This window comes from Aythya ferina (genome assembly GCF_964211825.1).
Source record: "Aythya ferina genome assembly, chromosome: 5".
Lineage (NCBI taxonomy): Eukaryota > Metazoa > Chordata > Aves > Anseriformes > Anatidae > Aythya > Aythya ferina.
This window is the reverse complement of record NC_140301.1, coordinates 49671757-49743006: the sequence shown is the minus strand read 5'-3', so window position 1 is coordinate 49743006 and position 71250 is coordinate 49671757. Positions and strand designations below refer to the sequence as shown.

Below are 71250 nucleotides of genomic sequence, written 5' to 3'. Positions count from 1 at the left end.
AATATTGCAAAAAAAAACCATAACTGACAGAATGCAGATGTGGGTTAATCAGTCCTCCACAGCGGTCTCATATTGATCCAAGAAATTAGAGACAGGAATAATCTTTGACATGTGCAGTTCTTAGTGACTGGTGTACTTCACAGGAGGTTGACTTTTATCCTATTCTCTTCCCATTCCTTTCCTTCTCTTTCTCTTGTCCCTGGAGAATACACTTTGGGTGGAAAGTGTGCTCTATACAGAGCACTGCATATGACAGGAAAAAAATCTCTCGAGCTTGACAATCTGGCTTCATGAGTAAAAACTTTATTTTATTTTTTAAGCAAATAGTTTTGGAAGTAGATACAGCTTTGTCAGATTGTTATCCCACCAGTTGGTGTCTTTTTATTAGTGTAAAAATAAAATAATTTTCTTGCTGCCTTTTCCATTAGGTAATTAAGTTGATAGACATCATTCAAAAGCTTGTTTAGGATTTTAGTATTCTCAGTGGCTTTTTATTTTCATTTTAAAAAGTCTATCTTGTTTAAAAAATATAAAACTTAAATCATTTGACCCCATTGCTCTAACATTGAGTGAGTTATGGATTAGCTTTCAACAGCGTATAACAAGATTTTGATTGCTTGATTTGAGTCAAATCTGTGTTTGCCCCTGTTTTGGCTTTTGGGCTTGGTATTCTATATGTTACTATATGTCTTTGACCTTTGTCCAGGGTAAGGATCCTGTTGCATGTAGAGCTATGTGTACAGGTAGTAAGCAGAGCCAGCCAAACCTGAGAGATCATGGGATTTATTTTATTATTTTTTTAATGTGGTTTTGATCAAAACTGTGTGGAAACCAGCATTTTTTTCAGAATTTCCAGCAAACGGAAACCTCTGCAGTCCCTGGAATGGCTCAGTTTAACCAAAACACTTGTCATTTCCACTGTTAACAGCACCTGCCCCCTCCCCAGGCAGCTCTAGGAGCTCTCAAAACCCTCCCAAAAGCTGGGCAGACCCCCAGCACACCGAGGTCCCTCAGCCCCAGGGCAGGCATTGGGAGCAGCTGTGCTGAAGCCACAACCTGCCAAACTGTCTTGACAAAAATTTGCCAGTTAGAACATTGCCTGTATTGCCAGTAAATGCATTATTTTGTTCTACCTGAACTTGGCTGATTTGAAACTTCGGCAGATCTTCAGAGGCACAGATTAGCCTTAGTACCATCTTACTCTCTTACATCTTTTCCTTTTGTGCTGTCAAGGACTGTGCCCTCTTAATGCTTTTAAATTAATATATATATACATGTATATATGTCATTGTATTTGTTATTCAGTTTGTGCAATAAAGTTTAAATATGACTGGAGTCAATAACTCCTTAATTCAGCAGCTTTGTCAGCACAATTTCTCCATGGGATGAGGCAATAAGCACATTCTGCCATACTATGGATACCTACGTGACATGGGAAGCATTTTATCAGTGACATGCTCTCTTTTTGTTTCTGTATTATGAGTTTTTATCTCAGTGTTTTCAAAGTCACCAATATATCCTAAACTGAACTTAGGGAGGGAAGGCCACATCTTAGATCTTGACAGTCCTCTTGACTTTTGGTGGAAAGCTGAACTGCTAAAGCACTCAAACAGTGGTTTCTTAATAGCATCATTAAACACTTTGATTCAGAACTATATTGATTCCTACGTATCAACATGACTTGTAGTTACTGCTGTTTGTAAAACATGGTTTACCCTGAAAACAGGCTCTGTAACAGGGGAGTGGAAGGGAACCTACACAGCATTAGCACAAGATGTCTACAAATAACCCTGCCATCCTCCTGAGACCCCCACTAAAAACAAACAGCTCTGCCAGAGCCTGGAAAAGTCTGATTCTTTTAACTTGTGTCTTTTCACATCATAAAGCACTCTGGAGATTTCAGGCCTACCAGCTTTTGCCAATAATCCATTAAAGGAGAAACAAACCCTCCATGCAGCAGAAAATGAGTGGTTGCTGTCATGATCCTGTACTGGGAAAGGAGATCAAAACATGGCATAACCAGCCAGATAGACTGAGCTGCCCAAGCTTTGGCTACTGCTTTCTTCCATTGTCTGGAACAGGAGAGCGTGATGCTGAGCTGTTTGTTCCATGTGGAGAGGCCAGCCAACACTTCAGGATCAGGGTGGTCTTGCTTTCCTCACTCCTCATTCCTCCTTTCCTCTTGCCAAGTAAACTAAAGCTTTAGGGGCATCACATTTTCTTTGTCCTGCAACTGAAGGAAAACAATGGCTCTAAACTGACTGTGACCAATGAAGGGTCTTATTTTGCTGAACCTCCTTTGGCTTGCTGCAGGGGCAGATGTCCTTTCTGAGGGGAGCATTGCCTGGTGGGGATAGCTGCAGAAACACCTCACCTAGTGGGGAAAGGGAGCGGAGGGCTGGGAACCAGGTCTGTCAGTCCATTCATTCCTCCTTGGTCCAGGTGATCTGGCCTTCATCGGCAGCATGTCCATGCAGCAGGCAATGAGCAGCTGAGGGTAGGGATGTCCAGCAGAGCTGGAAGAAGACAGTGGGGAAATGTAGGTGAGGAATAGCAGCACTTGTTTGCTGCTGCCTTGCACTCCGAACTGCCTGGGGCCAGTTTGATTCAGTTGCTTTTTACACTCTGCACAGGCTACACAGGGCTGTAAACAGGAGAAACGAGATGCTTCTGAGTTTTGTCCATGTAATTGTCTGGGCTCTTGATTTTTGCCAGAGGAACCAAGTGCAGTTTTGGCACCGTTCTGCCCTTCATAGTCCTGCCACAGAAACAAAGTGCAGAGCGACTTCAGCATTCACTTTTCTCATGGAAAAAGGACTTAGAGTGGCCTAAAGAAAATAATAAAGAAATAAAAATAATAGGCAGTAGTTTGCAGTTTGGGTGGAAATCCTTTGAAGAATTTTAGTATGGGAGGGGAAGCGTGGCAAATTCTTGCTGAAATGGAAGTGTTTCATTCAGTGCTGAAATGGAAGTGTTTCATTCAGTGGAAAATTCTGACTTGTTTTCCAAAAACATGAAAGAGAGCAGTTAAAGCAGAGCTGTAATGCCTCTTAACAGTTGCAGTTCCCACTTGCAGCTGCCTTTCTCCTCCTAGGGCTGGAATCCCAAGCTGGCTCCTCAGCCCCCTTGCCCTGGGAAGCCCTGGCCTGGCTCTGAGGGGTGGGCAGTGTGGTGACCCTGGCCTACAGGACAGCTGCAGGATGCGGGGAGCAAACTGCAACTCTAGTCTAAAGACCCTGCAACTGTCATTTTTCACCTAGGCATTTACATGTTTATTGTCATATCTCAAATTTACATTTTCTGACAAAAAACATGTATGACTGGGTTCATATATTCACACGCATAAATTCCTCTTCAATCATTTCTCTTATCAGCAACAAAAATGCTTGCCGTCATCAGCTCTTCATACATGTTCTTATTTTCTTCTTTAAAGGACTCTTAGGCTCCCAAAGACTCTTAGCTTGCCCTCACTTCTTCTGAGTTTGTCCTGGGGGTGAGGTGGAGGCAGTCACAAGCCGTGCCTTGGCGGCAGCCCAGGGAGAAGCACAGGATGCACCGGGTGGGGAGGGAGCAGGATCCACAGCACAGTGGTGGGACATTTTGGAGAGCGTGCGTGCGTGCATGTGTGTGTGTGTGTGCACCTCTGGGGCCTGGGCCCAGCTCCACAGCTGTCAGCCAAGGCAGCAGTGCGATCTCTCACCACCACTCACCACCTGTGCTAAAGGATCCCTGGCACCAGTACCAGTTCTTGTTGAGTTTGGCTACAAATGCAGGGCACAAACACTATTTATCTGCTGTACCATGGGGTTTTTACTAGCTGTGTAATTGGTGAGTCAAGGAGGGCTAATCTTGAGGAGTGGCTGGAGCTATTAAAACTGATGCTACCTTTGGACTGAGAAAAAAGGAACAAAGTTTGAAGCTAGTTCTGAATGAACGTGATGCTGCCTGCAATGAATGCCTCTTCTTTCATCAGCCAGTGACTCACTCAGGAGTGTCTAACCCAGTGACTCTTCAGAAACAAAACTTTACTGGCCAGCTCTTCTGTTTAGACTGGTATCAGGAAGAAATCAAGGGCTTGGTTTGTTGCAGTCCAGTGCAAAGTAGTGTGAGATGCTTCCTTTCCCAATTGGTAGTGTTCTCCTGCAGCCTTGATCTGGCACAGAGATTTGGCAACCTGCAGGAGAACTGTGAATTGAATGTGCTCTTATGACATTGGAAATCTTGGCCAAGATGTTTACCAGGCAGCATCCAGCAGAGCCCTTGTGTTTTATAGGTAAGGAATCACTTCTTGTACAGGGTGGTGGATGCTGTGATAGCACATTGCAGGGAGTAGTGTACCCCCCTTCAGTGAGGTGACCTGGGCAGAGTGAGGAGCTGCCGTGGGGAGAACAGGAGAGCCAAACACCTCTAAACTCCACTGGCCTCACACTGACATGGCTCCAAAATATCACAGTCTTGTTCGGGCATAGGAAATGGCTCCATCAGCATCACTCAGCACAGTTCCCACTGTGACCCAGTATGTTATCCTATCCATTTTGTAGTCCCTTCTTTCTCCCAGAGAGGAAGGAACAGAAATGAGGAATTCCACATGGATTTCCAAGTGGATGTCCTGAATCAAAGTGCATGTAACTGTACACTGATCCCAGTTGTTCCCAACATGACAGGTGTAATGACAATGTTTTATTACCAGCGTGTATCCCTTGCACAGCAGTTACATCTATTATTACGGAGCTTGTATATGCAGAGGAAACAAATGAAAAACAGAATTAGAAGAAGGATTAGTTAAGGAAAACCATCTAGCCTGATGCTGACGTTTGCAATTTTAATCTGCTGAAGTAGCACTACATTAAAATAGTGTTGCGTGAGTGCTTTCCACCTTTTCTCACTTCCTTGTACTATTCCACCACTGCCCACCAGTGGCTGCTTTTGTGCCTTCCTCATAGTTTCTTGCACTGAGTTTCCAAAACTAGACTGCAACTTCCCAGGTCCATCAGGCTGTGTCACTAACTGTACAATTTGAATTTTTTTTTTTTTTTGAAAAGAATTCCTGGCAATGAAAAGGAAAGGATCCTTCTGCTGGAAACAATTACTTGCCCCCAGTCCTCTCCTAATCCATAGGATTTGAGTCTACAGCTCTGCTCTCCTCAGCCTATGCCCTCCCTGTTGCCTATGCCTGCAGGAGTGGGGCTGCCCCTGGCTGGCACCCAGTGTAGTGGGGAATGTGGGGAGGGAGGATCAGAGACAGTGCAAAAGGACGCTGATTCTGCACTGCTAACTAGTCTGGGACAGTACCAGGACTATTTATTCTTATTAAAACATCCTACCTTTAGGATTTCCTGCCCTCACTATGAAACACATAAATATGCAGACGAGGTCTTCATGGTCTGGGTTTTGAGACTGCAAGATGAACAGTTTTTCTCTTTCCCCCTTATTTTTGCAAGGTAAATTATTTCTTCTTGTCTCATTAGGGACAGGATTTCACCTCACACCTGAAAGAGCTGAGGCGAGTTTCAGAGTTAGACCCAAAGCTTGGGAACTGTCTTTAGACTCTGGTTGTGGCCCTTCCCCTGGCTCTGCCTCTGACCAAGTGCTTCCCCATGTCTCTGTATCTCTCTGGCAGGACAGGATTATTCTGCTAAACCGCTTTAATACAGGGCTCTGGGAGAGGCTGGAGAAAGCCCTTGAAATACTAATGGAAAAAACATAGCAGTTCTCACTTTCTAGACATGTCCATATATAGCTCAGTTGGGGCAGTCTCTGAGCGGAGTTATTTATTCCAGCAGCCTGTGTGCTCCGTGGCTTTCTCCAGCGCTGCTCTGTTGCACAGGTTTACATTCCCAGGGGCTGAATCCTGAAAAGATCAGCTTTGAAGAGTACATTGTGGCATACCTCAGCCAGGAACTCAAAGTCTCCCAGTCCTGGCCTTATACCTTGTCTCTTGCCAGACCAGCTAAGCAGAGCCTCATCTGCTGCTGTTAATGTTACAGACCAACAGCAAGGTGAGACCAGCACTGCTTTGTGCCATGTGCATGCTGCACGTGCAGATGTGCACAAGGTGATGATGAAATATAGCTTTTAGCTCATTTCCTTCCTGTATTTCAGTTGTTCAAGGTATCAATCAACACCCAGAGAAAATGGGAGAGGTGCAGGAGTGCTGGCAAGTCTCTAGGACTTCAGTGTGTGCTCCTGGAGGAATGCCACGTCGGTGCCATGCTCCATGTGTGTCCAGGTGTAAGAGCAATGCCACCTCCTGCAAGGGCCCCAGGGCTGTGTGTGACACTGTCCTGATGGAGGTGGCTGCCAGTAGGTGCCTTGGTCTTGGCTCTGCCCCCGCACAAAAGCCCCACGTGAATTTTTGCTGCCAGCCCTAAGTCTCAAATTGCCAAGTTCCCTGAGAAGACCATTCCTCTCAAGGTGACAGAGCCCAGCACAAATCCCATTGTGGGATCCAGTTTTTCTTTTGGGTGCTTCCCGATTATGCTGCTGCTGTTGTCCCTGTCCCCGCTTCCTCCCCATGACCCTGTCCGGCCTCAGGGCCACCTGCTCACCTGATATCTGTGGTGTCCTTGCTCCTGGGTGGCATGAAGCTCCAGCTCATCTCCGCTGCCCTTCATCTGAAGCTGAGAAAGCTCATGCATCACATCTGGACAAAGAAATCAGAAAGCTCACCCAAAGCTGCGCTTCTCACTCACAGAGAAGGACAGCATTGATGGCTTCCAGTTCCAAACTGGCTTTCCCAGTGATTACAGGAGTCTTTACAAATTCACCAAGCCTTCTTCTGGAGCTGGGCCAGGACAAGTGTAGTCTAGGCTCCCCTACAAGCATTAAGGCTCTGCAAAGGGCTGTGCACCTCTGCATTTGCAGGGCCAACTTATTTTCTCATTGGTGACAAAGTAAACCTCAGGCAGCACCAGTGCGAGGACTCAGCCACTGGTGAGCAGAAGGTATGGCTCCAGGAGGAGTGCCAGCAAGGTGCAGTGAAAGCCTAATGGGTGCCCCTTGAGCCTCCCAGGCATCTTTCCTGGGTGATGGCCAGAGCATCAGATCCAGTGTTATCTGAGGACAGATATGGGACTTTTATGGGACTGCTTTCTCTCCCACGTAAGGACACAATTTCTCTTTTTATGCCATTTAAAGTATTGAATGAGTGTATAAGGGTGATTAATTTAACCAAAGTACTGGGAGAAATCTTTTAACCATAGAAATCAGCTTCAGTACCAACATTTTATAAATGTGGCTCAAAATTAGACTTCAGAAACCCTGTCTGCGTAACACCATGGCCTGGATTGCACTTGGCCACACTCCAGGAACCCATCCGATACCCATGAGAGATTTCCAGCTGGGAGGGAGCCCAGGCTGTAAAATGGCCACCGACACCACTCATTTGACAACCGGTATTTTTTTCTAGCACGCTCAGATGAGGGGAATATATTTTATATTTACAGTCAGCAATAGTTGGAGAGACACTCTCCTCTTCAGCTGTTATATACAATTCTGGGCTCTAAGGCTTTCTTGCAAATCACAGCATTCAGCACCCCCCCCCCAGAAAAAAAAAAAAAAAAATTAGATAATGTGACTCTGTTGAACTAAATATTGTCCTATAAACTGTAAGTAACAAGCTTAATAATGCTACAGTTTTTGTGGTATCATGTTGCCATAGCAAGGCTTCAAGGTCACGCTGCCTCTTTTGTAGTCATCTGACGGGATGCCTACATTCCTTATCACCTTCTGGTTTGTAGCTGAGAATCTCGTGCTTCCTGATGACAGCTCTTGCCATGGAGTCCTCACTGTTTTCCAAGCAATCATTAGAAAAACACAGGGGAAATAGACTGCAGTGTGGATGTAGGTGCAACCTGCCCCCTATCACTTGTACTTTATTGTCTGCATGATATGGGTCAAATCCTGCTGATTTACAGGTTTCTTCCTACAGGATATGTTATTCTGACTGCTCAAGGATCCTGAAGAAGTGCCTGCACCTTATGAAAGGACCATAAGGACCATAAAGGACCAGAACATATTCATAACAACCCAGTCTCACTGCTGGGGAGTGTGTCTAGCAGTGGGAATTGATTTAAGGTGACTAGTTAAGACCACTTAGATCTGAGCACTCTCTCTACCACATCTTGAGGTCATCTCAATCTCAGCAATCATGAATTCTGAAACCAGAAATTGGGACCTCTTTTGCACTTGCTAGTTTTCGAATGTGGGAGTTTTAGTGTGTTTTTTTTTTTTGTTGTTGTTTTTTTTTTTTTTTCCTGCAATTTTGAAGAGGCTTGAAACAGACTGTTTAGAAAAAAAAAAAAAGTAAAATAAAAATCCACACTGTGTTTCCTTCCCTGCCTCCTGCCTAAACAGTGTAGATTTCTGCCTGATCTACCATTCCCAAAGCATCAATTAGTCTGAGGTGTGAGAAAACCATATAAAGCATTTCTGCTGGTGGAGTGCTTACAAAGGGAAACAACCTGGTCTTCTCAGAGAACATGGAAACGTAAGAAAGCAAAGTAGCTGAAGAGATTGCATTTCAATATTAAATTGGGAAAACATATTGGACCTCATACCTCTGCTTATTGAGGGCTTTAAGCTTCTGATCCCAGGGAATATAATTTCTTGAAAATACAGTGACAAAGATGGAAAAGAGGAAAACTCTTCACCAAGTAAGGTATTTTTACTGTAAAGTAATGAATGGAGAATGAATATAGCCAGTCTGTAGTGATCCAATAAGGAAATCAGACTAGTGTGATATTTCACACCAATGAGTGAAATGGGTTTTAAAGAGAACCTGGAAAAAAAAAAAAAAAAAAAAAAAAAGCCAGTATGGGGACTTCTGTGCCCTTGGAACAGGCTATTCCTTCAGACTTGACCTCTTTGTGGAAGAAAAAAAAAAAAAAAGTGACTTCATGGTTCAGGGTCTAAATGTTGCCAAGAGATAAACTATTTATAGGCTTAACACCTGACTAGGTGTTAAATAGCTGTCGGTGATAAACCTTTTGGTGCAGAATTATTAATTCAGACTGAGACTGGACTAAAAAAAAATTATATATATATTTTTAAAGAATGCTTAAAAAGATTGATGTAGGATTTAAGATGCATTTTTAAAAAGTTTGTTTAATGCAACTTCTGCAAGTTATGTGTAACTCAGCAGGATTAGAGACTTTGGGAATGACAGTCAGGTCCTTTACCTGCATGTAAATATTACAAAATAAATAAATAAAACGTATCAGTGAATGTACGTAAAAGAAAATCACCTAACTGTATACAGCACTGTAAAGGAAATGGGTCTAACTACACTAAATGCCTCAATCCGCAAGCTGGATCCATGCTTTACTGCATTCCCTGGGTGGTGGCCCCCATCTTGCTAACACAAATATTCCCTTGACCCCAGTATATTTGTTTTAAAAGCAAGAGAAAAAAGTATCAAAGTCTGTTGGACTGACTGGATTGTTTGGAGAAGCTGACAGAGCACTATTGACCTTAGACATATGGGGGGGGGAGGGGATCATGGAGCATGACTTTATTCATTTTATAGTGTAATAAATGTTTCAACATATCACAGCCCCCTTGGTTGCCTTGCATGGTGCTACAGGGGTCACAACCAATCTGCCAAAAAGTACCGAGCTATAAAACAGTCTGGAGCCTCTTCTACTGCAACTCTAATCCTCTAATAAATAAGTGGAGAAAACCAGCCTGTGTCACTCACGCAAGAGAGGATGCATAAGTTCAGAGTTGTCTCCCATCCACACGGCTGCCATGCAAGTTTGTTCTCCTTGAGCCATTTTAGGGCAAGCTCCACAGTTGTCTGGAGGGAGAGAAGCCAAACATGCTCAAAACCCAAGCCCTAGGGTCCAAGGATGTGTCTGTGTGGTCTGAGAAAAGCCCTAAGCAGGGCCAATGCGGCGTAACTTGCCTAGGCAGGCTTCTTGGGTTGGCTGTAGCCAGTTATTGTATGGCTGTGTGGAGCCAGGAGCACAACAGAGCCACCAGCCAGCCATGGAAGTAGGAAGCAAGGGGGCCAGGGGGCTCAGAGTGCTTATAGACACTTTCAGTGCAGCCTGTGATTGCAGTGGTGGTGTGGTGAAGCCATCCAAGCATCACTGTCCTATACATGCACAACACCCCTTCTGACTGCTGTACATGGGTGGAGTTTGCAACCCAAAAGCTCCCCATGCCAGAGGTGCACTTTAGACTCAATAGCAGACAAGCTCAGCAAGAGAGAAAAGAAATACAAACTTTGTGAATCCTTTCAGCAGCTTCATGTCCTCTTGGCCTAAACCAATTCCCAAACAGGCATCACCAAAAAATTGATGCAGTGCCTGACAGCTGCGTGATGCAGTCCTGACTTACTGCTCCCCAAGCACAGTTGTACTGCTGTGAGGGTTTTTCTCTCTTGCACTAGTATCAGCAAGAGCAGCGTGTGTTCCCAGTTCACAGCCATGAGGCTATGCAGACGTCATGGTCAAACCGGGCTGTGGCTGTCCCACAGAAGGGACCTGGCTGCCCTGCCCTGTACCTGCAGCTCGACCATGCTGACCCAGCACGCAGGCTTAGCCCCAGTCCCTGCTGTGCCCTCAGCCCCTGAGCTGGCAGCCGTCACCTCTCTGCACAGCTCACTGCTGGTGATGGGATTCACTGGACCGAGGCTACGGAGAAAAATCAGGCAGTGACAATCGCTGTTATTACAGTAAAGAGCCAGCAGATGCTTTGGAGTAACACTTGCTGTCAGGCAACTTGTCACTAGTTTTCAGTAGGAAATCTTCAGAGTTTGAATTTTGCAACTTTCTTCTCTAGCTTTTGCTGCCTGAAAGGAAATGAAGAAGTACTCAGGGTTGTTTTGAAGGAGTTAGTTCAAACATGAGAATGAAATATGTTGGTAAAGGGATCCTTCGGAGTCGAAGGTACTTGTAATTGTGCTATGCCACACAAGGAAGATATCCACAGTGTTGGAGGAGTGTATAAAAATAAGTGCCCTTTAAGGGGGAAATCTGGTAGTGCTCAGATAGTTCAGTCTCCCAATGGCCTCCTGAAATAGTCGTAATGATAGTAATCAAAATGCTTAACGATAGTAAGCACTAATGTCCTGTGGTACAAGACATTAACGAGATCTGTTCCCAGATATCGTGTGTAATGTTCTGGAAAGGCAGACTTGGAGCAGACAGGTGCAGGCAGGGAGAGCTGAGCAGAGCAGGGGAACTGAGAACTCGTCTGGGACAAGGGAAACTTGGCTGGCTTAATGCTAGCGAGAATGTGTCCCAGGGTAGATACCACTGCTTTCTATAAATAAAGCAAGGGCATAACACTAGGGAGAAAGAAGAGCTTGTTAAGCTAAACAGCAGAGTTGGCAGCAAAAGAAATAAAGGGCCATGAATCAATTAGAACAAAGTTTCTAATCAGAGGCAAGAGGTCTTGAACAATACATCACCGAGTGTAAAGGCAGCTGGGGTTAGGGCTGTGTTGTCATCCAGCGGTCCCTTTGCAGACTGTCATTGCAGGTTACACCCTCTTGAGTGCCCTCTAAGGCTAGCGGTGGCTAAATCATTTTGCCCATATGCATTGAAAGTCTCCTGGAGGCTAAAAGCTCTGCATCCCCCTGGGCCCAGCACTGCTTGGGTTGAGCAGCTTCTTGCTTTTGCTTGCACCTATGCCCCATCAGAAGTGGCTGATCAGCAGCTGAGGTCCTGAGGGAGAGCTCACTTCAGTGGGGTGGCAGTGGGCCATCAGGACCAACTGCCTAGCAATATTCATCAAGACCCACTTTATTTTAAATGACTTGAAGAGGGGGAGGTAGTGCTCCACCACCCACACTTGTACAAAGCAGCTTTTACTGACAGCCAGGCTAAACAGTGGCTAACCCCCACTGACTGGCAAGGAACCTGAGCTCCCAGATCTCAAGTCCCCTTTGGCTCCTGGTGCCTATAAATCATGACTGGCACTGCCAAGTACTGTTGTTATGCAGCCCCTTACTGTGTCTAGCCCAGATTTCTTAACTAATTTTTGATGGGTCTCATTATATTTTGAATGGGGATTATACGTAATGTTTGCTGACAACAGCAGCAGGGGACAAGACTTAAAGATGCAGTGGATTCAATTTAGTACCTTTCTCCTGTTACTGTACTATCATGCTAATTAATTTTATTAAGTGAATAATTGGAACAAGGGAGATGCATGAATCTGGGTGAAGACTGTGTGCAGACAGTGGCAGCCCAATGTTGCATGATCTGATATTGTGGTGGGGGGATCATAGTCCCTACAGTCATCTTAGGACTGTAGCTCCCCTTAGACTATGTGGAGAGCAGCAGCAAGCTGAGTGGCTGCCCCAGCACATCTATACTACTGCAGCCTCAGAGATGAGAGTTCAAAGGCAATTAATGGTCAAAATGAGGTTAGGCAAAACAGAAACATCAGCAATGTGTAAATGGTGGTGGAAGGAGAGTTCCTCAAACTGTATGCCACATACCTGACTCTCAATTTTTCAAGCTATGCTAACAGTTTATTTTTCTTTCCCTCTGTCATTTCATTCAGTTCTACTTCTGCCTGGGACTTCAGATTGATCATCTCCTCTTCAAATCATTATCCTTAAAAAACATCTGAAACTTAAGAACTTGGTTCCTGTCTGGCACAAACAAACAAACAAAATAAATAAAATAAAATAAAAATGCACTTAAAATGTGGATGAGGCACCTGAATCTGTTGGATGAACTACTAACTTATCTAATATCCTGGATAGGCTCATTAGTTTCCAGCAGATTGGCAAGTATAATAATCAACTTGTCCACACTGAGACTGGAGCATGAGGGAAGATGTTCAGGGTCGTTGTTAAACCCAGCCCAAAGGACTTTACAGCACAGGCAAAGACATAATAAGCTTCAGTCTGCAGAGGCTGCGGCGCTGACTCCTGGGCCATGGTAAAATAGAAAAGCACTGCATTCAGGTTGTGTACTTGTGAGAAAGGAGGGGGAAGAGAGCACGTTACTTCCCTTTGGAGAAAGACTATCATTTGCGGCTCTTCCCTTGCTCTAGCAGACTGCCCGCTACTTAAATGCCCCACTGACTGCACCATGTGTGAAAGTGCAAATGCTCCCCAAGAACAGCCACCACAGTCACCCAGGGACACATCAGGACTAAACCCTGACACCAGGGATCTTCTCCTACCTCAGAGTGGGAAGGGTGCTTACATCTTGCGGCTTGGCAGCCACCTCTGCTTTCCACTGTGATGCGGCTTCCATCCCCTCTTCAATTTCTTGCCTCTCGGCAATGAGCTCTGCTGTGACACAATTGACTTCAACATCCCTCTTTAGAAACAGAGCCTTCTGGAGTGTATTTGTAGAGCTTTACAGAGTCTTGCTGGGGGCCTACCAAGTGAACAAGTCAGTAAAGGCACACAGCAAATCCCTTGTGCTTGCATCGAGCCAAGTCAGAGCCAAGTCAGACAATAACTTTTTATCTTAAAGCTGGCCAAAATCTCAAGTTCTACCCCCTCGCCCTCACAGTGCAGGCATACACTTACATCAAGGCCACAAACCAGAACAGAAGTGTGACAGATTTAAGTCCCTATTTAGTCAAAGTAAACCACTAAGACATCCTTGGGCCATACTAGGAGCTACTGTGACCCAAGGTCCCATCTTGCCAACGCCCCAAGGAAGCGTAAAGTGGGGAGAACCTCTTCAATCGGAGTTGCAGTGGGGCTGGGCAGGACCTGCCCCATCACAACCTGTAAGGCTGGTGGGACACTGACACGTAGGTCTGAACAGCTCTTGGAGTCTTTGACATCCATGGAGCTGACTAGATCAAGCTGGGAAGTGTGTGAACTGCAGCCAAGTCTCACTCAGGGCTTCGTTATGGTGGAATTGGTGCCTGTTGACTGAAATGAATAGTGAGTTGCCACACATGGGCTTGTGTGTGACAGACTTGCCAGATATGGGCCTCTCCTCCAGAAAGGTCTAACCTTGTGTGGTGTTTTTAATAGAACATAGAGTAAGTATCCTGGTTATCTCTAGGTATTTAAAGACGTGCCAAAGTTAGAAGATTAATCAACTTTAAAGCTGATAAACAAAAATAAACACCTCAAGAGGTCATCGTGGCCCACTCAAGCTCTGTGGTGGTCAAGGAGTTACTGCCTCTCTTTCTCTTTCTCATGGTTCAGTGAGGTGTAAAGTGATGAGAACATGAAGCATGGGTCAATATCTACAGTTATGTGGGACAAATATGGGCAAAGGAGAGTGGAAAAGGAGCTGAGCAGGTGCTGAGGCATGTCCCACTTTCTGTACAAAGGAAGGAGTAGCTGAGGTAGGACACACAACATGTCACAAACCAAACAGGTCCATAACTAATGATGCTATTGTAGAAGACTTGGAACTAAGTTTTATTTCCTTAACACAGCATGTTTTTCTTCTTCAATTTTATTACTGGTTTGTTACCTTGTTCTCATCATGAATTACCGCTTTTGTGTTGCTCTGTGTATAAAACTAAAACATACATATTCTGACGTACAACTTATTTTGAGGGAAGTCCCCACGTAGTAACGTGGCTTGGCCCAAATTTGAGCAGACATTTTGAATCTACTGCATGCTTGGCTTCCTGCACTCGTGACAATGCTGCACCTGGCTGAGAGGGCTGGATGTATGCACTGTACACTGAGAGGGCAGCATTTGATTTAAGAGTTAAGAGGTTGCTTTGATTTAGGGAGATAATGCAGTTTTCTGGGATTCTCTGACATATGAATAGGCAAAAAGATTTGTTCAAGCTCGCGGATGATGGAGATGTGAATGACACCTTTGCCTTCTTCTTCCCTAGGAAAATACAGAACAGTCAATCAAATCAACCAAAACGTTAGCCAGATCATGATTTTTTACTCCCTGTTTACTCATCTGTATGTGGTGAAATAGCCCTTGGCTTCAGCAGGCATTTTGCCCTTAGAAAATACTTCATAATCAACCCTCTCTATAAAACTGGTAAAGAATGGTGTCACACAAGAATATGCAGAAAAAGATGAAGGTAACACAGGGCTGCCTACCTTTCATACCCCAGTATGTGAGAGAGGAAAGCAACTCCTGTCCTTTATTCCTTGCAGAAGGCAGGCTGAAGGTGACTGTTTTTCTTTCCCTTCCCTTGGGACCAGAGATAGGGACTGACCAGATGTTAGTAGTGTTGATACTACCACCCAGGCCATGCATGACACAGTTGTAGGTCTCCTTGGTTATCCTTTGTTCCAGACTTGAGCTCTCTCTGCTGGCAGGTAACACCACCAACATGGCACAGTATTTGTGTCAGCCAGGAAAAATTATTGAATAGAGGTGTTTTTAAAAAATTAGTGTTACTTATTTGCCAGCAGAGACTGATCAGGCAACAGCTTTCATCAGGTTCCCTTTGATAATATTTCTAGTTACTGAATTTATGTTAGAACACAATCATTTAATTCTTTGACCAAGTCATAAGCTCAATAATGCTGATGTAAATTGAAAGAGAAACCATTTTATTCATTGGTGTTACAATCTTGTAAGTTAGAAGAGCTGAGGCAGGGTGCATCTCCTTGTCTCTAGTAGGTTTTTCATCAAAATACTGAATGCAGTGATGGCTTGTGAAAAGTTCTAAAAAATATATGAATTGTTGACAGAGAAATTTTAGTGTTCTGATTTTTATCATTCTTTGTTGATTTCAAAAGCAATTGCACTACTTGGAAAAAATTTATGATGCAAGGTAATTTCAGTGGGTTTTTATATTTCAATTTTTCTTTTAGATTTAAGATTAAGCTAAATAGAAATAAAAGAAATTGGCTTTTTTTAAGAAAGGCTATGTTGCATGTTTTCAAACACATCAAGAATTTGCTCCTGGAATCAGACCTTGCATGAAAAAATATCAGCTGTAGTGATGATTTTCTTAATACATCACTTAACCCTGATAATAGTAATTACATGTGGTGCATTGTCATGGCATATAATTATACGGCTGTGCTTGGTAGTGCATGATAGCAAAGATGAGAAAGGACTATACATACACAAAGAAAAGAGTCACTCTGGCACTTTCAATGCCAAAGGGATTTTGGTCTGTGTATTTACAGAGATTACTTACTTTGAAATGTGTACAAAATGAATGGATGCCTTTATTTATTTATATACACACATGTATATCGATACACATATGGCCAGGGCTCCTTTTGAGGAAAATTTAGATGAAATAAAGACCAAGGGAATATAAAACAGACCTGTGCAGCTTCTTGACTAGTTGGTGCCAAGATTATACTTTAGTATATACTTTAGCACACAGGGGCCAGGCAGTAAACAAATTGTACTATATCTTGCAATGAAGAGAGGCATCCAGGAGGTAGATGTGTTTTGCAACAAGAAGGTTCAACCCACAAAGTATCAGCAGGGCAGTCATTATATAAAACTTTTCTCTTAAGTTTAAAATTAATGTTTAAATCTGAAAACTTGAATTTTTATAAATCCACAAGGCCAGATCCTGATAGGCAAGAATCACATATATTTTAATCAGTATAATTCAGTGTGTGATGGTCTCTTGAACAGATCCTTCCTTATGAATAATGCTGCAAAATGGCTACAAATTCTGGAAGTCTCAAATGTCAGGACAGAGGCCTTTGAAGGCAGGCTGCAAGAGAATGGTCCCAAAATGTGCAAAACTAATGGGCATGTCTGGTATGTTGCTGATTCTTCTGAAGAGAGGTTCTGTTGGAAAAGAAATGCTGCCAAAACACGTGGAAAAGACACTTTTGTGCTATTTTGAGAAGACCCACAAACAAGTCAGCCAGATGTAAGGCAGCTAGACAAATAGGTTTGGACAGCAATTCCGATCAAGCTAGTCGATGCATGTATGTGTCAGAGCTCCGTGGTATATAAATAAGTACCACAGTGGTAGGCACATTACAATTGAGCAGTGGATTAAGTGGGCTCACACATGAGCAGCAGCTGCACACACTCAGTTTCCCAGAGCTGTCCTAAGCTTTCTGGGGCTGAATCAAGCAGTTGTGCACATGTGTGTCATATTACTTCTTTGGGGTTGTTCTGTCTTTTTATTTTTATTGACTCCAAATTATCTGCTATAAATTTTAATTTTGAAATGATGAATCATCTCACTGCCTTCTACAATGTGCCTTCCCCCTGTTGCAAGACAGATTTAAATTCAGTCAATGTGAGCCATCTGTAGAAATGTAGCAAATACCCAATAAATGGTTGGTGCCTACTGACATCTCTCCGGTTTGATTTTATTTTCTGGGATGCCTCACTTTATGCACAACACGAAGTTTACACAGAGCTGTTTCACATATACAGGAAAACTGCTATTCAGTCATTCCTGCTCTTTGTCCTAAATTCTTTAGAAACACTTTTATTTCTGAGAATTCCTTGCCACTCTATTCCCCATATAGTTTCCTTCTAAATTTAAGGATATGGCAAGTCTCCTGGCAATCTCTGGTCAGCAGGGAGAGCACATCAAGGAGTTGAGCTCTGCGGTGCTACAGCTACCTTCCTGCCACAGTCACAGTGGTGTTCCCCTGGCAGATTCGGCTGTACCTAGGAAGGGTCAGAGGCTTTGGGGCTTACCCTGGCAAATACTTCTTCCACTACGCAAAGCACTGCCCAGTCATGCTAAGACCCTTATTTGGGTAAATAAAACCCTTCTTTGCTGCATGTAACACCTTGGGGAAATAAATTCAGCCTTAAAGATTTAAAATCAACTAAAAAATATACATATACATATACATATACATATACATATACATATACATATACATATATATATAATCAGTTCCCAAAATGTAAATGCTGCAAGCAGAATCTGAGGTTCAGCATTAGATTTCCTTGATTTTTTTTTTTTCAAAAGCTGCCCAACTTGCTTGGTGCTGTCCTTTACACACAGTTCCCAGTCCCCTTTTTGCATCTGTGTGTGCATGCGGGTGTGTCCACTGTACGTCCACAGAGATACACAAATTTTATCTTCATCCAAACTGCAGAACTGTGTATTTTGTTTTATTTGCACCACAAAGTATGATTTCCCCTACGAAGTCAGCAAAAGTGGTGCAGAGCCCCGTGCTTGTATCTGGTTTACTCTATTTAGTTATATGTAGATTAGTTTTTGTTTGTTTGTTTCTCTGCTAAGATACACACAGTGCTGCTATTTTTTATGATTAATTTTTCTTAAAGATGTTTAGCCAATATAGCTCTGGCCTGTCCACTCCGTATAGTGAAGGCATAAACTGCCTAAGCCAAACTCTTTTTCTGCTTGCTTCAGTTCAGCCTGTCTGCATAACACACATCTGGTTTTGTTGTTGTTGTTGTTGTTTGTTTGTTTGTTTAAATATATATTTCACTGATGCTCTGCTCAGACAGAGTGGCGAGCTCTGTGCACAAGTATGTCATCAAGGTCCTTTCCAGATCTATTTGCAAATGTGGTTGTCATTCTGCGTCAGCAAATTACCTTGAACCATATGGAACTGACAGAGAGCTTCTCATAATCTCCAAAGATCCTGACATCTTATTGTTTGTTTCTTACCAGGCATAAGATATGGCTCTGGAGCTTAAAAAGGAAAAGCACTAAAATGTAATGAGAATTTCACATGGCAAGTCACTGTATGCCATTTGCATGTCACATTATTTCACAGACCAGAAACTCTGTTTTAAAACTCTCTTCATGGGAGCTACATGCCTACATGTGAAGTGCTTCTTGTGCTCTTCAGTCTGAGCTGCACCTTCTTTGGAAACAACTAAGCACAGTTCCACTAAAATAAATAGGGTTATACTGATTGCTACTAGTTAAACATCTGCTCATTTTTTACATAAATAAATGCAAACAACTGAGTTCCCTGGCCTGGTCTGTCCATTTTGTGACATAAGGTGAAGAGCTTAAGGATGGGTAGAAAGCATGTGGAAGCAGTGGTTGTGAAGGAATTCTTTTTCAGAAGAGAACTGGGAGAAAGCCCACACCTTCTGCAATGTTTAATCAAGGTACTCTCTTGCCACACTAATTTGTACCTGCAATGGGTGTCTCAGGTAAAGGACTTTACCCAATGATAGCAAATTTCCAGTAAGACATGTACACATATAAATGTGAAGAGAGAGAATGAGTGCTTATTCATATGTGTGTTACATGTGTCAGGAAGGTCAGAAGAGATTACAATCATTTGTTATAAACAATAAAGTATAACTACAGCAGGGAAAGAAAACGCTGGCAATGCCTGCTTGATCTGTTCTTTCTTTCTATGAGACCTTAGTGGGTCTTGACTGACTGCTTTGTCCTCACTTATTCTAGTGTAACGCCATCAGCTTCTCTGGTCCTGGACCAATCTACCTGAGCATGCCACTAGCTGAGTATTGGCTCTTATGCTTTATTTTACAGATGTGATGCAGAGCAGAAACAAACTGATCCTGAGGCCAAACATGTGGTATAGATTGTGGATCAGTGATGAGGAGAGCACCTTCCAATTGCTCTGGTGGTTTCTGGTAAATCTTTGTTTTCTCTCTCTCTCCTTTTTTTTTTTTTTTTTTTTTTTTGTCATTATGCTAAAAGCAAATACAAAGATTATGAACACATGCACTCCTATTCACATCCTGAGCAGTGAACCAATAGCCTGAGACATTTCTTAACACTGGTGAAAACTGACAGACTATTGATTGCTTTTTTATGACACAAATGTTTTGACTCTAGGCAGACACAGACGTCCTGTGGTGTCCTGTGCTGCACAGCCTGCACTGGTGAGTGTGCCTGCAAATTCATCAAGAGCTGCTGTATTGATGGCAAAGGCAAAGTTTTGATTCATGCATGTGTTTGGGGATTTTTTTCTTCCTCTGACTGTTTTTGAAGCTAACCACAAAGTTTCCTGTACAACTTGAACTTGGTGTTCAAAGCATGCCCCAATGTCATTTTTGTTACCCAGTGTGTCAAAAGCAAGCTTAGTGCGTGCATCCTCGCTTTCCTCTAATGCTTGGCTCACAGTTTCAGCCTCCATCAGTGATGGGGGTCCCTGCTCCTGGTGTTCAAAGCCACATGTGGGTCTCTGCTGGTACACAGCAAGAGGTTGCCACAAGTTCGACAGCCCCAGATGTGGTATTTGGGGCTCTGGAACTCATTGCTTCACAATGTCGTGGAGATAAAGAATTTAGCAAGGTTCAAATTTGGGCTCAGCACTTCATGAAAACAGGATTCTTCAGAAGTAAATTAATCAAAAAAACATTTGGAGAGGCTGAAAAGTGCCAAGTTTTGAAGATTTAAGCCAGTCTTTATGAATAATCAAGACTTCTCTGAGGGGAACAATTTATCCTGCCAGAAGTTTTTTGCAAACGCTCCTAAACCACCACTGTCAGAAGACAACCAGTGGGGTCAAGCTAAGCTGACCACTGGCCTGATTGATTTTTAGGCATCAAGAAATGAAAAATAAGGTTAAGTCAGAGATTTATCCATTATATATAACTATGAACATAACTAATGTGACAGACATGATGTACAGTTGCAGCAGAGAAAACAAAACTACTGTCATGGAAAATAGGTTGTGCTAACCAAGAAATGACTCAGTCTTTGCAGCATTTCAATAAAAATATCTTTGACACTCTGCATGTACCTATGTACACACACATAGAGTGTGAGTAGCTGAAGGCATATAAACCTGTGTCACAATCTCAGGTCAAAAGGGAAAAAATAGTAACCATGATTTAAGCCCTGTTGAAAGGTGCTGTGCTGACATGCCCTGACAGCAAAGTGCTTTTGTATCTGGAGTACAAGCTCAAAGTGGATGGACAGGCTTGCCTACACTGGTGTGGCAATGTGCCTGACTCTCATCCCAAAAGACTGTCCCACCCGTGGGTGAGAGTTTTTTGGCTGAGGAGAGTGGACAGTGCCCGCTGCAGCCCATCACAGAATTACAGTGGTTGAGGTTGGAAGGGACCTCTGGAGGTCACCTGGCCCAGTCCCCAGGTTCAAGCAGGGCCACCCGGAGCAGAGTGGCCAAGCCCCCCCACACACATACCTTCAACTACTGGGCAACTGTTGGGCATCAGCCCCTCCATCTGGGCTGGACCAGCTTAGGCCTAGTGACCCAGGGATATGCTTGCAACCCATTTCTAATGCCTTGAAAAAAAATCCTCCATGCTCAGTTCCCACGGGAGAACACCAGGTCCCTGCTTGCTGGACAGCACTGTACGCTGCCCTCAGTGCTCCTGGTAAAGGAAAGCAGTAGCCATCACCCATGGACAGCAACACCTGCAGCCCCAACACTCAACAGCAGGTGAAACACCCTAATCTGTCCTTATTGGTAGGGTGGGGCTACATAAATGCCTAAGGACAGAAGCACAGCAACAACTCTGATGGAGAAAATGCATTCTTCTTGTTACAGCTCTCATTAATGTCAGTGAAATTCAGCTCCTTATTGCAACCTTCATCTCAGTTGTCATGCTTGTTCTCATCTGAAAAGGTATTAAACAGATTTTCCACAGTAACTAACATAACTAACATAACTAACAGGTTTTTCCCTGGAGCTATGATCTCCTGACACAGCTCAAGAAGCTGATCATGATTATTTTGGAGATCTGGGTCTCCCTGCCTCAGCCACGCTGAATGGCATCACCTAGCCCTCTCGTAGTTCAGGAGACCATGCGTGTTGCAAGCCATTTCTTAATGGTGAAAGATCCGCCCTCTTCCAGGTTTAGGGTGGGAGTTTAACAGCCACTTAACCCTGCTTTTGAGGAATCAGAGATCTCTCACTTTGGTGAGAAAAAACTCCACAATTCTTTTCACAATTCCACTGTAATTTACCTACTCACATTCCTTTGGTAATCTAGGCTGTCGTATATAAATGACAGTAAATACTGCTCAATACAATAAGAAAAGAGAGCTAACACAGAAAAGGATTTTTTTTTTCTGTCTTACAAGTAGTGATGTCCCTTTCTGCAGTATTCTTGTGACTCTTTTTATTGCCCAGTCTGATTGCCGTCTCAGTAGATAGAATCCAGAAGCCTTCTGAATTAGGTAAGTGTATGGTTATTTTTAACTGAATTGAACGTTACATGTTAGTATGGCATGTTGTGCAACAGATACATGCTGGTGTCATATGATATTCTGTCCAGACACTTGTCCTAAATTTAGCTCTAAATTTAACCTGAGAGAAGTAGGGCAAACAATTAAACGTCAACCCTGCAAAACAAACCTGTTGCATTGTGATTTGAACTTAAAGGAGGCATAAATCTCTGGTCCTTTCTCATGTGTGCTCAGAGCAGTCAGTGCAGAATAGCCAAGCTTTCTCAGTGGCAGTATAGAGGGGAGTTAATTTGATCAGAGCTTCAAATATTGTATTTATTACATTTGAATTTGACCACACTGCAAAAACAGCACTGGCTAAATAGAGATGATGGTGCAATGTCCTTTAGCACAGTCTATTTTGGTTCTTTCGCTGCTCTCCTCTGCACAGCAAGCAATGATGTCCCAGGCCTGACCATCTCATTAGGGGGAACAGGCCAGTGCTGCATGGCAGGAGTCAGTAGGGGTGACAGGCTGTTCTCCTGCTTTGAGTTTCCCAGTCTGATGGCAGTGAACCCACTTCCAGCTGGGGTGGCTGGAAGCCACCTTCAGCATTCATCCCAAACCAGGCTGGAGCTCATCTCTGCGGAACCCAAACCACCCGCTTCTCCCTGTGGCACTGCACAGCAGGGTCTCACTCCAGTAGCCTTGGTTTAACTCTGGACATATAGAAAGTCATAACTGAACTCCTTGAACTTCATTATGCTGAAAGGTATGTATGTGTTTGCAAGCTGCTCTATTTAGGTGGGGCCATCTTTTGGTTTCCAAGGGCTTTTTATCTGTGGAAATAGTGAAGCAAGGACAGACCTGTACCTAGAAGGCCTGCTGTTCCCAGGTCATTAAGGGAAGGGGGGGAGAGCACTATAGCAGATCTTCCTGCATACAGCGGTTACAACAGTTGGAAATCAATGAGTCTTAAAGGAATTAGAGGGTATCAGCGAAATTCATCCAAAACTGTAAAGTAGCAGAGGGAGACCATTCAGAGAGTAGATTACAGAATAAAATGGAGTAAACTCCCATGACTCCCATGGTATATTTACACAGATTGTACAAAGCTTGTGTATTTACACAGGAAGTACAAAGCTTGTTGGACTTTTTCACCATTGCTGTTCTGGAGTCACTGTTTCTGTTAGGATCTTCGCTGTTTGCAGCAGCTCAAGTCTCACATTGCCATTCTTGCCCTCCTGCTCCCCTGCAAGAGCTTCAGAGCAAAGGGTTTGCAGCAACATCTCTGAATTCTGTGGATTTTGTGAAGGTCAAGAAAAAAGAAAAGCCTTTCATTAGAACTCTTAATAGCATACATTATAGCATAAAATAAATGATATTTACACAGTGAAGAGTAGCTAAAAGATAATGTTTATGCTTTTCCCCTTCCTCCAAGGAGTATTTTTTATATATATAGTTTTTGGGTTGCATTCACTTTGTATTAGGATTTCATGTTCTCCTCTGACTGATTGCTCTCTCAGTCTGAGTCAGTGGATATGACCTTAGGATGATATTTGCAGAGAGGCAATGACTGCAATAGCTGTGTGTTCTTCCAAAGCTCACTGGTATGGCAGGTCTGGGCTGAGTCACCAGATACCTGAAATAAGGCTTAGGACCCTAATACAGGGTGTTCCCCATTGTGATCATATCATGTTTCCAGAAGAGTGAGGGCTCCATTTTGATTGCTTCTGAAAGGTTGAAGCTTTCTGTGAAGAGCTACTGTGCAAACGTGGAGGTTGCACACTGAGTAAAAGTCCACCCCAACTTAGGGGAGAGGATCAGGAGCCGTTGACATGAGCTAAATCCCTCCTGATTATTATGTTCCCAGTAGAGTGCACTCCAAGTATCTACATCTTTGCAACAATGAAGTACTGAGGCAGCAGACTCAGCAAGGAATACTGTATATTGTATTCCCTATCCCTGGGCATGTGTGACACTGCACCTTTTCCCATGCAAGTGCCTCTGGCTCCTTGCCTCTCTCAGGGTACTGTGGCCAAAGCAATCTTTAGTTCTTGCAAAGGAAATTGAAACTGTCTTCCCCTGTGGGAGTTTCTGTCTCCTTGTTGTTTGAACGTGGGTTGTATAGCGGGAGGTGCAGGAGGATTGTTTTTGGTTCTGGCATTTGCATTTAATCTTTGGGAGTGTCTGATGGAAGTGCAGCATGGCACTAGCGAATGCAAAGCAAAGGTCTGCTTACTGGAATACGATTGCGAAAGGGGCAGAGACATGTGCCCTAGGTCTATACTCGCACTGAGAGATACCACCCAAAATATCTTGCTGTCTTTCTATAGTGAAAAAGTTCAGACAAGACACAAGTGACAAGGGAAGAGTTCAAGGTACCTGGCACACACACAGTCTGTGGCAAAGTATTGCAGGGTTGCTCTGCTTTAAGCATAAGAAATTGTCAGCAGGAAACCTAATCAAACAGGTGCCATGCAACTTCATAATGCAAGAAGTCCCCTTGGCTGGATCTTTTTGCATCTCATATCTGTGTGCATTCAGCAGTTACTACTGTTACATGCTGAAAACTGTACCTATGAACGGCAGACAGAAATGAGGTGGTTAGGTTACCTCCTGGAGCCACATTTTCTGTCCAGGAACTGTCACTGTTACAACTAGTCAGTATTTTCTTACCTTCAGAACAGGCACTGCTGAGCCAAGCGTCTGGGTGCAGCAGAGGTGGTCGCTGCTGGGAGTTACAGGCTAAGGATGAGAATACACTCAGTGTTGTGACCGTTCTCACCTGTATTTCGTCGTGTGCTGGCAAATGCGTTGCCAGCTTTGCACACAGAACAAGTCTTTAACTAGGTGAAAGGCCTCCAAGGATGCACAAATGAACTTTATTTTTCCACAAGCCTTAGCCACCTGATTAATTTGCGCTTTAATAGAAAATAGCGCTTAGTGGAACTGAAGGGCTACTCAATTCAAGTAACTGTATTAGCGGCTGCAAACAAATCCAAAAATAAAACATGTTAAATGTGCTTTCCTGACCTGGCTTCTGATGGCTATTTTGAGGAAACATAAAAAATAAAGAGAACCTTGTTGTTCACTTAGCCATTTACTATTTTTGTATGGTTGTCCTTTGTCTTCTCTCAGATTCAATTCTTTTTTATTGCTCCCTGTTTGTGAGACCCTAGCTGACTCCCCCATCAGCATGAGTTGGCTATTTCCATCATTTTCTATTTAAAAAGAAAGCAAACAGATCTAATGTGCAGTGTCTGAGTTTGAAGTCTGTCCCAGAAAATGGCATGAATTTATGTATTTATTTTTGCAGGTGACATTTTGTAATCTCTTGGAATTTCTCAGGGTTAAGTTGAAAATGCAAATTCATTACTGGGTGAGTCCCAGGGGAAATATTAACAAATCTGATGCAATGCTAATAAATCATAATGATTGTTATTATTATGCTTTGGATGTGTTGTAATAAAGACACGACATTGTTTTGGGAAAAAAAAAAAAAAAAAAAAAAAAACCTCAGCCTCCAAGTGTATGATTTCATGACTGTGTAGTAATATTTCTGTAATTAGTTTTTCAAACTTCTATGAGGTCTTCCTCTGAGAATAAGAAAGTATTTCACAGATACTGATTAAATAAAGTCCTATTTGTCAATCTCTATCCATATAAGTAACCTTGTTGGCTTCCTGACTATGAAGAAATCTGAACTCCTCTCTGAAGTTAATGCATTTGGTTATTCACTGACGCAGATGAGACACAGAGGAGTTAAATGTTTTACTCAAGAGAAAAGTGAGAGTCAGTGGTATGTAAAAATAGATCTTCAGAAGCACTTTTATTAGAAAAGGGTGCAGCAGCCTTCATAGGTGCTCCAAATACATCAAATCCCTGATGTCCACAGTGATGCATTCCTCCAGAAATGGGCACTTAATGCTGCCTGGTCTGTCCAGAGTCATGCACCAAGGGAGACATTCATGCAAAAAGCTCCTCCATAGTGGAGCTTCTCTCCCACTCTCCAGCTACAGCTGGCAGTCCTGCTCCATGACCTACCAGCCTGTGGCATTTGGTTTGCTGAAATTTGGATTGGGGGAAGAGGCTACAGTGCTGTGCTGAGCTGGGCAGGCACCAGAGGACCCTGCACCAAAAGCAGCCACACAGCAATGGCCCTTGCCACTTCATGCTGTGTGTCTTGCATGTCTCTGTACAGATGCAAACATCTGGTGCAGTGCACAGCTTGAATAGTCTGATCTGTATAATGCTAAAGAAAAGCAAGGCATGGGCCAGGACTTATGGTGACATGTTCCTAATTTCTTGTATGCCCCAGGACTCAGAGTATGCTTCATACAGTTTCTGTGTGGGAAGGATGCACTAGGCATTGCAAAGAAAACCAGGAGTGTGGGAGGGAGGGAAGTGCAGTGTGCTTGGTGTGAATGACATGGGTTACCTCCTGCAATGTTCATAGCTGCTGGGACCTTGAGCTCCAGTGTCTTTTTTTTCTGATTAAATAGCCCTTACTGGAAGACTTACACACCCTTGCCTTTTCCAAGTCTCAATCTGCAATGAAGTATCAGCATTGTTCCTTGAGTTCAGTGGGTCATCATGCAGGCCATAAGAGTGCCAAGGGTGTGGATCTGATGAGAGGCTGCCAAAAAGAAAAGCAGAAGGGTTAGATCTGGGAGATATTCACTCTTGTTTTTAAGGCAAGGCTGATTGCAATCTTAAAGTAATATCAGGAAAAAAAGTGTTGGGTGTTGTTTAAAAGTTACAGAGGGTTGGCTGACATGCTGTCAGGGATGTAGGAGTTTCACACCCACTCAATGACAACATCCATGGCTCCTTTGTCTGCCTCAGTAATTGCTGAATGTCCTTAACTTTGGACAAAGCAATTGCCCTAGAACTGGTGATGAGGGGTAGATCATTTTTCGGGCAGCAGAGAAGAGGGATGTGTCATGGAATGGCTATCTTCTTGTGCTGGAGCACGTCGGATTGAAGAACAGACATGGAGAAGGAATGATGCTGGTCCTGAAAGACCCTAAATGCAAAGCAGGTAAGTTGGAAGGGATCATGTAGGAGTGGATGATGCTAAATTGGTTCTCTTCCAGATTGCTCTTGACAAGCCTTGGATGGGGTTGTTTATGCAGTGACAGGGTGAGTACAACTAGCCTGAGGCTCAACAAGGTGTTCTGAAAGGAAACGAGACCTGTTGCAATCCAGGCTTTATTCTTTTAAAATGCAATGTTTTGTCACAGGAATTAATGAAATAGGAGCTGAAGGAAAAAGCATAGGCATCATTTTGATTCTGTATTATGCTGTATTATACTTCATTCATCATATTAGCTAGACAAATACACAGTAACCATCCCAAACGGAGGATTATGCCCATGTTCCAGTTAATCCAGCCGTGTCAGCTCTCCTGTATGTGCCTGACTATTTCTTATGATCAGAGCTCTCTCTTCCTTTGCCAGTTTGCCCTATAACACATGTGGGGACAATGGCTGCCATTTCACTATTATGGCCGAAGGCAGTGTTGTCTTTGAGGGTCTTGTCTTCTACATTTAACTGCTTTGAGAGCTGTTCTTCTCCAGTAGTAAGCTCTTATAAATATTACTTGGAACAGGTTCACAGCTGCTTTTGTCATCTTTGGAATTCTGAAGTTTCAAACCTTGTAGCCTTAAAAATGCACAAACCACTCTAAAACATTACAAAATACCCACAGTAATGTTTTCCTGTTTCATTTAATGTGCAGCAGCTAAAGGAAAAGTAAATTGAGCTCCCTTCACCCAAGTAAATAAAACTCTCCAGGACAACATATTTTACTTCAGAATTATATGGTAATTTCTTTTCTTTTTTTTTCTTTAGGTTCCAGAAACATGTCCATATATGGTCTACTTGTCAGGGACAATAAATAATGATGTAATAGAAAGGTCAACTTTGTGTCATTTAGTTACAGGATGCTTGATGAAGTGAAGTTCCTCAGATTAATGCAACAAAGAAGAACTTTAGAATGGGAAAAAGTTTCAGCAGTACATCTTCAAGCAGGAAATCTGAGATTCAGAACAACTTATATTTTGGCTTGTATTCGCTGATCATGGGGTGATCCAGAAATAAACTCCAGGCTTCAAAGCGAGAGTGTTTCAAAGCTGTCCTGCAGTTGATCGAAACATCCAGGCAAAGCAGGGAGATGAATACCAACAAGGATTTTCTGAACTAAGACTTAATCAAGGAGATAACTAATTTCAACAATATTATTACCCTTTTATTTCAGAACAAAAAGGTAATGCGAATATGCATGTTTTGAACTTATTTAGCATTTTCAATCTGTCTTTTCTATTTGCTATATCTGTGTAAATGCTTATTCCTACAGCAGTTTGTAACCTAACACCCTAACACAGTTTTGGGAGGTTTTGTGGTTTCCTTTTGTGTTTTTATTTATTTATTTATTTATTTATTTATTTATTTATTTATTTATTTTTACAAATAAGCCATACAACACTCACTAGTGTTAAGCAGAGCTGTAGTTCTGTCATTTCCTTATTTTTCTTTTACTTGCAGGTGATGCTTTTATCTTTATCCCTTAGAATAGCTTGCTCAGAAATAATTGTTGTTATTATGACATGAAAAGGTAAAACATAGTGTGCAAGGCACAGTGCAGAAAAAAGATGTCATCAGCAAATAATTTCTTTCATTTTTAAATTTCCAGTTGGTATGACACAAAGCTAATATTGCACTTATTGCTGTGTGAATTAATGCTTTCTGAGAAGAAATAAAAGCATGCAGGTGTATGTATTTCCAGTAAAGATTTTGCACAGAATCACAACTTGATGGCATCATAACCCAAGCCAGACTGATAGGTGACCTGTTTTGACAGCTGGGGCTGGACAAGTAGATTTGTTTGTTTGGAGGATTCCTTTGGGAAGCCTGGCTTTGATCCTCCAGCACTGTGCTATAACTTGACCAGTCTGCATAAGCTGTCATTACAAAATGTGTTTGCCTCTCACTGCAGCTGGACTGCATGATGTGTTGTGCTTCTCATGCCCCAGCTCTGACAGGTCTGATAGGCACTGGAAATCTTTCTCTTTTTAAAATATCATTTGCCTCCCAGCAGTAGTTAACAATATATTTCAAAAGCTGCAGAGATGTCTGGAAACTGACCTAAAATATAGGAAAAAAAAATATATGACCGCTCTAAGTGCTGTAAATTGGTCTAGTTTCCATTGCCAGCAGAAGATCTGGCCTGAAAGGTGCGGCAGAAAGAGCTGAAGTGGAGGCTTGGATTTCTGGGAAGACTTCCAGCCGTGTTTACCTTCCCCCTGTGTGCTCATGCTGCTTTCAGAAGTAAAGGCAAACACACAGAGTGGTATCTGCAGAACCTGGGGCTCACTCACGCCTTGTGAAAAGCAAAAGGAGCACACCACTCCACTTCTCTCCCATTTGCAGCCTTTCAAAGACTTGTTTTTGTTTTTTAGATATGTGGTTTATCTCACCCTGTGCCATAAATACTGAGGTCCTGTATTGAGTTACAAGCTGACCGGGTAAACGAAGTGCAAAGGCAGGCAAAGTCCCTGGCTGTGCTCCCTTAATGACCTTGTCACTCACCTGCCACCCTCCTCTGACAGCAAGAAGTAATTCTGCTAATTCTGCTGCCTGGGGTGCATTGAAGGACAGGCAGCCTTGCTAAGCTTTTCTTGAAGGGAGTGCTATCAATGGGGACCAGTTGTTTCAGATGCTAATGGTGTCGAACAGTGCGCTCCTGCATGTTGAGAGCCAGCTGTAATCCTCGTTGTTTATTTATGCTGCACCAGGAATCGGAGGCCCATTCTGCCAAACACTGGATGTTGACAGAGCCCGCAGTCCAAATATAATAGCATCCTAATTGTGTTTGTCTGTGGCTTTTACCACAATGTGAGTGGTTGCCAGTAGTCAGCTGGGAGCAGTACCTCTGCTTTCAGAGCCAGGTACAGCTGCTCGTCGCACGGTGCGGGCAGCACCTGGGCCTGCCGCCACCATGTCCCTGCTGGCCCTACCTGCTGGGCCCCACATGCAGCTGCAGTACCTCTGTGTGGCACAGACCTGATTGCTACATCAAATAAGCTCACTGAAACCAGGGGAGCAAAATTACAAATCAGGTGGAGATGTTGTTTATGTCAGGAGAGCAGGATCAGGCCCGAGGTGGAAATAATGAGGAATTTAGATCCAGAAGATCTTGTCAGACTGAGGTATTAAGTGGTAGCAGAGGCAGCAATATCCTAAGATGTGTCTTTAACAGGAGAGTTCACTAATGAGGCAATTCAGACCTGAAGGCAGAGTGTTCTTCCGTGACTAATACAGGCACTATAACCACAGCTTTAAAAATCAGGTTCTGTTGTTTTAAAGTACAAGCAATGTGTTGTGCTACCTGTCTGTGAGGATGGGCTCTCGGGCTGCCAGAGGAGTACAGGCCAACGTGCAAACCTCCCACAAAAAAATGGAGATAAAGTGGACAATTAAGCGAGCATTTAATTTCTAGATCTGATTCTAATATTTTAGAAAAGCAGTATTGAGGCAAGTAAATAGATTCATGCTGACTGTAGAAAGATCACTTTGGCTAAATCTTACTTAATCAAATTGGTTCAACCATTCCACCCAAGAAAAAAAATATTTATTTTTTATTTTTCTATTTATTTAGGTTTTTTACATCTTTGTTACTGCAGGTGGAAAATAGGTAGCTTATAGCACATTAGCCTAGTGGGCATTTATAAGGTCGTGGTTGGAGGTTCACTGCTGTCCAGCCAAACAGGGCAGCAGCAGGTGAGTGACTGAGCCCAGCCCAGGGGGAAAGGAGGTTAATCTCCATCCTGCTGCTGTGCACCAGCCTCCAGCGGAGGGCATGCACTTGGGCAGCTACCACAGCTTGCATGGTTTACAGCAGCCCCCTACAAACTAAATCTAGATCACTGTGACTCCACAGCTGCCCACTAAAGCATCTCACCAGAGAATGGCTTCAAACCCAACTTGAATAATCTCTGGGAGGGTTCAGGGCAGCCAAGGATGTCTTTGGCTGTCCGCGTGGGCCTGAAAGCTCCTGCAGCCCCTAGATGTGACCCTCACAGCCACACTGCGGTTGTGCCAGTCAGATGAGCAGCACTTAAAGATTTCTCTATTTCGGGCCCCACAACATTTCTGCCTGCAGGATGAGTCAGTGGTGGGAGCTGCTGCCAGCACTGTTGTTTCTGCACTCCATGGGTCTCCTGTCAAAATATTTAGATTAGTGAGGATCACCAACACGTGGGGGAGGTTCTCCCTTTCCTCTCAAGTGGGTGGGACCCATTTAACCCATACAAGAGTAAGAGGATCAAACAGGAACAATCCCCAAGTTAAGAAATGTTCCTTTTCCCTCACTGTGCCTCAACAAGGAAGGAAACAAAAGGAGGGAGAGGAAGATGTCCGGAAATGGCCTTTGTATCTAGATCTGATAGGGGTTTAAAGGGGCACCTAAATCCGGCCAAGTGTGCTGGAGCATGGAGTTGCGTTGTTGCTGCTCTGCCCCTGTGCAATCAGGATGTAGGTGGTGGTGCTGGAGAGGACACATAAGAGGCATCTGTGCCCCATGCTTCACCAGTGCAGGTTCTTCTCAAAGAACACTTCAGATCTATTCTTGCCTCCTCCAAAGAGTCACTGTGCATCACCTTCATTAGGAGCTTAGGATAAGATCCTGCCCTCTCCACTAACAACTGAGTTTAAGTCTCTGAGTCACCACCTGGGCCAGGCCCCTACATCTGGGCACAAAAGTGCTGGATGTTGCAGACAGGCTCTCTGATTCCAACCCGTGGGTTTCACACAGCCACAGCACTCCACTCACTACGTAAGTACTTAGGCTGTGGGACTGTAAGTGTGCTGCCCAGCATGCCAGCAATTGAGCAAGCCAAACAGCAGCAGAATTTGCAAGGAAAACAAGGCTGTGTCATGGGTTTGGGCTAGCCGTGGGCTGGAGTGCAGCCAGAGACAGGTACTGGAGCAGCTGGGGTATGAGGCGACAGCAGCTCTTGTATAGGAACTGTCAGTAGTTTGATGCCTGGTTTCAGTTCCTTGGGACTGCAAGGGGTCAGAACAGAGCTGAAGTGCACCAGCTCACACTAGAGCAGCCTTCAGAAATCTGGGGAGGGGGAGGGGGAAATAAAAAAAATAAAAATGGTTTGCATTATATACAGGAACAAAAGGTTTTATTTTGACAGTTTTCATGACTGCAAAACACATCCTTCATCATTAAGAGTCATAATGTTGATCTGAAATCTGCTGGGCTTCCCTTTCCCATTTCCTCTGGGGCATGCTTGGAGCTTGAGGGGCCGTGGATGTAGCAAACATGACTGTTTCTGAAGTGAAATGCTTAAATCCAAGGTTTTAAGTTTCTTGTGGCTTGATTCAGGCTCTTGCATTTCTTTAAACACTGTGTGTATACATATATACATATATATACATATATATTATGGTTAAAGAAATGACCGTGAGTGTCTTGATGCACGTAGCTATGTCCATTCCCATGTGGGGAGTTACTGTTTCCCCCAGGTCAGGACTGTCTCTCAGCTGTGCACACAGCAGCAAGGGCTGTGGGAGCAGAGCAACCCCCTGGCATAAGCCCCAGGAAGCCAGTCTGCCCTGGGTGACTAAGTGGGAAAGAAAGGTGGAAGCATCACTCCATCAGTGGGGCTCTGGCATGGCAGGGGCGGGGATCCCCATGCTCTGGTATGGTTGCTGGGCCAGGGACTGACACCCCTAGGGGATGAAAGGGGTCCTGACCCCTGGCGGGGGGAGAGGCAGCTTTGTTGAAACCCCACAGATGCACTTAGCCAACCCCTTGCCTATGTGCACCTGTGGGATGCTTCTCCACCATTATATTCTGCTGTCTCCCTGTCCTCCTCTTAAAAGAGCCAAGCTTTCCACCTTATCCCTTGATTTTGGGACTTTGATGGCCAGAATCCTCTCTGGCATCTGGAGTAGATCCTGCTAGAGTATTGTACTGTTCATGGCATTAATTCATCCCTATTGCTATTGGAAACACAGCAGTATTTTTGATTGTCTTTGCCTTTTTTGAGTCCATATTATGATGAGGGTTTGCAGTCATTCTGTGATTTCTGAGTGTGCCCTTGTGTTTCCCCCACCTCTCCTTTCCAGATCTCAACCACCAATTTTTAGAAGTGAGTCTTACCATAAGTCTTGAAACTGATGACCTTGAACTTTGTTCTGTGGGCAGCAAAAAATCAGAAGTGAAACTGAGCAGTGTCGTGTCAGAAACTGAACAAGACAAAGAAAGTCACTTCAAAGAATATCTTTGCATGTTGCTCAAGAGATCCCCAGATAGGGTGGAAGAAATTACTCCACAAATTTGCTTTACCCTGGCAGAGAACCTGTGCTTGCAGAAAACAAGCAGAAAGACAAACCTTGTCCCTAAATTTTCTGCAATTAGAATGAGAAATAACATAAAACAAAACAAACAACAGCAAAACACACACAGAATGATGCCCACTGGTGTTGACCTAAATAAACTCACTTCCAGGCTGTATCTCTTTAATCTGACAAGGATTTCCTTTACTGATTCTTCTCTTGAACTGTGGCAACCAGAAAGAGTAGATAAGAACCTGCCTTCCTTGCAGCAGTTCCCTTCCCTGTTTAATCAACAGATAAATCAGCTACTTTATGTGATAGAAAGGAGTTCATTCAGTAAGTTCATGTGCAGATTTTGGATGATGATATTCTCTCCCTGGTGAAGGATTTCTGAAGTGTTTGCCAGTCAGTCCAGTTGAGGGGCAGAGCTGAACAAAAGCACAAGATGGTTGAATTTCTTTGCTAATTCCAGATTTTGATTACTGTAATCCCCCTTTACAGGAAAGCAAAACAAACATAAAGGAATAAAAATGGCTACAACGGCAGCAAATACCCAAAGACAAACAATAGGCTGTGAGGAATACAGCCTGTACGGTAGCTTGAGCGAAGACGAGCTTATAAAAATGGCCATCCAGCAGAGCTTGGAAGAGGACCCGGTGGGCCAGGCAGCTGCCCAGAGCAACCAGAAGTCAGTGGTGGGGGGCCCTGGCGAGGCGGCCACCCCCAGCCGTGGCAGCAGCCACAACCCTCCCTACCAGCTATACCCTTGGCAAAGGTGAGTGAGCGCCTGCCCAGGCTGGGCCATCTCGCGCTGCCCACCAGCAGGAAAACAGCTTCCCCTGTCAAAACACGTGCTTTCTAATTAATGCTGCTGAGCAGCTTCACGCGCTTGGTCTGCAAGCCTGTCATTAGTTTGAAAGCCAGAGCCTGCTATAAATCCAGTGAGGTCAACAATTTACATCCTCACGGTAAAACGAGAATCTGCCCGGAGCTGTCTGGTTTAAGTAATAAATAAAATGAGAAAGGGGCACTGCTGTGTGCTTTCCTGAAGGAAAGAAGGCCTGCTGAAGCCAGCAGTCCCCCTATCCTACAGGGGCACACGTTGCACCAGGCTTCAGCTTCACCAGAGGGAGCACAACATTTGTTATGGGAAAACATAGGAGAGAGGCCAAAACCAGACATATAAAACAGTGTGAGCTGGATACCTTTTAGATACTGTAGAGGATGAATTTCTTTCTGGTCCCAGGCATGCAGCCTTGGAGGCATCCCCTGCTCTGCCACGCTGGGCTCAGGCAGTGACAGTGGGGACCTGCTGGCAGGGGAAAACCAGACTTTGTTCTTCTTTCAGTCTTTATAAGGCAGATTTCTCGAGGGTAAGGGGATAAAAATGTTAGATAGTCACCCCAAGATCAAGGCAGATACAAAAATAGCCTTTCAAACCTTTTTTTTTTTTCTTTTTTTTTCTTTTTTTTCGGGGGGGGAGGGGGGGGGAAGGGAAGGGGAGTGCAGTAACTGAAGTTTCTGTTCCTTCTGCCTTCTCATACCTCTACTGTCCTTGCTTGGTTTCCAAGGCTGGGAGGCTTGGGACAATCTGAGGAGCCGTAAGCATGCCTAACAGCTGCAGAACAAGGATGCTTTACAGAGTGCACTCCTGCTCCGGCTGAAGTTTGTGGCTTCTTGGTGTCATTACAGTGCACTTGCACTGTCAGCTCTGCCGTGGGGACCCAATGCTGGGCGGAACAAGGGCTTCTCTGGCCATTTGGTTCTGTCCTCCTTGGGGGTCCTTGCTATTTTACTGAAAGACTGCATCCACTGCTCTGTGCATTAACTTGTCCTGCCTTTGCTGCAGGCCAGCAGCATTTGACCTTTCAGCACAGCAAAAGCCTTTGCAGCTTTGTAACTCCAGGCTTGGAGAACTGCTGAGCTCTTCCACCACCCCAAGGAGTCAGGTGTCTTCCACCCCCTGCTCAGACCTGCCTGTGTGACACTTGGGGAGGTGACAAATGTCACCTCGCCTCGTGCCTGCTTCCTGTGTGGTGGCGGCAGGGTTAAACTCACTCTTGTCTTATATGGTCATTTGAATCCCCTGACGCTTCCTCAGAGGGCCAAAAATAATCTCGAGCTGAGAGAGCAGCTGAATCCAGCGTAGAACAAGCTGTGGCCATCTGCTTTTATTCAAAGCCCTGACCGGCAGGCTTTCTTGCTCCGTCTCTGCGGATGTGTGTCTCTGTTTCTGCCTCAACATGACCTGTTTCTCCTATTCGGAGTATTTCTCTTTATTTCATTCATGTCATCGCCACTCCAGATTGGCAGCCCAGCCAAGAGGCCGTGCTCAGCCTCCCAGCACAGGAGCAGCCTGGGGGGTCAGGCGAAGGTACGACGGCAGCCTGTGCAGCACAGCCCAGCCCGTGTAAGTGCCTCACCTCCTGCTCCCGCTCCAGACCCCCCTTGCTCTCTTCTCTCCCTTCATCCCTCTCCATCCCTCCAGTGCACACTTCCTGGGGACTTTGGGTCACTGGGTAGCTCTGGGAAAAAGCAGGGAAAAGAAATATTCTATCACGTTATATAAACAGGGCAGGAAAGTCCTTCAAAGGGATGTTGTATTAATGCTGCATCTTACCTGCCCAAGGGGCAAGGCAGCACATCTGACTTTTGACCGTCCTGGCCACATTTTACTGTTGGCAGAGACCATAAATAAGCTCAGATGACCACAGTCATGGTTGAGGAAAGCAGACAGGCAAGGGGGTAGCCCTGTTCCGTGCCTGGGTGTTGTGGAAGTGTCTGGTCAAAATGGATTTATTACAGCTCTCTGCAGGCAAAGTAAATGAAGGCACCTGCCTTTAGTGGCTAGAGAAATTATTGCAGCAGCATTTCTCTTTGTCCTGCAGAAAACTCCTCCCTGCCTTTTTTATCCCAGTTTGAAACCACTTTCTTCTACCCATCTTTCAAGTCCCTCACTGGTTGCACGCTTGCAGTGACTACCTTTCCACCACTCTACTTCCTTTCCTCTCTCACCCATCTCTGTATTCTCCCCCATACCACCTATCACCCATTCTCCCCCATCTCACCCTGCACCCGGGCTGATCCAGGCTCTGTCCCTTGCTCTCCGCTGACATTGCCCTCCCTGACACGTGAAAATCCCTTTCTGCTAGAACATGGAGCCTCCCTTATCCCCATAACCCGACACCTCCTCTTGGTGCCACTGAAATCACACCCTCATGTTAAGTGTTCTGCACTCCTTGCACACCTCTCTCCTTCTCTGTGTGCAATAACTGGAGGGACAGCTTCTTCTGCATCATCACATAACTCAGTAGGGTTCAGTCCACAGTGTGGGCTGGGATAACACTGATAAACTGCCCGTCCTCTGCTTCCAGGTGAAAGCAGAAGTGTGGCAGGGTAGCTACAGGGGAGCATGCTGTCATGGCTATTTTAGGGCCCTGGTCTCGGAGCCAGGCAGGGCAGATTGTTGGCTTCACCTGGAGAGATGTTGCTCCTTCCTGCTTTCTGCATCTCACCAGGCTGCCAAGAAACTGAGGAGCTTCCTGAACCCTCCTGTACTCCTCTGAACCTCTTCTGCAGTGCTCAGAATTGACCCCCCTGTATATCTCTTCTGCAGTGTGTATTTATGAGCATGGCTACTGGCATTTGAAATGCAGTAATTCTTTTGATTAGTCTATAAGGTTAAGATTTCATCAGAGATTTGGGCTTCCTCCATAGTCCTAATACACATTTTGTATATTTCTGATGAAATCCAAGCAGCAGAATGGTGACTTTTTTTTTTTTTTTTTTTTTTTAGATAGTTTGGTTTGGTTTGTGTTTTGTTTTGTTTTGTATTTTATAACGGCCAACTATGAGCCAAGCAGAAAACAAGGATTTCACATGGAGATTCATTAAACTTTTTGTACTGATCTGGAATTTGCTTGGCTAAAGCATCCACAACCTGATCCAGCAAACCCCTCTTCTTACTCAGGAATCATTTAAGGTCAAGGATCCCAACAGTAGCTTGCTTCATTCAGCATCTAAGGGCTCAAACTGAACAGTAACCGATTCTTCACACATTTTTAACCCTATCACTGATACGAGGTAGGCTGCTTTCACTGAGGTCCCAGCTAATGTGGTGCACCTTGCATTTTCTGCCTGCAAGCACCATGCACGGACTACTGCCATGGCCCACCTGGCATGCAGTAACTCATTAAGTGCCAGTAACTATCGTGTGCTGAATCCTGAGGTCATGGTGAGCAGCCCAGCGTATGTAACGTGAACCTTAGCACAGAACAACAGATGGCTTCAGCAGCCTTGTGCCAGAGGCTGTTACAGACAAAGATCCCCCACCTCCTCCTCCTGTCCCAGCCAAACGCACCAATTGCTGCTGGCTGACTTCAACAAAATGCTGGATTTCCAGCATTTATATAAAAGTCTCTTATCTATAATTTAGCTGTAGTCCTCAGGGTACCCTGAGAATATGAAGATGCAACAGAAGATGGGACCTCAGCCCTGCAGCAGATCAGGTGATTCCTCCTGGCCAGCAGTGGCCAGGACAGCAGCTGCCTGCTCTGGCTGTTATCTCCTCATGCAAAATGCCTGGCTTTGTCCCCTATCTCCCTTCATTCCACTGCTGCTATTTTTGTGACTCTGCTGTCCTGAGACTGCTGCTCCCAGCTCTAGAGATACAAGTGGCACGAAGGACATTTTCATCTGGGGAATGGTGTCTTTCCCCATTCCTTGGCACACTGCTCCTGCAAGCTGCACTAAATGCAGAGGTTGTACCAATGATGTGGGTTATGAGGACTCCCATGCTGAGCTGCTTATTTTTTCCTGTCTTTAGTCTCACTCCAATATGGTATTTTAGACCTCCTGTCATAATTAGTTTCTGTCTGTTCCCAGTATCACTGCCCTCATCTCATACTGGGTTCCTACCTTGGTGATGCTAACACTCTCCCCGAGACACTCACCTCCCTCCCCAGTCTCTGCCTACAAAGCTGCAATATTTTCTCTACAGAGTTAGTGTGAGCTGCAGGCTCCCCTAGGTTTTCAACATCCTCATGTTCTCTGTCTCTGAAAATACAACCCTTGTTCATTTTTTTTGCAAGCCCCCATCAGAACTGGAAGGATGCTTGGGGTGTTTGCTGCCCTGGAGCTCGACAATTTGCTGCCTCAGAATAAGGAAGCAGTGGCTGCCTTCTGCCAGCACAGCCAGGCAGAGAAGGACCAGGCACTGGTGCTGGAAGGAGTAGATCGCCTGCTGGGTCTATGCACAATTCAGGCTTGGCAAAGGAAAGGCTTGTCAGAGAGAAGCTCACCTGCAGGCTGCTCCTCATGTGTCACTTCTCAGAGCCATGGAGAACACTCCATGATTTTTCTAGGTTTTCACAGTGACTTTCTTCTTCTACACCCCATGGAAAGAGATCAGCACCTCCAGACTGTTTCTTCTGATCTGTTGTGAATGGCTAAATTAGAGCAAATACATTTCACCTTTAGAGGCCCCGTAGCTAGAAACAAGTAATCTTAGCATATCAGCTGTAGGGGTTCACTGTTTTTGCCAAATGATACAATGATGTGGCTGTCAAAAGCTTATTGGGAATGAAGGAAATGGTAATCAGGTTTTAATCTTGTTTTAAAGAGAACTTGACCCTGTGGTGGCAGCAATCAAGGATGGAGATGAAAAAGCAGTGTGCAACATGATGAAATCAGGAAAAAACCTTTCTGAACCTAATAAGGATGGCTGGATACCCCTACATGAAGCTGCATACTATGGCCAAGTGGGTTGCCTGAGTCTGTTGCAAAAAGGTCAGTGAAATTAAAACTAACTAATTACAAAAGGAGGAAGAAGAATATGAGTATACTAAAAAGCAGAATTAGCACCATCCCTATCCTTTTCTTGGACTGTGTGTGAAGCTTTTCTTCAACCTCTATGAGTGCATATTAAATTTAACATTGTCTTTGAGGATAGTTTAACAGACTTATGCCCATAAGAGCTAGGATCTTCAGGAAAAAGTGATTCCTGGATAGATCTTGCCAAGCCTGAGACTTCTCACAGCAGTCTTGTAGCTGGGACCTTGGCTGTTGCAAACTGCTCAGCCACCACAGCAGACATCAGTGTTGCTTGTTAGCACCAGCTTCAGAGCCAGCCCAGCACCTCTTTCCACCTCTCTGAAAGTGGTTAACTACTGTAATTTGTTTTCAAACTGCTGCTGAAGTGCAGTTACTCAACAGGATTCTGCATCATCAGTGGCCTAAACATTGTAATCTAAGCTAGTGACTGATCAGATTCATAGTAACTTTAGAGTATATTCTTAACTTTGTTTGCTGAAAACAAAAAGAGGAATAAACAAAGGAAACTCACCTAAAACTGTAAGGATGGAAGGGTGATGGTGCTGCAGATACTTGTGCACTACCTGCCATGGTGACTTTGGTCTCTTGGTTTCTTCACAGCGTACCCTGGCACCATTGACCAGCGCACCCTCAATGAGGAGACAGCTCTCTACCTGGCTACCAGCCGGGGCAACCTGGACTGTCTGCTCACCCTGCTGCAGGCTGGGGCCGAGCCCGACATCTCCAACAAGGCCAGAGAAACTCCACTCTACAAAGGTAAGGGTGGTGCTTCCAGGGATGATGAACTCTTCTGACACCACCAGGGGAGAGCTGTAGGTGCTCGAAGGATCAGACACACCTTGCTCACCTCAGACATCTTGGCTGCCATGCCCTGAGGCTGAAACTCACCAATTAACTCATTTTGCACCCCCTGTCCAACAGTCCTCTATCTCCTATGTCTGACCTGCCATGTCATGGCCTCTCTTTTCATTCACACCAGAGACATTTTAGATGCTGCCCTGGGGGCATAGGCTGTAACGTGGTGCTGAAGGTGGAGTGCATGGTGCTCAGTGGGCTTCTCAGCACAGGGAGTCCATGCAATGTCCCAAACTTTGGGAAAGCAGAAAGCTGGATAGTACTGGAATATGTATGCCTTTCCAAGCAGTTGGTCCTAAGTAGCTGTTCGGTGTGGGAGTGTATCAGCTGTAGACATGCCAGTGATTCATAGACTGGGCCAGGCCAGGCTGTGTGCTACAGGAGATGTGTAAAGTTGTAAACAATTCAGTGAAGCAGATGAAGTGTTTAACATGGACATACTACATTGCTGCTGGTCAGAGAGAATGCTTTCTTCAGCAGAACAACATCTGATTTATGATATCACAAGGATTCAGAGGACATGAACTCTCACACCTTTGTGTCCATCCCCTTTGACTGACTGTTTCTGCCATAACTATTTTTAGTGCTCTAAGACATTAAATAGCAGATATTACTGCTTTCAACAGCAACCTTGCCTCCAGCTTTGGATGTCTGGCACTAGACCTGTTTAGTTAAAAATGCCTTAGTTGTAAAATTCTGGCTTACAGTCTGTCAAAGGAAAGTTCTTCTACTCTGGCTGTTCTACTGTGTGTTAAACACACAGCAACAGTGGTAGTAGCAGGTAGCAGTGTTAGCAGTAATAGTAGCAATAATAATAATGTGAACGCACCCTTTAACCAGAGAAAAACTATTCTTCAGAATATACAAGTCTTTATGCAAAACCTTCTGGCCCATCCTCTAATAGAAAGAGTGACAAATTTGAAAGGCAAATTAACCATCCCTTGTGTGTTAACAAATTTAGTTCTGCAGAGCTACCATGCATAGGTGATTATAATAATGTCTATTCAGATCGTTGCTTTCAGTACATGTGAGCGACACCTGTGTATGGAAGAGAAATCCATGTCCATGTCCCAAGGGAAGAATCAAAACCAAAAAAGGACCACTGTGAGAAAAAGGAACTATTATATAAAACAAAACAAAAACAAAAACGCAATTATTATAGAATGTGCTGGCCTACCTCTCTGCACATTGTAGAACAAATGCTACAGGGGGGTTGTAAAAGTTTTTGATTATTCTAGGTGCCTTTAGTTTAGGGTGCCACAGTCGAAGTGTATAATAAGGATCAGAAGCCTCATGATTTGGAATTCAAGAAGCAACGTGACAAACTGATGGAATAAAAATCAGTAAAATACTATTAATTACCAAGAAAACACCATTAGCTTGGGATGGTCCTGAGTTGTGAATTGTTGCAGGCTGAGAGAGTGCTACTGACTCACTCTGTTATTATTTTCTAAGGATCTTTTTCTGGCCACTCTTGTGTTTTTGTTTGTTTGTTTGTTTGTTTTTGTTTGTTTGTTTTTTGTTGTTGTTGTTGTTTTTTGTTTTGTTTTGTTTTTGTTTTGTTTTGTTTTCATTTTTTTGTCTATATAGAACTCTATTTGTAGTTCAGAACAATAAGATCTAGAGGCACTTTGCTCAGAATTTGCAAATACAGCATTCAGGTCATGTGATTTCTATGATTTGTTCATTCTTCATAAATTATCTCTCGTCCCTTGTCCCCTCCCTGTGTCACTGTGATGTCCAGCTGGTACAGATGTGCTGGGCCAGACCCTCCTTAGAACTAGGCTTGGCACAAGTTCTGCACATAGCACAGCCTCCCCCAGCTCTGACTGAAGATTGGCTTCACTGCCACATCCCTTCCAAGCCCCAGACAGTGTCATCTGGCAGCAGCCTTAGCCATCATATTGAATGAGATGGTCTTATTCAATATGGCCAAGTTGTGTTATATTGCCTTGTGCTACATGAGGTGGATACCCACAACACCTAATATCTTTTCAAAAGCTTGTACTGATCACTTCTCTTTTCTTCAAAACAGCCTGTGAGCGCAAGAATGCAGAGGCCGCCAGACTTCTGGTACAGTACAATGCCGATACCAATCACCGTTGCAATCGAGGATGGACTGCTCTCCATGAGGCTGTCTCCCGAAACGACCTGGAGATTATTGATATCCTGGTGAAAGGTGGTGCCAAGATTGAGTCTGCAAACTCCTATGGAATCACTTCTTTATTTGTGGCAGCTGAGAGTGGGCAGTTGGAAGCTCTGAGATACCTAGCAAAGTGTGGTGAGTAGAGTTGTGCCCTTGACACACCATTACTCATTTCATCCTTGATACTTCAAAGTTCCCATTACTTTTCCCTGGCTCAGCTTTTCTATCTCCAGACAAAGACTAGCCTGTAGAGCTGCTGAACCCCTGTTGCTCCAGATGGCTGGATTTTGTAGGGTCTTTCAGAGAGCACGATCTAAACAAATGCACTTTAGCATGCATTCAAGGTCACCTACTTCAGGAATTAATATGATGCTCTCTAATTGCTTGACAGCTTTCAAAACCTGTATTGCTGTGCATATATAGCTTAAATCCAATTCATCATAGAAGAAAACTGTAGGTGGTAAGAGATGGCAGAAGTTGAATATTAGCCAGCCCCATCTGCTCATGAACATGTACACTGATGGGCATGGTTATCTCTCCTCCACTAATGAATCCTGCTGGAAATAGATAGAGCACTATTGTATAGTTAATGGATTTACACCTAGGAGAAGCAGACAGTCTCCCTGATGTTTATGAGTTTAAACATATAAGCAGCATGAATTTTTTTCTAGCTTACACAAAATCTAACTTCTACTGCTCCAGACATGTAAAACAGCTTTACAATAAGCACAGACTTTTTTACTACCGTTCTGAAGAATATTTTATTATTGCTGTGGACTACTACCTTCGATGTAGGTAAGAATTAAGTCCTGCACTTGTGAAATGAGAGTTAAACAGCAATGAAGATAAGAAAAACTTCTAAATCAGAACCGCTAAGAAATATATGAGAGTCAGGGAGAAAAAAAAAAAAAAAAAAGAAAAAAAAAAGTGTTCTGTTGTCCAGCTAACATTGTCAAGTCAGTTTTATATGACCATTTAGTCCATCAGACTGCCTACAATTTTAGAAACTAAGATGGAATGTGATTTATGTTTCAACTTTGATAGATATTATGAGTTTCTTAAAGTTCAATTTTGAGAAAAATACACAAGAGAAAATCCAATAAAACTGTCCAGTTTTTTCAAGCCCTCAAAAGCTCCTCTGAGAATCCCAGAAATGATATCACTGCATTGTTTACAATGAGCAATGTTCATCATAAAAAAGGTATCTTTTTCATTTCTTTTTCATTAAGAACTTAGTCCTGTGTTATGTTTTGTCACTGCAATTCTCCTGATGTTTCCAGCTACAACATCTTCAAAGGGCCAAACACAACACAGATGTTTCATTTTGGGGTGAGAGCATAGGGAAATGTTCTCTTTGGCAGGGATTTTTCATGATCAAACGGGAGACTGATTGACTCCTTTATTGGCGTTTAGAAGCAAAACTCCAGTGAACTGTCACTCCCATTTAGGATGCACATAGAGCAGCCTTTCCCAGGACAGCATGGTAGAGTATATTGCAGTCAAAACTCAGTCTGCCAGGCCTTAAATATCTAGCACAGAAAAAAAAAAAAAGCAAGATTCCAAACTATTTGTGGCCAAATAGTACCAGGGATTGGTTTATTCTTGCTTGTTGTTTATTAAGACAAGCACCCACTAGAGTACATGAAAAAGTGCCCCAAATACTCTAGTAGCTCATCAATAATACTTATCTTTTCTTAGGTAAAATTCACCATTTGGGGCCTAAGTTGAAGCCTCATAAAATGGAAAGATAAAGCTTTAGGTGCTAAGTTTTTAAATGAAATATTCATTAACTAAGACTTGCCCAAACGAAAGCTGATTAGAATTCTTGTTCATAACTATGCAGATGTCTTTATAAAATCCTATTTTAAACTGTATATATACAAAAATTGAAATATATTATAAATAGTATAAATGTACATACGTATGTAACTACATAAATATATAGATTATAAGCAATTTCAAAATGAAATAAATATATAAATCATAAATACATAATCATAGAATAATTTACTTTGGAGAGCTACTATTGAGGTAATTTAGTCCACACTTCTGCTCAGGAATATTATATATACATAGTGTAAATATCTAAGTACTAATGGAATCATTGTGTCCAAAGACAAGGCCATGTTAAATAAAGAACAAGCATATTTTAAAGCATTGTCTTTGAGATACAGCTGAATGGAGCCTCCATTCATAACTGGGATCTCATGTTTGACACCCACTGTGTGTTTTATCCCGAGAATATCTCTGCTTTCCTAGAGTGCATTGTCACTTTATCACTTTACTTTTCCCAGCAGTCTCTGAGTAAGAGTATGATTCCCTGTTTAAACTCTCCCTCATAAAATTCACATCATAGTAAAATCCAGTGGAGATCTATAACTGTATCACATTGTCATTTTGCTGTGATAAGACTTCATTCACATCCTCCTTCTGCACATGGTGTAGCTCCAGTGTCATGGAGATTTGTGTGTTCATTCAAAGTATGTTGCTCCCCATCTTATTTTAACCTTCTGGTGCTACAAAGATGTTCTTCCTTCCTAGGTGCTGATATAAACACTCAAGCCAGTGATAATGCCTCTGCTCTTTATGAAGCTTGTAAAAATGGACATGTACCTATTGTGGAGTTTCTTTTGTCCCAAGGAGCTGATGCTAACAGAGCCAATAAGGATGGCCTGTTACCTCTTCACATAGCAGCCAAAAAAGGGATTTGCGAGTAAGTTTTAGTTAATTTCATAATTTCATCTTTTAGATAAAAATACGAAGTCCTTATGAAAAGGAGAACATAATGTTCCAGATCCAATTCTGAGCACTGCAAGCAAGGGAGCTGCCGCTTTCAGAGCTTAGGCTGGAAATCATAAACTGAACAGAGTGTGTTTTCCGGATGGGGTGGTGTGAGCAAGGATGTGAGGTGAAAGGTCCCTTTAGCTTTGACAAGACATCACCTATTACAGCTAAATAACCTCATGTATCTTGAGAGTGGATTAAACTGAGCCTCACAAAATATGCTTGAGAAAGAATAAAAAAGCATCTGTATAGCAGGTTAGTACTCAATAGCTATCACAACATAGCCTAGTCTGCAATCATTTTCCTACATAAATAAGCCCGTAGTAATTTTTCTCCACAAGCATAACATGCTGCATTCATCTCTGGTGTGTTCAGGTTTTATTAGCCATAATTCAGCTGCTGACAGCAGGAAGTGGTTAAATGAATCTTTAGGGCATTAGTGAGATTGTTGCTAGACTATGGTGTCCAGTTCTGGTATCCTGCCTTTTAGAAGGCTTTCAGGAAATTGGAAAAGCTTCAGAAAAGAAGTACAAGGATCACCCAAGGTCTGGAAAACATGCTTGTTAGTGAGTGATTAAACACTCTTTCATGGAACAGACAAATTCATAAAAAGATACTTTTTTCTTTTTTTAAATTAAATGTCTTTGGGATAGAACTGATTATATTCTGTAAACACTGAGAAAAGTACCTAATGGAAAAAATGATCTGGAATTGAGCAGATTTACCAGTCCTCTGAAGTATTTTTTTCTAATGGGAGAACACAGTCCTGCCTGAAATAAATGACAGCAGTTTAGGAGATGTTGTCTAGGGGTGGGATTGTTGTGCTGTCATGTAAGTAGTGCTTCCCTGTCTCTTTCAAGACCCAATAGGAACTGACATTGCAACCTGCTTATGAGTCTGAATTCCTGAGCATTTCTTTCTGATCCCAGGGTGAGCTCTAGCTAACACCCCTGGTTGCAGTGACAGACCCCTTTGGTGACTTGAGTGGACTCTTCTGACTATAGCAATTTCCATCAAAATCCTTTAAGCAGTGATGAAAAGAGGGAGTACGTCCAGCTACAGAGGCTGTTTCTAGATAGTAAAGCTATCTTTGCAGACTGCTATAGCAGATTCTTATGTATTTCACAATGTCTTTTTACTTCACAATGAAAACTTTTGACAGCACTACACCTCCCCACAGTATCTTTTCTCTTAGCATTTTGGCCCATTTGAGAATCCCAATTACACTTCTCAAATCACTTTCGTAGACCTGAGGACATTTATTTTGTGCAATTGCAGTAGGCCTGCTTCTTTGTGGAAGCTGTATTCAGAGGGCAGCCCAGTGTGAATTTACGTAATTGGTTTATATGCTTCTAGCATGTACATAAATATCTTGCATAGACTAATACAGGCACAATTCAACATTTTCTCCGGGGTTTGACTTACAAAGACAGTTTCTTGAAAACAAATGCATTTTAGATGAGAAATGTGCCAGAGACAAAAACCAGCTCCAGTCGCTCACTTTCAAAAAAGTTAATCCAACAGTACAGTAAATTGATCCGAATCCAATCTGTATAGAGTCCAGACCAGCTCTCTTAATCTATTCTTCCCCTCAGTAGATCCACACCACAATCTGAAAACAAATTTACATGGAAAGTCAGCAACCTGAGTCCATCCATATATTATGAAATAAAGGGCCTAATTCAGAGGTCATGTCTATCCTTGCTAACACTGAGCAGCATAAATGAGACCAGAATTCAGCTCAAACTCTGTGTTTGTTCACTTGCAAAAGTCTGAGCAAAAATTTTTGTGCACAACTGCCCAACTGCTGCAAACAGAACTGCAAGAGGATGAAAAAAATAAAAAGATCTCTTATAAATATTTATCTAAATGACAAAGCTTTAGCCCAATTGGCTGATTGTTCTTAATTCCTTTGGTATTCGGTAAAATAACACCCTTCATGGTGACCTCTCTTTGTTGTATTCCTGCAGATTTAATACGTAATTCTGCAGGAATTCCACGCTTCAACTTTTTGCCAGAGCATGAAGGCTCCCTACCATCAAAAAGCAAAGAATGTAGTCTCAGGGCTCAACTGTCAACTCTTGTAGCTTGGTGTTTGTTTATTTTAAATGACACCTTGTCAATACTGGCATGAAATTCATAAGGGTCATCTCATCAGCTGTAGGACTGAAGGCTCAGTCTTTCACAGGATCATTCAATGCATCACAAGCAAAGTTTGTTCCTGAGACTAGGGCTTATATTTTACTTAGTTCGATATGTAAATATACGTTTGAGGGCCTAGTGCTGGAACCGGCCTTTGAAGCCCAGCTGAAGATGTGCCATATTTTAAAGGAGAGAGGCACTACTCATCAGGAAACTGAGCTCTGCATGTTTGTTAGAAGAGCTGTTGAATGCCAGGTAGAGTCATCTGCATGAGAGGAAGAGGAGGAGGTGCTTAACTTTCTGTCTGCCACAAGTCCCTTCTTTAGATGTCCCTGTCTCTGCCGGCATCCCATAGGGAGCATGGGCATCTCCTGGCATAGTAGGCAGGCTCAGGTTGGATGGTCCATACTCTCTTCCTAGATCTATCTTAGGGTGACTGTCTGTATTTACAGAATCAGGATAGCACCTTAGCTAAAACACACAACTTTATGAGCAGGAAACCAGGGTTTAACCCATGGGTCTGGTTATGTAGCTCCAGTGACACTTGTGGAGACATAAAATGCTCATGGGTTTGCAATGGCAGGGGCCTTGTACATCATATATTTGAAAATCTGATTACGTAATGAGAGCAGCATGATTTATGTTGCAGTGCTAAAGGCTGCATCACACTTTCCAATAGCAATCCCTGGTTACTGGGGTTTAGGACTTGGCTGTACATTTTTTCTCCCTGGGCTAAAAGTATGGCAACCAGCCTAGAAAATATTTGTGTTTCTTTTTCTCCCCTTTCCTAATTATCTTTTTGGCTCCCCATGATCTGGGATGGATGTTGATAGCCCCATGGATTTGCCACAGCCAAAAGCTGCACAGTGAGGTCCTCTAGGACGGGGCTCAATCAAGGGTAATAACTGAACTGTAAAATCTGGCATGGAGGTCTGGAAACCAAATATATAGTTTATCCCAGCTCTGTCCCACAGAGAAAGGTTTGATTTCATCCTTTTTCTGGTCTCAAGCCTCTTGCTGCAGCTGTGACCCATGAGGCCTTCCAATGTCTTGTGTGGGTGAGCACTCAGCAGCAGAGCAATCATGATGAAGGTGGGGACATACAACCCCTCTTTCAACAAGTCCGGCCTACTTCCTCAGGCAGTTCTTCTGGCTCCTACCCACAGTTAAGTGGTAGAGGTGCAGAACATATGTGAAAGCCCATCTGGGTGTCTGCCTTTTGGGTTGTGGCACAGGAGTGAGTTACAGCGGGATAGGTGAGGAGGCAGCACATTGTCTCTTCTGTTGTAACTGCCCTTGTGGCTGTCAATACTTCACAGAAATTGGGTGATAATTTCGAAAAGTTTGCTCCTCTCTGAAAGAGGAGTCACCTAACTCACATTTTCATAAAGGTAAGAACATAGGGAGATGAAGACAGGTTTAAAGTTCACACTCCGGTTTTGCTCTGAGTGAGTTGTTCCTGTGCCAGTTAGTAGGCTCTTAAGGTTACAACCACAAAGCGAGGATTTGCAGTAGATCCACTAGAGCTCACCACTGCTCACTGGCTCTCCATCCATCAGGATTGTCTCCATGCTGATCCCCGTGACCAGCCGCACCCGTGTCAAGCGTAGCGGCATTAGCCCCCTTCATTTAGCAGCTGAGCGCAACAACGATGACATCTTGGAAGAGCTGATTGATGCCGGCTATGAGGTGAACACCAGCCTCTCCACTGAACGCTCCTGCCTTTATGAGGACAGACGCACCACCCCCCTCTATTTTGCTGTTTTTAACAACAATATCTATGCCACAGAGCTCCTGCTGCAGGCTGGAGCCAACCCCAATGTTGACCTCATCAACCCCTTGCTCATCTCCATCCGCCACGGTTGCCTGAAGACCATGAAACTGCTTCTTGACCACGGAGCAAACATCAATGCCTATATTTCGAGCCATCCCACCACATTTCCAGCAACCATCATGTTTTCAATGAAGTACCTTTCTGTGTTGAAGTATCTCCTGGATCTGGGCTGTGATGCAGTTTCCTGTTTTCAGTGTCAGTATGGAAATTGCCCACACCCTGCATTAAATTACAGACGGGACAGACTTAATGATCCTCAGCTGTCCACAGAACCAACTGTAATACAGGTAAGCACAGCTTAACCTACCTTTAACACTTCTGAGGACCTCTCTCACCTATACATCTTTATAACTCCATGTATTTCTTTTCCCACGTTTCCTGTGAGAGAAGTTGCCTTTAGTCCTACTTTACTTACGTAAAAATAAGGCTTAATAAGAGTATGTGAGAGCTCCAAGTCCATGTTCAATGAAGTGGGGAGAGCGGGGAGAAGGAGAGGGGAGATAGGCAAAATCTGCTGTTGCCCTAGCCTAAATTTCAGGTGAATTATAGGCATCTTGACAGCTTTTGCTGTCAGATCCACAATACTCTTTTCCTCTGGACCTGAGGTGCCAGGAGTGAAGCATGTTTTCTTGACAGGCAGTGTCAAATGGGCAATGGAGACATACCTGTATTTCTCACCCTGTAACACCTGTTTTATCTAATAGAGAATTTAAACTCATGGTTAAATTAAAAATGTATAGTCCTTCACTTTATGAGGGTAAACTAGTGAATGTAAACTGGAAAAGCAGCCAGGAAGAGGGTGTATAAATCACTACATTAGCTACATGATTGCACATTATATTCAGTTTTCAAACAAGATTAGGAGATTTAGATCCATGACTCCATATCTTCAAAGCCACCCACAGGTTTTAGATGACCATGTCTTACATGTGTATCTCTGCAGTCCTTTCCAAATATCAGCCACCATTTGCATTGAGCTGGAATTGGATTCTCAGTCCCCATAATCTCAGATTTCACTTTTTTTTTGGTGTGTTATCTTTTCCTGTTGATTCCTTCCAAAATATCTCAAGGAAAATCTGACACTCCAGTCCAAATTTACTATCCTTCAACATAAGACACTACAAAAACTATCAGCACGGCAGTTCTCTTTCTCTTTTGCAAAGCATTAGGGAAGCAATAAGTCAACTCCTGTATAGATTAAGTATACTTTTGTGTGATTTAGAAGATAGTGTCACTTAGGCCAAAGAAATGATCACCAATAAACCGAATCATCTCTGAGTCTTGAACCATGATAAGGTAGGACTAGAGTGAAAGAAGGCTGGAGCTCCAAGGCGAAGAGAGCGGATTTGTCTGTACCCCCTGTGATATCCTGTCCACACAAAAATTGGTCTGTTTTTACTTAATTGAATGTGGTATTGCCTTCTGGATGTCACCTAACACAGGTTAAAAATAACCTGTAATGAAATATTGTGTCACACACAAACAGAGCCGTCACCTCAAAAGTCAGACCACATGAGGCAGAAGAAGCAAAAGCTGTGTAAAATTGTATCTGTGCCTAGAGAGAGATTGTTGAGGGACAAATGCACATGGAGCAGAAAAAAAGTGATGCCTTCCCTCCAGTATTAATTTAAAATTGCTTCTTAGTGCTAGGTTTCTGGCTAATAAAAGTAAGGCTTGTCTGGTCTAGCTTTGTGACGTGGCTCTGATATGGTTTGTATTCTAAAATACAGAACGTCACATGAAACTGTAGCTTTTCTACACAAAAGATGTGCATTTCTTATTTTCCTGTGTGGAATTACATAAGGAAAATAAATCTGAATTAGTCTTTACACAGTAAAGACTATGAGCTATTGGAGGTGGATTTGAAAAATACTTAGCTATAAATCATTATTGCTTCTACTGAATTAGTGTTTCCTGGAGAAAGCGAGTGCAGAAAAATGCATGCTGTCTCAGTCCCCATTTCCCGAATTGCAGTGTCAAAACCATGGACGTGGGGAGTGAAGCAACCTACTGCCGCGAGAGGGCATTCGGGGGCCTGCCAAGACTTCAGGCAAAGTATGTTCCGAGTCCAGAGTCACTCTGTCCCCGAGACAATTCCTCTGCCTGTAGTTGCAGTTTTGCATTATTTTGCTTCAGTTTGCTCTGCTTGCTTTCTTGTAACATGTTTTGAAACCTTTTTAATCTGGAAAACATTTTCGTAGGATGACCTCGTGAATAGGGAAGAGAGAAAAAGACAGGCAAAGTCTCTGGCAGAGACAAGAGGAGAGCAGTAAGATCTGGAGTTTTATTACTCTGAAATTGTATCCTCATTTAAATTCTGTCAAAGTGGAGTTACTGCTTGGAGGTGTAGTGCAGAGCCCCAGTTTGCACGCTGTATGTGTAACTGCATGGTAAGGGCATACACTGGAGAATGTCAGATATGCCAAACTGAATTTCCTATAAACAATTTGGTAGAAAACTCTGTGTTGCCCACTGGGAGCCTCCCAACATTACTATATTTAATTTTTCTGACAAACATTACATGGGGATGCTCGGAGAAACAAAGCCAGAAGAACAGTAAACACCTCTGAGGATGCTCTCACCTGGAATTAAATGACCTTATAATTCTCTACAGCTTTATTCTTCCTAGGTGTGCTAATATTTTATTTCTGAATAAGAATATCCACAGAAAATCTTAATGCATTCTGAGTTAGTGCCCATACATGCACAGTCAAAGGAGATCTAGTTACAGGAGCTTAAACTGAAAGAGGTTTAGTCTGGTGCATTTTCTTTCTCATCTGGGGTGGGCTTGGAAGGTGCAGACAATTTCAGTGACTAAGAAGATGGATGGTGCTTAAGTCACCATTATTCAATAGTGTCCAGCTATGTGTCTGAGTTCTCATCCACACAGCATGATTTAGTTCATCTTAACTTATCTGACTGCTCATATGCAGATAAATCCACAGATATCTTCATCATATGCAGCACCCTAACAGAGATAGATGGAGCTGTCTGGTATAACACATGCATTTAAATCAAAGTGGGAAGGCAAATAACTATTTTTTTGAAATGACACTGCTTAAAGTCAGCTCTGTGCTTCAGTATTTCCATAAGCAGCCCTCCATGCTAAAGCTCTGAGTACTCTGCAGCTTGCCCTGTGGGCAACAGATGCCAAGAAGAGAAAGGGACCCAACATGCTGGGTCACAGTGCCCTGAGCTGCATGCACCTTGCAGCAGCTCCCTCATCTGCTAAGGGCAAACCTCTGAGGGCTCTTCTTCCTACACATTCCCCTGGTAGTAGAACTGTCAGACCCTGTAAACAATTCAGCATCCTTTCTGTGCTCCAGAGATAGGACTCCAGCAGGGTTTTATGTCCTCCTGTAGCTGCAAAGAGAGGATTCTGTCCTCAGTTGGGAAAAAAAAAGGGGGGAAAAAAAAAAAAAAAAAAAAGCATTAGTAGAAGTTTTCCCATGGTAAACTGGAAATAGCCTTCACAGCTGGTAGAAATTTGGGACCAAACAAGTAGCTGGGATTGTTGCTGTTGTCATAGCTTCTGAGGGTGTATTCATCTCTCACTGACTGTAGTGAATCTCTTTTTTCTTGAAGTTTTGTGACATGGTGTCTACTCCAGAGATGAGTCGCTGGGCTGGGCCAATTATTGATGTTCTCCTGGATTATGTGGGTAACGTGCAGCTCTGTTCCCGTCTCAAGGAGCATATAGACAGCTACGAGGACTGGGCTGTCATTAAAGAAAAAGCAGGTATGGTCACTCAGAAGAGAATCCACCATTGGATTCAAAATGTCAGTCACCATCTCCTCTTAGAGTTTTCATTCTTCCTGTTGAAAAGTCCTGTAGGTTTTTAACCTGATCTCTGCAGGACCAGACAGTCAGTATCCATCCCTTAAACTCAGAAGAATTTCCCTACTGAGACTGATTTACATTTTGGACCAGTTATGAAGCACTAGAAATTGCTGGGATGCAATTCACTCTGATGTTCAATCCATCAGCTGTGAATCTGTCCCACTGGAAAAAAGCCTTTGCAGTGCAGGAAGGCTTATTTAGCTTCACCTGGGATGCAGACAGATCAGCGTAAGCGGCCAGCATGACCATCTCCAGAGCAGGCCAGCAAGCACCAGTGGCTCTCCTCAAATAGTCTTTCTCACAGGATCCAAAGTCTTTCCTAGTCATTATCAGAATTAGTTGTCCATCACCAAGCTAAACTGGGAAGGTTTTGCATTTATTTTCAGTGGGGAGGAGGAGTACTGTGAAGCAGCTTGCTTAAGTCCTCCCAGAAAGCCCACTGCTAGGCTGAGATGGGATACAGCACCCATCCTCCAGCCCTGCTTCCTTTCCTACGCCATGAATGAGCAGCCACTGATGCCAGACACATTATCTCTCCATTACATAAGTCCCATTTTTCCTCCTCCCATTCTCCTCTTGCCACTGTCCCAGCTGTCCCTCTCAAGTTCAAACCTGCTCTGCTCATGTTTCTGACCTGCCTCTCTTTCAGAGCCCCCACGACCCCTTGCCCATCTTTGCCGTGTCAAGGTACGAAGCCTGATCGGAAGAAACCGCATTAAACTTATTGACACCTTGCCTCTCCCGCACAGACTGATTCAATACCTACAGCACGACTACACGCAGTGACCTCAGGCATAGCAGACATGCAGCGGCTTCCCGGCACGGCACCTGACACCATCAGCATGGTAAGGGTGCACGCCACGCGCAGTGGAGAGGAATTGCTGCTGGCTTGGTCAAGTGCACTCCAATGATTAATCTAAAATCTAAAAGAAATATGCTTCTGGAGCACAAGTAAGAAGAAAATGGAGGAGGCAGATAAACATTAGGTTTTGCGGGAGAAAACACATGTGATTCACCTCAGAGCTTGGTCTGCAAAGAAAAAGAAATGAAAGGCAACTCTGAAAAATTAATAGTGCTGAAGCAAGTACCAGTGGGAGACTGAAAGGTATCCTGGGGTCTAGTGGAGCTTAGCATCCTTGCTGTGATCACAATTCAGAAGTTGTCAAGAGTCAACGTATTTGGGAAAACAATCACATTTCATTCACTGACTGAGATTTTTATTTTAGTTTCTACTCTATGTTTTGGATTTCTGCTCAGTGTGCTGATTGCTGATTCTCTGATAGTTTGACACCAGCTTGTTAACACTTATACTTTTATTTTTTTGGACCTTTCTTATTGAGTAGAGTACTTGATTTCTGAACATTCAAAGCTCAGAACTTTATGCTGATGCTGAGTCCTTTAACACTCAAGGGAAGGTTTATTTAAGAAGGGTGTAAGAATTGCATTTACACACAGCAAATACAGTTCATGTTGTATTACATTTACAATAAGAAGAAGATGAAATTCTGCTTGAGAGAATTTTCTAGACTGGGGGACTTGAAAGAAACTCTGAGCTCTTTTTTATTTTTTATTTTTCATTTCTGTAAATTAGAAGTAGCTGCACTGTAAACAGTAGCTTGAGTCTGTCATGAAGCTGATGTCAGAACAGAACAAAGGCCTAGAGGAGCATCAACAGTGACAGAGAGAAAAGAGGCAAGGTGTATAGGGAAAGACAACACTGCAAAGCCAACTTTATCTGTTGTTCCACTGGAAGATCTCATACCTATGAAATCCAACCTCTCTTACCTCCTTGGACCTCTGTGGCTATAACAGTACCATCACTGGAAGAAAAGAGGGAGTATCTTGAAATGAGGAAATGCAGACTTTGAGATTTAAAAAAAACAAATGCACAAAATTAGGCATCTAAAACTTTATTCAGATTCTTAAACAATGCCAAGTTGCTTGTGCTAGGTGTAGTTCCACTGAAGCCAATGGGATGACATTTGGTGTCAGATATTACTGAGGCAGAATAAAAGTCCAAGGATTTAGCCCTGAATTTCCTGACTTTGGAAGTCTGAAGTATCTATTAGCTCCCTTTGACACTGATGAAAGTTATTATCTCAGCTTCTTTGAAAATTAGGTCACCTATTTACAGCTCAGATGCACAACTGATTTATGGCAGCTTAACAAGTTGCCATCTATCAGCTGAACCACCATAATTGTCCGTGAAATTCTTTTATTGAAGTTTTTAACAAGTCACAATCCCGCACAGCTGGGGAGGCTGAGGAGCCCACGAAGGGTTATTGGCAGTGTCTGCAGCTCAGTTGACAGGTGTGCCTTGCTGAACCGCTGCAATTTGATGCATGCCTCGGTCCCACCCAGGCACCTAAGTAGAGATGAAAGAGCCTAAATTTGTAACCATGTCTTGGTGGATCTTATGTTAGAAGAATGCCCTTTATTACCTTAGGTAACAAAGGAGCTGTGCAGTAGGGTTTGTTTTGATTCCCCACCAGAAACCTGACAGATCTGTTCTTTGTTTGTTGGCCTGCATGCCATGGAACCAGGTACAAATACAAGTAGGGAAAATGCATTGCACCAACTTTTCTTTGTGTGGAGTTTTACACTTTAACACAGGAGTAAAAGTGTGTTGCACACATACAAGTCTGTCTGGGCACAGAAATCCAGATTCTGTGATGATTTTGATTGAAATGCGTTCAGCGCTCTTGGGATAGGATGTGAGTGAAAGCAGAAATGGTTACAGCTAAGGGCACTCTGTCCATAGCTGTCCCCTTTCCAAATGCAAAAGCAGTTGAAAAAACAGTTTCAATTCACACTGAACTGTCACCTTCTTGAAAAGCTTTGGAAAGCCAGGTGAGATTCCTCCACTGCTGAAACTTCATTCAGTACCTTCCATTACTGCCAGGACCTGAGCCCTTGTCCTGCAGCATGAGCCCACCCCTCCTATAGGAAGGAGTGAGGTCCCTGGAGGCACCATGCCATCTGCCCAGTACAGCCATCAAGAAGATGGAGACTCCCAGTGACACCAGATAGGAGCTGGCCACCACTGCTGGCTGTACAGAGGACAGCTGGCTGAGCAGGCCGCTGAAACCTCCCCCAGCCTTTGTGAGTCTATCATCTTTAGAGCAGTATTGCCAGTGGAGGCCCTGTAATTGTAAGCAATAGTTTGAAAAATGGAAAGCCACCTGTGGAGGTCTTGCATCCCTCACCTTACAGGGCTGAGCAGTGAAGGTCTGGGTCTTACTCATATTGATGTAAATCAGAAGAGAAATCCTTGAAATTAAATGAGTGTAACAGAGCAGAATTGTAGGGGGTGAGAGACACACAACATGGCCTGGTGGAGACCATTTACTTAAGCATTTTTTTTGGTGTGCAGTGATAACCCTGGAGATTTCTGGCTGGTAGAAGGGTTCAAAATGACCACCTGCATGCATAACTGCAGGAGTGTGTTAGCCATCCCAAACTGGGAATTTCCCCTGAACCAGCACTGTTATGTGTACAAAAATCTCACAAGCTGCAATTTCTTTTTATGTCCTTGGACAAGCCCATACTGGGTTTGGGCAGAGCAAATACAGAAAGTCCATTTCTTTTTTTCAGTCAAAAGACCTTCACCTCTTTTGGGAGACACGTCCTGGTTGCTCACATCTGTCTGTCTTGAGCCACAGAGCCAGTGGCCTGATGTGAACATACCAGAGCTGCAGGAAGGGCAAGGGCCCACACAGAAGCAGGAGAGACAGGGATGTTAGAGGGGGAATCTAGGAATTATGTTATTGCGTTGTTTCTGCTTGATCTTTACTGCGACCCTTCATACAGTCAGTTTACATTTATTTGCACTGAAATGGAGCCAACTACCTCTCCTACACTCTGGTCACTGACGCAATGTTTTATGTGTGATACTGAATCTGCACAAAAATGACTATCATTTACTGCATCTGTCCAGAAGTTGCTGTGAAAAGACAGATACCCAACATCACAAGCAACCCAAGCTTTGTAAGCAGATCAGTTGTCCCAGTACAGGGGAAAGTGGCTTGTTTATATGGAGCATGATAGAATCCTTCAGAAATGATGACTTTTTGTGAAACGTTGTAGGAGTATTTCATGACCAGGTTACTGTACTTTTTCTTACTGCAACATGTGCAATTCACTTTATGTTCTTGTGCACTTTTTTGATTTTTTATTTTGTATCAATGCTTTTTCATTTACCTCTCCCTTCCCATTATTTATGAAAGCTATTGTAGTTTCAACAGTTTAAATTTGCACTGCTGTAGTAAATAGCAGCTCTCAGTTGTTATGTTTCCATCTTTCAAACAAAGTACAAATTAAACAATCAGACTCTGAAGGGTTATCATCTGTTCTGAACAATAGTATTGAACAACCAAACACTATAACAGCCAGGAAAAGTCTGAATCAATCCAAGCTTGAACAATTAATAATTTTGATGGTAATCTCAGGGGTGAGAGAACAAAGTATTGCAAGAGAAGAGAGAGAGTTGTTATTCTTTGCAAACCTTTTGGAAAGTCTCATGCATCTCCATTCAGTGATTCTGAATATACTTAACAATTCTCTTCTGTTCATTTGTGTTTTACTTCACTGCTGCTCCAGTTCAGAGCTCCAGCAAGGGCCAGTTCCTGCTCTGGGCTGGGGAGGGAAGTTCCATGTCACGAAGGAATTTAAGGCTTTTAAAACATAACATCAGCCTGAATCTGAGGGTAAGTGTGTAAATTTAAGTGCATTGGCACTAAAGAACCAGAATGGTCTGGTTCTATACTTTGACTTAAAATATGCTATACAGCTATATCAAAAATGTACAGCAACACACATTCAAATAAACAGTTAAAAATAAAAATAATAATAATAATAAAGGTATCTAAAAGGTAGGAACTTGTTTTTAACTCCTTTCATTTTCTGGATGTCTTCAGAAATGAAATTTCTGCAGAAGCTATCCACTTTGCCAAGTATTTCAATGTTGATAGAAATCCATATTCTTGTGCAACATGCAACACTTTCAAATTTCTCCCCTGAAATCAAGCAGGAGCAGTTCCCCACAGCAATTTTTGCAATACCCGCTGCTCATTCCATGAGCTGCTCTGGTCACCCAGAGGGAAATCAAGAGTGATGCCAAGGAGGCTGCTCTGCATTGGCAACACTGAGAGAGAGCAGTTCAGCAGCAGGCTTCATCTGGATTACAACAGTGACACAGAGCTGTTTATGTGAGAAAGTGCTCCTATTTCCTTGTAAAAAATACCTTGCCTATGGCTCCGCGATTTTAGAGCCATAATTCTCCTCCCACTAAAGTAAATAGGGCTACTGTTTCTGATTTTTGTTGGAGTCTCCTTATATAGAGGGACGGTCTCCTCGTGGATTTTTTTCCCCAAAAGAGAAAACATAAAGACATAAGTATATTCATATCTTCACTTCTGGATCAAGAGCTAACCTGATGCCTTTATATCTTAGACCATCTCTTTACCACCTTGCACCTTGCATGTAGTTGCATGTATGCACTACCAAAGCCATTTTTTTCTCTGTGTCCTATAGGTGAGGCTTGATACATATGTGAAGTACTGGTAGCAGTGAGAAAGCAATGAAAACCATCTCTGCTTCTACTTTGGATCTGCTAGACCAGTACACTACAGCCATTTTTTCCATAAAAGTAAACATCACTGGGATAAACTGAGAGGTTTGGGAAAAGAACAAGCTACATTTGGCCTGAAAGTAGTTTATGTCCTAACTACAGTAGCAGCCTGGTTACATAACACCAAGCCCCATCACAAGATCCAAAATTAGACTCCATGGTGGCTTAAGATGATAATTATTTCATGACCAAAATTGGAAATTGCAACGAATGAATGAAATTTTCATGACTGCACTTGAAAGAAGCATAGCCTGTTTTTCTCTTCACGGAGATACCAAGAGTGATAGAGCGCTACAGTAGCCAGAGGCCAATGATATTGAGGCTACTTTTTGTTGAATCCTGGGAGAAGATCCCATTCACTCCATCGAGAGCAGGTTCAGGTCTGGGGAGGTCACAGACATCCATTCTCTGTTCTTTCTTCCCCCATAACGCACATCTCATATCCTCAGTGATTTATTCCAGTGTAACTGAATAGCTATACATCTGCAGTATTAAAACTTTCAGATCTCATGTTCTGTGCCTTAGCAAAGGGCACAGAAAGGTTTAAGAAAAACTTAACTTAAAAAAAATCACCTATTAGCTTTTACAATGCCACTTCACTAAAATAATTAAGAAAACATTTGGCAAATCATTTGTAGCCAGTGATTACATCTTAAAATCAGGCAAAATAAAAGATCTCTGCTAGATAGAAATGAAGGCAGGCTATTCTGTGCTCTTTTCTATCATATTTTATGTTTTTATATTCAACTAGTTAGATAATTTATCATTTTTTTGGTTGGTGCAGAACAATTTCTGAGGCAGAAATTCATTCAGCTTTCATTTACACTGGTTTAACACCAGCTAATTTCCCAGCCTCAGAAGAATTACATTTGATTTACATCACTCTGAATGGGCAGAGATTTCAGCCCTCGTGTCTAACCACCAGTTGCAAATTAAACCTGAGTCTACCCAGTGGGGCAAAAGTAAACACTACATTTGCAGAATCACTAGAATAAAATTACCTCCTTTCTTCCTTTATTTTTTTTTTTAATTCTCTCAGTATTTACACACAAGAAGAGATTAAATCAATTCACAAACATGGTTTCTACATTAAATACTGTCCTTCTAGTCTCTTGCACGCAAAAGGAAGTGACCTGAATATCTTGACTTCTCCAGAATTACTTAAAAGTACAAAAACTGTTTCAAGCAGTTTAATTCATTTCATTTCGCTGCTGTGGCCACAGGGCAACCCCCGGAAGATGTTCCCATATGGAGGAGGTCTCCTAGGTGTTACAAGTGCAGGCTGTGAATGGCCCGGAGTCCCACTCGCCATGGCTCGAACAATGTGCTTCCACAAAAGAGGCCTGGTTTGCCCCACACACCATGCCACTGGCTTCATAAGGCTTATTCCTGACTTGCACCCATGTGGTGAGAGGAGAATGGAGGCCAAACTGTTCCTGATTCACTGCAGCCTGTGCAGGAGGACGACTGTGTGTTCGCCACCATCTCTGGATGCAAACTCCTTTCCCACACTGCCAGCAGCTCGTGCCCACTGCCTAACCTGACACTTCAGCTCTCTCTGAAGGGCTGTCGTGTCCAGCGTGACACCCAACAGCCTTTTTCCCCAGCTAAAGATACCCAAAAACATTGAAAATCGGTGGGGGGACAGCAGGCTTGGTGGGGATGGGTTTCAAAACCACGGGCCTGTAGAGTTTCTGCCCCGCGCCCTCCGCCTCCTTGCAGAAGGGCTGTGCCTCAGCCGGCAGTGTGGTCGCACTCTTCCTCCACAGCCCCAACCCCGGGAAGGGCGATGGGGGCAGCGTCCCCGGGGGCTGGTACACAGCTGGCCCAGGGCACGGGAAGGGGCAGCAGGTCCAGGCGCCCACCCGGCCTGAGAGGACTCCAGCAGGGTCTTTCTCCCCTGCGTGCAGGGCAGGCTCAGGGGGGCTCTCAGGACCAGCAGTGTCCAGGCTCCTTTTGCTTTTCTTCCCCTCAAAGGGAGGAGTGTCTCTGGGGGCTGACAGCCCCTCAGGGCCCGGGGGGAAGCCCCTGGATGGCAGGCTCTGAGCCGGCCGTGGCTCTTCCCAGAAGGAGGCAGGGAGCTGTCGTTTCCTCATGGGCACCTGGTCGGGCCTGCCAGCCTCAGGGTTTTGCTCTGGCAAAGCCCTCTCCCCAGCCAGGCTCTCCTCCGCTTCAGCTGCCTGCAGCACCTTCTCAGCGGCAGCCCCGCTGTGGGGACCGGGGTCAGGCACCTCAGGCTGGCAGCCACGGGCCCTGTCCTCTGCTCCCCGTCGTGGGCCGCACTCCGTCGGCTTGCCAGGGTGGCACCGCGGGACCCGCGAGTACTTCTGAGAAAACCTCTTGAGCTGCTTCTGCAAGTATTTTCTGTGGTCCACTGACCGGCGGCAGGGAGCGGATTTATCCAGAGCTGCCTTGATGTCACTGGAGGCCAGGTTGACGAAGTTCAGCAGGGTTTTTACCTCACTGTCCGATGCCATTTCACTGGACGTCGTGTGCAGAGTTTCCCATTAAAAGTTTATAATCCGTCCCGGGCAACCTGCGAGACACAGCGGGCAGGCTTGGAGTGTGACGCCTGCATTCAAAACACATCAAGAGAACTGAGGGAGGTTACGGGAAGCCGTCAAACTTCTCAGCTATGCCCACAAGTTGTCCATCAGGTCGCCTCCATGCAGGCAAGCTGCCGGCAGAGCTGCCGCACACCCGCAGCCCCTCAGCGCTGCCCAGGCACGGGGTCTGCTGGCTTAATCTTGTTAGGTGAGGCTTAGGTGGGGAAGAGAAGCCAGGATGGCTGCTCCAGCATCCCTGCAAGCAAGCGCAGACACTCACCCGGAGCACGGGAGCTTCTCCGGCGGTGCTGGCGGAGGAGAGCCCTTCTGCTAATCTCGTTAGGCAGGTTACACACTGCCACCCCGGCGGAGCAGAGGCAGCCCGTGTGTGGAGGCAGTTGAGCGAGCACTTGAGCAAGCTGAATGAATATCGACTCCACCGAGTTCGGGGCTCTCTCAGGCCAATCAGGAGCCACTTTGCCAAATACAAAGCATCCCAATCAGGCATCAGCCTCCCCTTCTCACATTCTTTGCCATCACAAATTGTTGCCATGGGGACAGCCACAGAAAGACAGCTAATAAATACAATCATTTCCCCGCGATTTCTACCATTCTCCCCTATCCTCTTCACCCCTACCAAGGCCTTTCTTTTTTAAAGGCACAATCCAAAGGGAAAGCACTGATGATGAGTTAGGAAAGTTTAGGAACCCTTTTCTCTGCACTCCCCGAAGCTGTCTGGGGGCTGATACTGACCATGCTTCATTGGCACAGGACAATGTAATACGGGGGACCAGGCTAGCCTACTTTTAACCGTTCCCCATCAGAGACTTTTTTTTTTTTTTCAGGGGAGGATGATGTCAGAAAAAGGTAGGAAAGGAACAAATCTCTAAAGAGATGTGCAGATATCCATGGAAAGGGAGCTTGAGCGCTCAAGAATCTTGTCTTTATGTTTGCCCCCTCAATTGAGTTACACAAAAGCTGAATTACCCATTCAAACTACCCGGACAAAAGGATGGAGTTGGATAGTACTCTTGCATCTGTAGTCAAACAGTTAGAGACTTAAATCGAGTCGTCATGATGGAGAAAGAGTTAGACAAAGCCCATAGAATTGCCATCAGCAAACATTTTCCTGTGTCATATTAGTGGGTCTCCATGACTCCCCCTGGCCTGGGGACAATAGCACAAGTTTGCACACTCGACTACTGTCACCCTGCCAACGCTGGCAAGGAGCAGAAACAGGACAATCCTTTAAGGGGAAAGCATGCCCGCTGCAGGGAAGGTAAGAAGAGAGGGAAGAAAAGGCGTGTGAAATGCTAATTGAGCTGCTTCCTTTACTGATCCAGAGTTATGCGAGCCCTCCGCCTTCTCGCAGGCTTGTCCCTAAGGGGTGGCAATAACTTAATAGCACAGTAAAACTGGGAGCCAGAGGAAAAGGAGAGCAGAAGGGCTGCCCTTGGTGCATGCCGGCGGCACAGAGCTGGCGGCAGCCCCATGCCCCAGTGCAGGACTCGCTGCCTCCCAGTGCCGGCACAGCACTGCTCCAGGGATGGGAACTGCGGAGCGGGGGGCAGGCTCTGCATGCTGGGAGATGTGGCCAGCCCGGGGGCAAGTACACATGTGCCTTGGGGAAGGCAGGGACTGAAGTCCAAGCTGTCCCCCCTTTTGCAAGTAAAATCTTCCTTGCTGACAAGAGGTGTTGAAGGTCTGAGTGCTGAGTTGAAAACTGTGGCATTTTACATGTATTTCTATTGCTCTGGTTTTCCTTAGAGAAGGACAAGATCCAGACCGTGCCACTATACCATGCTCCAGGCAGTGTCCTCATACCACTGCACCCAGTACTGCTGTTCCATTTCACACCATTTCTCCCAGCCCGACCCAAGCCACATGTGCCGGTGTTGTAGGTCTTGGGAGACCCTGGAACCAGGACATCCCACAGCAGGAGATGCTGCAGAGCCATTTGCACCATGGCAAATGTCCAGGCTGGGTAGAAAACCTTGGGGGCACCTTGGTGCTGTCTGAGGTGAGGCTGGCAGGGCGAGGGGCTTTTCTTCTGTCCTCACAGTTTCTATTGCAGAAGCAGCTCCTCCCCTGGGAGACCTGGTGCAGCTAAACCTGCCTGCACCATCCATCATCTTCCTCACGCTATCAGGATGCAAATCTCTGCACAGCCTTCTCCAGTAAGACCTTGGGGAGGGAGGGGTACAGGGGCAGGGACAGGACACAACAGTTTCCAGTCACCTGCTCAAGCGTCTATTTTGGGATGCACTAGCTGGGGTTTGCCCTCTCTGTGACCCAACACATATCTTTCTCCTGCAGCTGAGGTTACAGAGAAAGGTTTTGTGGAGTTCATTTAACAAGACACACATTAAGGGATCACACCTTTGTTTTCAGGAACAAACTGCCTCCTGTGCTCGAGCATTTGCCCCAACCTGGCCATCACATTGCATCCATCTCCTGATGGAAATATAGTTGGTAGCCCAAAGGAATGAGAGAGAGAGACAGAGAGGTGTGGGACAGATACCAAGGAGCAAAGGATTGACTCAGGACATTAATGAGCTTTGTCCTCAGAGGCCTGTGAAACTCACGTTACATGCTTTGAGACCCTACATTCATTATAGGGGATTTATAGGAAGGATATGGGATATATGCTTGAGGATACAGGAAACCCAGCACCCCTCCGAGACACCCATGGCTAAAGTTCTCTCCCAGTCCCCATCCATGCCTGTCCCCTCCTGGCAGGACACTTGCCCAGGTCACGGCTTCTTGGCCACCACGTGGCAGCTCCCCATGCCCCAGTGCACTTGCTGCTCCGGCATCCCATTCCCCTGCAGCTGGGTAACGGCAGGGAGCTGGAGGGGAATGAACCAGCAAGTGGGATTTAAAAACCAGAGCAACCCACCCTTTCAAGGTCAGACTCAGGTTGAGCTGCACAGGGTTTTCTCTAAGAGGCCACCGGAGCCCTTTTGTTCCTCGCTGCTCTCTCCATGTTCATCCCAATGTACATGTGAAAGGAACAATTAACAATAGGGCACTCCTCTCCGAGGATCCAGTGCACTTTGAAGTGTCCACCAACCAAAGGCTCAAGAATGATACATCATTTTCCACTGTGAACGTGTCAAACTAGTACAGCAATTGAAAAAATGTCTCCACATGCCTTCCCAGCATGCAGACAGGGACCAGCTGGAGAGCCACTTCATATCTGACATGTCACCCCCTGACAGCTGTCTTCTTGGGAATTTTTGGTATGTGAGGTTTACTAACTCCTTTTTTTTTTTTTTTTTTTTTTTTTTTAAGTGAAGCACAAGAATAAATCCATTCACTTTAAAGTTGTAGCCAGGCTTCTCCTAAACATGCAGAATCTCATCCAAGACTAAATAAAGGAGAGAGAAAAGAAGATTTTCTTCCACAAAAATACCTGGGAAGTGGTTCTAAAGTGTCACGCATTGAAAGTGATGTCACGATTTAGCCACCTCTACACCAAAATCTCCCCCAGTTTATTTCCACTCTGAGGGCCCCTTCAGCATGGGTATTCCAGCACCAGCATCCTCCTTGGACGATGCAAGCAGACCCCTAACACGGCCCACTAATGGAGGAAGCTGTCCCTAAGCAGCAAGTGCATCAAGCAGTTTGGGTAATATGCATACCCAAATCACTACTGTTATTTGAATGGTCTGTAAAGCAAAGAGCAGCTCAGTGAGCAGCTGGGTAGTATGGAAGTGATGAAAAGCCACTGTGTTGACACTGGTTTGCTCAAAATTCCTTTTTGCCCCCAAAACCAGCACTTTTTCCCTATCTTAGCCTGAGCAATAAGTGTTGTTGTGGGGCATTCCCCCCTGTCAGTATAACAACACTGCATATTGCAGTGCTGGTACACCTTCTAGGCAGGCCTGGGCTGACATCAGCTCCGGGTGGCTTCTTGCCCTCCCTGATCTGGGGTAAGTATCAGTTGTCTAATGTATGCCTGTATGGTAAGACTGTAATCCAATCTCTTCCCTATGCATGTTAAAACTAGGCAATATCCATTAATAATAATAATAATAATAATAATAACTCATATTTTTACTTAAAAAATAAGGTTTCTTAACAATTGTCAAAAGATTTGCTTTAGAGCTAAAGGTTTAGGTTCTTTGTGCTTTGCAGAGGAGAGGACTGGACAGGACCGGACAGGACAGGAAAGGAGAGCAATGTTAATTATGCACTGATGGCATAAAAGTGGAAAATGTTGTTTAATAGCATACTGCAAGAACTGGGTGGCCTTAGGAGTTAATGCAGTAGGAGAAGAAAGGGTAGTAGGAATGCTTTGCCACATACTTCAGGGGCTGATAACAGGAATTTCTGCCATGAGGAGAGAAGTCGCTGTCTGGAAATGAGCAGGAAAAACAGGTGATAGGATGAAAATGAGTGTCACCTCTCCATCCAGTCTGACCTTCCTGGGCCCCAGGATGGGTTCAGTAGAACATAATCCAGAAGGGGACACTGATGGGGTTCTGGCCTCCAGACAGGTTATCCCCTGGATTCAGAGCCTGGCCCAAGCCTGGGGCACAAACCTGCAGATTCATTTTGAAAAGGGAAAAAGACTCCTAAGCTCCTTTTATAACTGTTTCTGAGGATGAAATCCATCTGTCAGAAAGCTGGCAACCTCCATGCTAGCAGCCTGGTACCTGGTGCAAGGACCTGAAGGACCTCTGGGGCAGACAGGCAAATAGTGCCCGTGGCTGCAAGACCAGTCCCCAGGGGATGTCTGACAGCATCTGCACGGGCATGCAACCAAAGCCCTTGGCATCTTTTCCTGCGCCCCAGCACACGGGCGCTGCGGACAGCAGCAGGGATGTTTTGCCCTCACACTGATCCTCACACTGCCTGGTCCTGTCCCGAACCTCGGTCCTCTAAGCTCAGGGAGGGAGAAAGGACAGAGAATATGGGATTTCTCCCCAGACTCACACTGCCCAGCTCCCTCTCCTTTTCTCCCTGTTGGAGCCAACACCTCTCCTCCCAGGAGAGCAACCTGGCTCTCCCAGAAGACGCAGCTTTGACTCTTCTCCCCTCCCCACATCCCTTTTTTTTTTTTTTTCTCTTGACAGTCTGCTGTGACCTGAGTGACATCCTCCCTTTGCTTTCAGTCCCCAATTTTCTGCACTTGGGGACAGACTTTGGGCAGGCCCCGAGTGCCGAGGCGGCGAGGGGGGGCCGCCGAGCCCCACAGCCTGCCATTCAGGCAGATGGCGGAGGGGGCTGCTCTGAATAGCTCCTGTCAGTCTCACAGAGCGAACTTTACAATTGTGCTACGTGTTGGACTGCACGTGACTAATGCCATTCTTCTGCAGGCTGCAGGCAGGACACAGCTGTTTCTTTAAGGAAGAAAAAAAAAAAAAAGTCTTTTTTTTTTTTTTTCTGGGAAGGAAAAACAAAACCCAAGCACTATTGCAAGGTCACGGCAATATTGTATCTATGTATCTAATATTACACTCCATAATTGGACATGATCAAAGCTCATCCTGCTTTTCACTGCTTCTCTTTCTGGTAAATCAGATAATGTGTAAAAATGAGCCTGGTCTTGGTTTGGTCCTTCTGGAGGTTTAAATCCTGTCTCTACATGCATCAGCTATGCATTGAGCAGCAGCAGCGGGGCCAAATACAGTTTTCTTCACATAATTCTGGAGTAATTCAGTATTTCATGATCAGTGAGGAGTTCACTGCCAAACACTACGGGTAGAACGTGTTGATGAGAAATTGTACAGCAAAAAGGATTTAAAAATACAGATATGAGTATGAACATGTGAATAGGTGAAGATCTCTAAAAACCTGGGGGGAAAAAAATCCACAGTGAAATAATAAAAAAAAAAATCCCTTGCCCTCTTCTCACCCTTTACATCGTGATATCAGAGCGCATTTGTTGTCCTGATGCAATGCCCAGCAGGAGAAGCCACTGCATGCAAGCAAATGCATCTCCATGCTCATGAGTCCTTCATACAAGGAAAAGCTCAAATGAGACTGAGGAAATCCCCAAGCAGCCTCAAAACTGCCCCAGCTCAATGGGTCCTGAGTGTGTTCAGCACTGTCCCAGTGCTCAAGCCCAGCTCTTCAGGACCAATCCTACCTCCATAAAGCATCAGGAAGTTTCAGATGGAAATGGGGTGTGCAGTGAAGAAACTGAACAACTCACAAAGCCAACATTAAGTAAAGCATCAGTGATCAGAGTCAGTTTGTCTGCTGGAGCTTGTGTGTTTGCTACTGCAGTTCTGGGCTCATTTCTTCCACTGAAGCCAAATTTGAATTGGGCATGGATTTCTGCAGGTGCCAAATGAGGTTTCCCCATGAGTTTTCTGTTCAAAACACAAGAGTTGGATACTTGGAGCAGATTAGCACTCTGCTTGTCTGGGATATTACAGTGACTGTGCCCACTGGGAGCCTATATGTAGGTGTTGATGGGACACAGCAGGGGTTGGTATGTGCTTCTGTAGAGTGTGAAGGGCTTAGAACTGGAGAGCAGTGTGTTGAAATAAAGAAAAAATCATAGATGCTTACTGGCCCTAACACAGTGTTTTCAACCAACTTTTGCTGACAAAATGCTAAAAAATAAACCAAATAAATATTTTATTTTTTTATGGAAAATAGCAATAAGAATGTCTTGTCCAATTTGGATGGCCAAGCCAATTTTTGCAAGTCTGATGCCAAGTGTATCATTATTCCTCTCTTTCTGCCCCCAGCAGATCTGGTACATGGGGTTTTGTCACTGTTGCACGAGTTAGATCTGTCCATGAAGCTGCCAGTCATGTGCAGATCCCCACAATACACTGCACAGGAGTTGCTGGTGTTGGGGTGCACAGTCTGATCCACCACAAGGATCACAAAAATCAATCCAGAGAGCTGGTGTTTTTAAGAAGCACTTCACACACAAAATGCTGTAATCAGTGGCTTATGCTGATTGAAGAGTGTTTGTAGCTATTTCCAATAGTAGCTTAAATGCCTATTTCTTGCAGTGTGATTTGCACCTTAGCAAAGAAATCTGATAAATCTAGATGATCTTTAGAGGTCCCTTCCAACCCTGCCCATTCTGTGATTCTGTAATTAAAGAAGGTAGATCCAAGGTAAAGTCCTGGATAAGCCTCATCAGAAATGTCTTTGGTCACAGAGAAGCAGTGACAGCCTCTAGAAAGCAGACCCTCCTGGGTGAGTTGACCTGGATCACACTACGAGGATGAGATGGCATTCAATCAAGTGTGCTTAAAGAGCTCGAATACAAAATTGCTGAGCTACAAACACAGACCTTATACCAGCCTCCCTCCCAAGGAACAAAGATGATTAACATAATAAGTAGTTGTATGAATAACAGAACAAATCATCATTTTCTCTGGACTGGAGGCAAATTTACTGCAGGAGTGCCGAGAGGGCTTATGCTGGCATTGGTGCCATTCACCGTCTCTGCATGTTGCATGTAAAAGAGGGTGAGCAGTGGCAAAGTTTGCAGATGATATAAAATTATTCATAATAATCAAAGCTAAAGCTGACTGTTGCAGAAGGAGCTTATAATACCAACTGACAGTGAAGTGCCAGATGAAATTCCATATTGACAAGTGCAAAGTCAGGCACTTAGGGAAAAAATAACTCTACTTATACATCTGCAATGATGGGCCCTAGATAGCAACACTCAAGAAGAGATCTTGGGCAACCGAAACAGAGGTATGAGGTTTCTGAAAACATCATGCATTGCCCTGCAACAATCAGAAGGCAAACTGAACAGCTGGAATTAATGAAAGAATAGAGTAAAGCAGAACAGAAACCAGTAATTACAACATTGTTTATACTGTTTGTACACCTTTGAACTCTACTTGCAGTTTTGCTCTTCTTAGCTCAAAAATAAGCAAAAACATTGGATTTAAATAGGTATAGAAAAGTTAGCAAGGATGGCCAGAGGTCTGGAATGGTTTCTGTACAACAAAAGACTAAATTAGATCTCTTCATCTGGAAAAGAAAACAAGCTGAGGGGGCATTATTTAAGCGTAAAAAATCACCAGTGGCATGGAGAAGGTAAAGAAGCCAAGGTTAATTTCTGTTTCTCCAATACAAGAATTAGGGGTAACAAATTGAATTATCATGCAGTAGGTCTAAACCATAAGGAAGGAATTTTCCACATGATGCATTAAACTGTGGGACTTGCTGCCAAATAACAAATGAGTTTAAAAAGGTTTTAGACAAAGTCATTCCGTATAGGACCCCTATTAAGCTGAATAATCCACCTTCAATCTGTAGCTCAGGGACTCTCGAGGCTGTTGACTGTCAAAAGCCAAAAGAAAATATCAGGTACAGATCGCTGTGCACTTCCCCTGTCCTTGCATCCTTCCCTAAATATCCACACAGGCTGTTATGGGATACTGGACTAGAGAGACCTTTGATCTAATGCAGTAGAGCATCTGTTACCATAAGGAATGATAAAATACATCCTGGGTATGACCATGCAGTGTGAGACATGGAAGGGGTGCACTGCAGCTAGGTGAAGAGCAAAGCCCCATTTCATTCTACCTACTATTTACAAGTTTAATTGGGGCTATTCTGTATTCATAGTGATTTTTTTTTAATGCTCATAAAAGAAAGTCTGAACCTCAGAAAGATTTACTTATGATTTTTTTTTTTTTTAGAAGAAAGATGAGGTTGCTCTAAGGGGAGCTAACATAATTCAAAGTGTCATCCATCATGAAGAAAGATGTTATCTTTTTGAGATTTTGTATCGGTTGCTGTTGTATCATTGTTTCAGTCACAACATCTTTTCTTACACCAGAATATACTGAGCCCATTGAAACAACAGCCCCGGTCCAGCTCTGAGAACAGCCGTGTGCCTGCTTAGCTCTGAAACCTCTCCCCAGCGTGCCTGGAAACCAACGTGGCCATTCGTTTCAGTGCATGTAAGCATGTATGAGCTCACAGAACTAAGAACTAACAAGAAAAGCCCTATAATTATATATAATTACATTATTTCTTGCTTGCTGGTTTGCATACCCCACCAAGGGTTCAGATGCACCAGCTCAGCGTGCAGTGACTCCATCCAGGGATGACTATATGTCTGACGCCGTGGCTGTGGATGACACACAGCTGGTAGCAGCTCGATGTGGTCCTGGCAGCACCTCAGTGTGGTCCTGGCAGCTCATGAGGCAGCACAAACTCAATTTTGCTCAACTTGCTGCTGCGTCTTGAGCTGCTCTGCCTTGTTTGCAAACACTGGGGAGGCATGCTCCCGCTGGAGCTAAAAAGCAATGAGTTGGGCCCATTTCTGCTGTCCCATTTTACTCGTACAGATTTCCTAGCCACACTCAAGGTCACATTTGATACACAGACAAAAGCCAAGGATTTCTGAGACTTCCCAGAAGCCAGACAAATATGTTCCTCAGCCCCATGAGCCTTCAGATACTGAAATGAAATGTTTGGTAGGAAAACTTTGGTTGCTTTCTGCTCCAAACAGCTCTGCTTTGATAAATGCAGCAGGATTGATCTGTGCTGTGCATCCCTTAACTGAATTACGATGCATAATCCTCCCTGGAACAGAACATTTACATTCCACTGACCTAGTTGAAAAAATGCATTAATTTTAATTTATGTAAAATTCTTCCAATAGAAGAGTGAGAGGAAAGAGGCCATGTCTTATTTGCAGTCCCTGCCTGCTTGGAGCTAGAAGAGAAGTCCAACTTTTTAATCAGGATTTTTGAAAATGGTGAAGCATTTCAGAGGGTGGGTTGTTCATGTAAATCCAGATAAGGCTTTATTACCTCCCATTTTAGCTTACAGGGGTCATGAATAAAACATGTGCCATAAACCTGTCTGCTCTGCATCAAGGGCTGTCTCCTGCGCTGATCCCGGGGCAGTGGGGCAGTAAGAATTGTTTGTATAGCCCAAAATTTGGGTCTAGGGTCACTTCACCCATCTGAATGAAACATCACAGGTATATTTACTAAAGGGACTGAGTAGAAGGTATTGTTGCATTGTTTCACCATTAAAAAAGCAATTGGAAAGATGTCTCATGCTAGAATTCCCTTTAGTAAGAATTACCTGTGGGGTCTTGAATCGGAATGTTGCTCCTACTCCATTTATCCAGCCCTGCTTCCACAGAAGGAGTTATGAGAGCAAAGAATTGATAGGATCCATCATTATACACTCTACAGACTCCCTGGCTGATACCAACATTACTGTAGCCAGTGGGAAATAAAGCTAACTAGGGAGCTTTCAGTACCAATATGGCCTAGGGTCAGAGGAGCACAAAGATGTCCAAGTCATCTTTTCCTTCCTTTCCTAACTCTTGCATAAATGGTAAATTTTTACATCTCTATTTCATGTCATACCCCTGGT

The 71250-nt window shown here is 44.0% G+C and overlaps 2 protein-coding genes and 1 long non-coding RNA gene across 5 annotated transcripts; 1 reads left to right on the top strand and 2 right to left on the bottom strand.

Moving 5' to 3' along the window:
* Nucleotides 1-883: 883 nt before the first annotated feature.
* LOC311437821 lies at nt 884-9790 on the bottom strand. 2 transcript variants are annotated; one of them, XR_014693738.1, is made up of 4 exons: nt 9698-9790; nt 6549-6643; nt 2375-2516; nt 884-2233 (listed from the first exon to the last, which is right to left on the bottom strand). It is a non-coding gene; the product is annotated as an uncharacterized lncRNA (long non-coding RNA). The 2 variants fall into 2 exon arrangements; XR_014693737.1 differs by having other exon boundaries at nt 884-2828.
* A 16701-nt stretch (nt 9791-26491) lies between these two features.
* ASB2 (ankyrin repeat and SOCS box containing 2) lies at nt 26492-57076 on the top strand. 2 transcript variants are annotated; one of them, XM_084522257.1, is made up of 11 exons: nt 26492-26995; nt 27808-28222; nt 33808-34081; nt 35612-35716; nt 38927-39093; nt 39739-39894; nt 42029-42274; nt 44681-44852; nt 48625-49186; nt 52485-52638; nt 53390-57076. In XM_084522257.1, the coding sequence occupies exons 3-11, from the start codon at nt 33837-33839 to the stop codon at nt 53524-53526; spliced, it is 1944 nt and encodes a 647-aa protein (XP_084378383.1). In that variant the 5' UTR covers nt 26492-26995; nt 27808-28222; nt 33808-33836; the 3' UTR covers nt 53527-57076. The 2 variants fall into 2 exon arrangements, with proteins under 2 accessions (XP_084378383.1, XP_084378384.1); XM_084522258.1 differs by lacking the exons at nt 26492-26995; nt 35612-35716 and having other exon boundaries at nt 28069-28222.
* FAM181A (family with sequence similarity 181 member A) lies at nt 54702-61271 on the bottom strand. Its single transcript, XM_084522259.1, has 2 exons — nt 61196-61271; nt 54702-60905 (listed from the first exon to the last, which is right to left on the bottom strand). The coding sequence occupies exon 2, from the start codon at nt 60844-60846 to the stop codon at nt 59977-59979; it is 870 nt and encodes a 289-aa protein (XP_084378385.1). The 5' UTR covers nt 60847-60905; nt 61196-61271; the 3' UTR covers nt 54702-59976.
* Between the last annotated feature and the right edge of the window lie 9979 nt (nt 61272-71250).

Coding starts and splice junctions, on each gene's coding strand:
- ASB2 (XM_084522257.1), top strand. CDS start 33,837: ATGGCTACAACGGCAGCAAATACCCAAAGACAAACAATAGGCTGTGAG. Junction 44,853..48,624: donor GCCAAAAAAGGGATTTGCGA/GTAAGTTTTAGT, acceptor TCCATCCATCAG/GATTGTCTCCATGCTGATCC. Junction 49,187..52,484: donor CAGAACCAACTGTAATACAG/GTAAGCACAGCT, acceptor TTTTTCTTGAAG/TTTTGTGACATGGTGTCTAC.
- FAM181A (XM_084522259.1), bottom strand. CDS start 60,846: ATGGCATCGGACAGTGAGGTAAAAACCCTGCTGAACTTCGTCAACCTG.